Here is a 72,089-nt window from a genome sequence, read left to right as displayed (position 1 = left end):
CCTGTAAACAAAGTTGTGTCGCACAAGGATCTCACTAGAGAACATGTACTTAAAGTCGAGCAGCCGTCTTTTCCCTGCGTGAACTGGTGGCGGTAAGGGGATGCCGCAATACTCGATAATAGGAGTCACCAGGCTACCAATGAGGACATGTTTCTTCTTAGCTTTAGCCCTGTTCATCCACACCTGCTCGAACTCTTGAGAAAGCAGAACCCCAAAGTTGACGCGGTGTGTTCAATGATAAGCTTGGAAAGTCAGAGCATGAAGGAATCACCGTAGACCATGAAAGAACATCCACAACTCTGGCAGCTGCAACGTACTAGTCTCAGCCCTAGCATAAATGGTATTGCTAAAAAACTTAGCAGCAATTCGGAGTAATGGGTTTCGGAAGCGGGATTCTCTAGCTTTGCGTTACACATAGTTCTCGGCGCCAATCAGTTCCCATACATCGGTCCTGCTCTCCAGCTTCTCAATCTTGCATTGTGTGTTTCTAAGGAAACCAAAGATGTCACAAATATCAAACATGGAGATGGTGTAATGTTTCTTGCGCAAGAAGAAGCTTATCGAACAGTGCTCAGCTAAAGGATCAGGACTGTCAGACAAATCCACCTTCACGGTGGCCAAAAACTCACGTGCAAGCTGCTCATGTAAGTCCCAAGCTTTCTCAGCAAAAGAACCAAACCCCATGTCCAGGACCAATGCATCAAAATCTGCTAGCATTGCCATCCTCCCTAGCAGCTCACAATCAGCAAACCGAGTTGGCTCCATCTTACACTGGTCCAGCATCTTTAGCCACTTTGAATTCTCAGCATTCCCAACTCTGGTTGTTGGCTCGTCTGTGAGAGAAATCACTGGCTCCTTACCACTGCGGCGTCACTTAGGCATTATCTGCAAAGAGTGAGAAATTCAATATGTGAGAGGTCAAAATAGATGAAGTAAAGGTGTATTCGCAAGTATACGTCACAAACTCCATCCTACAGTGATTCCAGCAAAAACAATTATCCCTAATCGAAATCTCTTCTAGTCACTTAACACATGTTGCAGCTCTAATCTAATTTCAAGCAACAGCAGCGAAAATTTAGATCTGAGATATGCTTATGACCGTTCACCCCATCGATTCGCAGTCCAATTTGGGAAAAAGTTGAAAGAAATTTGCGAACTGAAATTGAACATGTAGATCGCCAAAAATCGAGTAATAGAATGGGATATTGAAGAACTTACCTTACTCGATCGATGCTCTAACTATGGGGGTTTGAAAGAAGGTGAAAAATCGAGTGGATTACACCCAATCCTCAATCAAAACAATGAAGAATCGAGAAAGAGAGGAGAATTTGAAGTTGAGGTCGGCGCGAGAGAAGAGAAGAAGGAAGAAGACGAAATTAGGTTTAAAAGAATGGAACTGGGCACGAAACCGGATTGATCCGGTTCAATTTAAGTCCAAAACCAGAGTAAACTAATTTCCTTCCTCATTCTCTGTTTCTTTTTAATTTACTTACCTGGGACGGAGATCGGTTGGTCTAAAATCAAATTGATCGATCCTGAATTGGCTCCGAAAATTTTTTAAAAGAATTTGCATCTTCTGCGTTTCGAACCTGTTCCTAAAAAACTCACTATCAGACGTGATTCTCGAGTGGCTCCAAAAAACAAAAAGAAAATAAACAAATCCTAAAGAAAAACCAATCGAAAGAGAAAGGGCGAGCAAGTGAAAACCCTGTGGGTTGCCTCCCATTAGCGCTTATTTAAAGTCGCGAGCCTGACTGTTCTGCTGCCCAAGCAGCATAGGGTTCCATCAGGGGGATAGATGGATCCTCTGTCGGATTGTGCTCGGCAAGATATAGCTTAAGGGGTTAACCGTTAACTGTAAATCTTTGCCTTCTTGGTTCCAAAGCACTACGGCACCATAAGGCATAACCTCCTTGATTCGAAAAGGGCCTGACCAGCGAGAACACAATTTCCCAGGAAAACTTTTCAGCCTTGAGTTGAAGAGTAACACCAGGTCGTTCGCAGCAAAATTCATGGGGATAATCTTCTTGTCGTGTAATGCTTTTGTCTGCTCCTTGTATATTTTGGTGTTCTCATATGCGTTCATGCGAATCTCATCAAGTCGTTCAGTTCGATAAGGCATTTCTCTGCCGCAATCTTGGTGTTGAAGTTCATTTGCTTAGTCGCCCAAAGTGAATTGTACTCAAATTCGATAGGTAGGTGGCATGATTTCCCATAGACCAGCCAGAATGGTGTGGTCCCGATAGGCATCTTATAAGCGGTCCTGTACGCCCATAAGGCATCGTCAAGCTTCAAAGACCAATCCTTCCTCGTTGAATTTACTGTTTTTTTCCAGAATGCTTTTAATCTCACGGTTTGAGATCTCAACCTGTCTGCTGGTTTGAGGATGGTATGGTGTAGCGACTTTGTGTGTCACTCCATGCTTTTTCAAGAGGTTCTCTAACAGCTTGTTGATAAAATGAGTCCCACCATCCTAATAACCACCCTAGGAACACCAAACCTGGGAAACATTACATGCTTAAACATCTTGATGACCACCTTTGAATCGTTGGTGGGGCTCGCCAGTGCTTCAACCCATTTAGAAACATAATCCAATGCCATAAGTATGTAGAGGTGATAACTCTCTAATTTACATGTTTGAAGCATCCTTTTTTGTCCATATTTTGCATTGTTTATACCCTAACCTTAGCATTTTTAGGTCATTAACTATAGGAATTCGCATTTAGGCCATTTAGGGTGTTGCATTCTTGCATTTGCATACTTTGGATGAAAACATGTGCTTTAGAGCCTAAAATGGGGAGAAACAAGGTCAAATCCGAGAATGAATCCGAAGGAGCTATTGAGCAGGAAGAACAGTCCAAACCACAACCCGATCAAGGAGGATTCAAGAGAAGGAAGAACAACCCGAAGACCTACCCGAGGAGTAACCCGACCACATCCTCGTGCGCCTTATCGAGCAGACCCTCGGGCAAGACTGGGAAGCTAGGTTAAAGGGGTTTCCATATATAAACCCCCCTCTTCTTCCTCTCGCCCTAGCACGCCGCAAAAACTCAAACACAGAGAGTGAAAGCTTCTGAGAGAGATCTTGAGCGACTCAAACATTTTTCTACTTTGTTAGGATTTATTTTACATTTTCTTTGCTATCCTTTTAGATTTCTACTCTGTACTCTTCACTTCTATTTTATACTTCAATACAATGCAATTTACGTTTATCTATGCTTTTATGTTTTCTGCAATAAGATCTGAGTAGTGAAACAAAGTTTCTAGGGATGGGATAGACAATTATGTGTTCTTGATCGGTTAGGATGTCTTTCCTTGGTTGTTTATGTTTTATAAATTCCCTTCTAGATTGGTGTTCTTAATGTTATCAATAGACCGAGAGGTTTAGATTAGATCTAGGGTGTTTTACCATCGAGATATGTAGATGAAATGCTTGAATCAATCAATGCTAGAAATTTACTCACTTAGCCTAAGAGATTAGATGTGTAAGGAGTTTATTGACAATAATGAATCGGTTTGTATGGCCTGCTTGGTCACGTTTCTCCAACGAGAGTTGGGTAGGGGAGTGATCAAGGTTGATTGTTTTTATCACGAGAGTATTTTAACAAGATTTTAGAGATTCATTGTCTAGGGAATATTTGCTTGAGGCATGTAGGACATCCATATTGGTCAGGAACACTTAGGAGTCGATTACCCCATCCTTCGAAGCTTTTGCATCTTGATTGTTTACATTTTTATTCATAACTCGATCCCTTACCCGAACTGGTACTCGATCACCAGCTTCGTGTAACCCTTCGAGCTGTTCATACTTTTCTTGTTTACACGATCACTCCACCCGATCCTGTACTCGAATGCTCGTATCAAGTGCTTAGGTCGTGTGGTTCTTGTTTATTTAGTTTCTTTTAGTTATTTTAGGATTGTTAGATCAAACCCATTTATTACTTGGCTTGAATTGCATAGTTCTGATCATATCCCATCTGCTAGCATAACAACCATTTGGATTGATAACCCTTTGTACTACAACTGCATAGGGAATTGATACCTTGGGTGAAAATCTTGTTATCAATTTGGCGCCATTGTCATTTGGTTGAATTTTATTTGCTACGTTTAAGATTTCATCACTAGCTAGATCAAGTTCTATTATACACTTTGGTTTGGTACTGACTTGTTTACTTTTGTGTTTGTTTGTTTTGCATTTCAGGAACAACCCAAGCACCCACCCGACCCGTCACTCGATCACCTGGATCGGGTTAACCTTTGTGTACTCACTCGGTTCACTGATTATGCATGCAAACACGATCCAAGGGTAGCCAACACTTGAGTCCTTTTATCGACAACATCGACAGACCAAGGTTACTCCGTCAACAACAACCACAACCACCAACAATTGAGGAGACAATGAACAATCAGAATGGTCCACCAGCTCCTCAAGAGAAGACCAACATAGGAGCAGGAGATGCTCCATCTACTCACACTCAAAGACATGGCATTGTGCCACCTGATGTTCAGAACAAAAACTTTGAGATAAAGAGTAGTCTCATCCAGATGATACAAAGCAACAAGTTTCATGGATTGCCAATGGAGGACCCATTGGACCATCTGGATGAGTTTGACAGGCTCTGTAGCCTAACCAAGATCAATGGAGTTAGTGAAGATGAATTCAAACTCCGGCTTTTCCCATTCTCTTTGGGAGACAAGGCACACATCTGGGAGAAATCACTCCCCAATGAGTCCATCACCACCTGGGAAGCATGCAAGAAGGCGTTTCTAGCCAAATTCTTCTCCAACTCCAAAACCGCAAGGCTGCAAAATGATATTTCCAGCTTTGTTCAGAAGAACAATGAGACGTTCAGTGAAGCATGGGAACGTTTCAAGGGATACACAAACAGATGCCCTCATCATGGATTCAGCAATGCATCATTGCTAAGTACTTTGTACCGAGGTGTAATACCTAAGATCAGGATGTTGCTGGACACCACAAGCAATGGTAACTTCCTAAACAAGGATGTCGATGAAGGTTTGGATCTAGTGGAGAACTGGGCTCAATCTGATGGACATTACAATGAGGAATATGACCGCACTGTGCGATCTACTTGAGAGGAAGATGCCAAGTACAAGAGGGACATGAAATTCCTCAATGACAAGCTAGATAAGCTCCTCAACCAGCAGCAGCATGTCCATGCAATCTTAGAGGAAGAGCAGTTTCTGCAACAAGATGGGGAGAATGCTCAGCTAAAGGATGTGAACTACATCAATAACCAAGCAGGTTACAACAAAGGGTACAACAACTACAAACCGAATCCAAATCTGTCCTACAGTAACCCGAATGTTGCCAATCCTCAAGACCAAATCTACCCATCAGCAGTTCAAGGGAACCACGTCCAGCAAAAGCCTTTTGTCCAATACAATCAAGGCTATGCTCCTAAGCAGTAGTATTCCGGTAACTACCACCAACCAATTGCACCACCTGGATTCCAACAACAACAAGGCGCACAGAACCAATCCCAAGAAGCTGACCTACACGGCCTAATTCAGCAGATGATACAAAACCAAGCATCGGCTGCTATGGAAAATGCAAAACGGTTCGCGGAAATGAGCAACAAGATCGATTCTGGATATAATGACTTTAATGCCAAGTATGATTCCCTCAACACTAAGCTGAGGTACCTAGAGGGCAACCATAACAACCAACCACCTCCAATAATCAACCAGCTTCCAGGTAAAGCTGTTCAGACCCAAAAGATTATGCCACTGCCCAAGCCATCTTCCTTGATGATGATTATGAGGACTACCTCACTGAAGACAACAATGTTCAAGATGGGGATGATATGGATCATTATGGGATGAATGAGTCCCAGTACTACATATTCGAGTATGAACCCGAGCCTTCACCCGAGGAGACTGATCGAGTTGATGATCGAGCAATGGTTCGAGAATCACAAACCGAAGAACCACCCGAGGCAGAACCCGATGACACACCCGATGATGGTGATCGGATGATACATCGGATAGATGTTCAGATGACATATCAACCTCAACTGCTTGCAGCAGAGGAAGGAGAATTAGAGGAAAGGTTCAAAGCTGCTCTTGACATCCAATTAGAGGCACTTGCAGAGCGTATGGCCAAGCAAAAAGCTCCACCTCCTAAGCCCTTGCCACCACACGAACTCCGAGAGAAAATCATCTAGGAGACAGCTCAGCTGGAGATTGAGGTTAAGGAATCTGTCAAGGAGATTGGGAATGCATTATTGAGGAGTGGAGTGTGCTTAGATCCTGAATTGTGAATCAAGGAGAAATTGGAGGATCGCGGCTCTTTTACTTTGCCATGTTCGATAGGACTCAGAATTTTCGACAAATGCTTGTGCGATTTGGGAGCTTCAGTCAGCATCATGCCACTATCAGTTGCCAACAAGATTGGTTTCAGCAGTTTTAAACCGAGTAGTCTTTATTTGGTTCTAGCTGATAGAACAATCAGACATCCCATTGGTATCCTGGAAAACTTGCATCTCAAGATCGGAAGAGTCGAAGTTGCTACTGATTTCATGATCCTTGATATGGATAAGGAACCAGACAATCCACTGATCTTAGGAAGACCGTTCTTGGCAACAGTAGGAGCAGTGATTGATGTGAAACAAGGGAACATTAGAATTGAACATGGGGAGCATTTCAAAATGGAATTTGGCATCAAGAAAGGAATTAAAAGGCCAACCATTGATGGTCAAGTCTTTTCCACCAAGAAAAAGCAAAGAAGAGTCAAGCATCTCAAAGAATTCAACACTACATTTGCTGTGGAACCTGGACAAGACCTGGAAAATCCATTAAATCAGCCTGCTACAATGAAGAAGGTTCCAAAAACTCTTTCTCCTAAAACCCATGTTTGAAGAGCATGAAGAGTCAAGCTTAGTGACTTAAAACAAGCTCACTTGGGAGGAAGTCCCAAAGGTATCCTTTACTTTTCACTTAATCTTATTTATTTATTTTATCTTATTTATAATTTTTGCATATTTATATTTATTTATAAAAAAAAAGGAAATTTTGGGGAACCTGAGGCTCTACCTGAATCCGTACCCAACGCGCCTGATCGTGTTCCTACTCAGGTGGCGAGTGGAGTCCGAATTCCACCAAACCCTAGCCAACTCTCGGTGAAACCCTAGCGGCAGCCCTTCTTATTTAAGAGGACCAACCCTTTCCTCCCCAAGAAAAAAAAACCGATAAGTGCTTTTAAACTTCCTTCTTCTTATTTCTTCTCTCTCAAACTCGAGTGCCTTAAGAATTTCGGGAACTAACCCTATTGATCTCGAGTTTAGCTTTTCTTTCTTTTCAAGGATTCCCCAATGGCACCAAAGATGAAGACCTACCAAAAGAAGTCGAGCAGATCAACCTCCGCCGTGGCTAGAACCAGATGTGATGCCGTCCAACCTCGCGAATCACAAGGAAGAGGAGATGTTCTGCATTCCCAACCGTTGGCTGGATGTTTCGCATCTCCAACCCGTTCTCAACCCGATCAGACCTCCGACTTCGCTCACCAAGCCCGGTGGCGAGTGCTGTCCGCCGATCTCCTTGACGTAGGGACCTCTCTACGTCCGAGAGAACCGTCACCGATCCTATGGAGGTCGATTCTGATGCGGATGGAGGAGAACCGGAGGAGATCCAAACATCACGGTTGAGGAGCAGAGCTGCGGTCGCGAGGGGGAAGAGACCAGCCTCTGAAAGGACTGAGAAGGTGGCCGAGAGAGCGGCTGAAGAAGAAGATCATGAAATAGAGGAGGAGAGCCATGACCGAGAGGAGGAGCAAAGAGAACGCACACGCCTAGCTTCGCGGAGGCTGAAGCAAAAAGAGGTGGAGACTCTGGCCAAGCTCTTCAAGGTCCTCTGCAAGATGAGCTTTGTAGGAACCCGCTACCCTCACCGTGAAACAATGAAGCAGTTGGGAATCGCTAGAGACGTCGAATTCCTGTTCGACATGTGCCACCTGGGCCAGATGATGCGAGCCAACCTTGAGACTTAAGAGGAGGAGACGGTTCACTTCCTCTCCATGCTGCAGTTACACTACTTTGAAGACCACCCAACCCTACTACCTGATAGGGGATCGGGTTCATCACTTTCTCCGTGCGAAACAAGGAGTACCGACTTACCTTCAAGGAGATGGAGAAGCTGTATGGTTTCAAGGCCGATAGTGGAGAGAACATGGAGGTGAGCAAGGAGGAGATAAAGTCCCTATGGCTTACAATAGGCGACAAGCTTCCCTACAAGTCTACAACCTCCAAGTCTGCTGATAGGCTACTTTTCATCAAGGGTATCAATTCCCTATGCAGTTGTAGTACAAAGGGTTATCAATCCAAATGGTTGTGTATTGCTAGCAGATATGATGCAATCAGAATCAAACAAGTCAAGCCAAGCAATAGGGGGTATGGTTCTAACAGTCCTAATATAAACTGAGTAAAAGAATATAGACAAGTAAACCACACGACCTAAGCACTCGATGCAAGCAATCGAGTACAAGATCGAGTGGGGTGATCGAGTATGCAAGTGAACTATGAACAGCTCGAGGTATTACTCGATGCAGGTTATCATATACCTGATCGGGTAAGTGGTTGAGTAAGTAAAGAAAATGCAAGAAATGAAATACGAAAGTTCCTAAGGATGGGGGTAATCGAATCCTAAGTGTTCTAGACCAATACGGATGCCTTACATGCCTCAAGCAATTATTTCCTAGACAATGAACCTCTAAAACCTTGTCACCACACTGTCGCACTAGTAACAATCAACCTTGAACATACTACCACACTGTCGCACTAGCAATATGAACAAGCAGGCATTAAGAACAATTCATTTTTGTCAGTACACTTAGACTTATCTGATTTTGTCACTCAAAGTTAAGTATACCTCTAGCATTGACCTAATCAAGTATTTTATCTACTCCTTTCGGCCTGTAGCATTGTAAATGCCCTAGTTCTAATCTCAATATCTGTCTGTTGACCGCATTAAGTACATCAACCTAGAAGGAAATTTATCTATCATAACGATCAACTAAAGCATCCTAACGGATCAAGAACACCTAATCATCTATCCCATCCCTAGAAACTTTGCTACACTACTCGGACATAGAAACGAATGATAAAGGCATAGAAATAAACGAAAATGACATTATTTAAAAGATAGAGTAGAGTAGAAAAGAGTAGGGATAAAAGATCTATGAAAAACAACAAATTAAAAGTACAAAAACAAGAAAAAATGTTGAGTCGCTCAGTTCTCTCACAGAAGATTTCGCTCTCTGGTTTGAGGGTCTGCAGCGTGCTCGTTTGCGAGCTAGGGAAAGAGGGGGTTTATATATGGAAACCCATTTGACCTAGCTTCCCAGACCTACCCTCGATGGGGTACACGAGGCTTGAGTCGGGTAACTCCTCGGGTGGATCTTCGGGTTGCTCTTCGTGCTCTTGGATCCTCTTCGATCGTGTTGGGGTTCAGATTTGTTCTTGTAGCTCGATGGCTCCTTCGGGTACATGCTCGAGATATCCTTGTTTTTCCCCATTTTTTTGGCTCTTTAGCACCTGTTTTCGTCCAATATATGCAAATGCAGAAATGCAACACCCTAAATGCTCTAAAACTTGATTCCTACAGTAAATGGTCTAAAAATGCTAAGTTAGAGGTATGAACAATGCAAAATATGGACAAAAAAGGATGCTAAAAACATGTAAATTAGAGTGTTATCAGACCCCCAAACTTAAATCTTGCTAGTCCTCTAGCAAGTAAGTAAGAAGGTACGGTTTGAAAGCGGGGACTCATAACCTTAAGATGCTAACCGAAGGATGCAAGCTATAGTCCTTAAAAATAGTTTAATGGTGCTAAGATCAATCAACATACTTACAAATATTTTTCCATGCTTATTGCCATGCATCGATCTAGCTCAACCTCCAACTAAAGATAAGGAACATCTCTTTCACATTCAATTAAGTGTTTGGCGAATTCTTGCAAATGGAAGGTGAATCAAGCTCAATCGGTTTCAAGGGTAAGGCTTTTTGATAAGGTGGTTTCAAGCAAATTCTTTAGGTGGTTTCTCTCAAAAAGTGGAATGCTAGACAGTCGTGAAAACTATCTAAGACTGAGAACAATTTGGGCATACAAAGCTTAACTCTTGATGATCTACCCTTTTCTCATACATTCATAATATATATATTTTTTTTAATTTAAACCTCCTAGAATTTAACTACCCACACCCTTGATTTTAACTCTTTTTTCTTCTGTTTTTTTTTTACCCCCTAAGGTTTAGACTTTTAGACTTTAAAATTCTAGTTCTTAATCTGTTTTTTTTTTTCTTTTTTTTTTCTTTCTCTACTAAACTCCTAATATACATATATTCTTTTCTTTCTTTCTAGGAGACTATAGCAAGAACTTTTTCTTTCTCTTTTTTTTTTACTTAGAGACTTAGAGCTAATTAATTTTAACCTTAAGGACTTTTCTCTTTTTTTTTTATTCCACAACCCATCCTCAAATAAACATTCTAACCACCTATCCTTCAAAACCGAATCTATTAGCTAGTTCAAATCTAACTTAGCTAAATAAAGACGCAGTTCTTTGTCGTTCTCAATACTCTCAAGGTTTCACAACCTATAGCACAATGAAAAAGGCCTCACTCAACAATTCACATCAAGGTTTGAAAGAAAGGTTTGGGTTTATGGGTAGGACAAATGAATCGGGTTAAACGAAAATATTGGTAAAATGAGGAGTGCTAACCCTAGTTTAGAGTTACCATGAGCAAGTATTCAAGTTCCATAAGCAAGACAATTAAAGTTCAAATTAAATCCAATAATATCGAGATGTTCTAATGTTCAAGCAAGTGGAGGAAGCATTCAATCGACACAAACGATCTAAGCAAGGATTTTTCATTTTTTTCCAAAGATTGATCTAGCAACAATGAACTGTAACTAAGGGCTATAGCTTCAATCCTAAGGTTTGATTTTTAAACGAGGTTTTAATCATTGTCCCCTAAGATGCATATGCAACAATCCTAAATGAAACAAACTAGACTCAATCCTAATATGCAAATGCAACTACATGAACACTCTTTTATTTTTTATTTTGTTTTCGAAATTTTTCAAATTTTTTGGTTTTTTTATGCACATAGATGCAAACTCAAATGAATAAAACTAGCATGCAAAAATTTGAAATAATAAAAATAAGAAAATAAAACACAATGTTAAATACATTCTAGGACCCTCCCCCAAACTTAAATTACACAGTCCCTGTGTAAATAAAAGTTGGAAAAGAATCCAAGAATCACACAAAATGAATTAAACTAAATGCAATGTTATTTACAAAGTTTGGATGAATTTGGTACCTCATGGGTTGGTGAAGAAGGAGGTTGCAGCAGCCTCCATACTTGCCAACGTATAGCCAGGGTCGTCTCCGGCTTCAGCAGGTGCCGGTGTTTGCTCCTCAGAGAGCTCAGTAATGTGCACGGACGACTTACTCGGACCAGCATCCGAGGTGTTGATCGAGGGTGGGATCGCGTAGCTCATCGGGTAGTAGGACGGGAATGGCGGAAGAGGCCCAGAATGATCACCGGTGTATCCATTCGCAGGGTGCATCATGTACGGCATCGTGAATGGCATCTGGTATGGTGGAGGAAAAAGTCCAGCATAATCACCCGGTTGGGTGCTTGATGGGTGCATCGGATATTGCATCGTGTACCCCATCGGATTGGGTGTTGGGTAAGCGTCAGAGTGGCTTTTCCTCGATGCTTCTTGTTGGGTGATGTCCTCCTCAGCTTGGGGCTCGTATGATGATGCTCTTTGAGGTTCAGGAGGTGGCAGTCCTCGAGTTCCTCCTAGTGGTCCGCTTCTCCCCATCCATGTAGGTGCTTGTGCCGAGGTAGGAGCTGAGGCACAGCTTGCCTTGTATTGCAACTCCTTGATCTGACCTCCCATTACCTTCACTGAACCGGCAAGATCCTTCACCTTCTTCACCAGGAACTTGTTCATCTTTTTCAATCAACCGATCCTTTTGTGAGCTTCCCTCACTCCAACCGGTTGCTTTTGAGAGCATGTATATTCCTCAAAATCGGACTCCTCCGAGCTATCTCCTTGTCTCTGCCCGGTTTCTTCTCTCTTCTCAGCCTCAGACTCCTCCTCCGGGTTGTACAGCTCTTCCAACGGTGGTGCGAAATCAATGTTGTGTCCTAACCGAACCTTGGTGTATACGACATTGGGTAAAACCATTTGAGCAGCTCCGGCGTTTGGATGGACAAACTTGAACAATGTCATGTCATTAGGCCTTTCATAGGCCAAGAATCTCGCCAGCACGAGGTAGTCCGTATCCAGCCACCTTGGTTCGTGGACAATTCCCTTTAAGGGCACATCGCATGCCACTAAGATTGGTGTAACTAGTCCCCCAATAGAGATCTCTCCGCCTCCTTCTCTCCTTTTCACAGCCCAAGATTTCAAGTACAGGAATTGATCGAGTAGCACGAACAACATACTAGTATCAGCTATGTCTCCTACTAGCGGTGTTCCATCCCTAGCACTATCCAAAACTCCACACAATGCAACATCCAACAACTGAAGCTCGTGGTCGTTCACATTCCCAGTCTCTTTTCTAGCAAAAAGAGTGCATGCGTGGGACTTGTGAAAATACCTCAAAACAGGGCTCCTTATTTGAGCAGATTTGGAGCTCGTGGACTTGTAGGGGTGCTTGTCTCCTATTGTCAGCCATAGGGACCTCATCTCTTCCTTGCTGACCTCCATACCTTCCCCACTACCAGCTTTGATGCCATACAGCGTCTCCACCTCTCTGAAAGTCAGCCGGTATTCCATGTTCCGAATGGAGAAGGTGATGAAACCGATCCCCCCATCGGGTAGTAGGGTCGGGTGGTCCTCAAAATAGTGCAGCTTTAGGGTTGAAAGGAAGTGGACCGTCTCCTCCTCATAAGCTTCTAGATGGGATCGCATCATATTGCCCAGGTGGCACATATCGAACAGAAATTCAACATCTCTAGCAATGCCCAATTGCTTCATGGTCTCATGGTGAGGGTATCGGGTACCAACGAAGCTCATCTTCCGGAAGACTTTGAACAATCTCGCCGGAGTGTCGACTTCCTTTTGCTTTAGCCTCCGCGAGGCTTGGCGGGTCCTCTCTCTATGCTCCTCTTCTCTTTCTCTTTCCTCCTCCTCAGCGTGTTGATCTTCTTCAACCAATGCTCTCTCAACCACCTTCTCAAACTTCTCCGAAGCCGGTCTCTTCCCCTTGCTATTGCGGCTCTACTCCTTGATCGAGAGGTTTGGATCTCACCTTGTTCTTCTCCTCCAGCATCAGAATCGACCTCCATAGGATCGGTAAGCATCTTTTCGGACGTAGACAAGTCCCTACGTCGAGGAGAACGGCGGACAGCACTCGCCATTGGACTCGGTGAGCAAACTCAGGGGTTTACTCGATCGGTTACTCAAGCATCTGGTCGGGTGGTGGATCAAGTTGTGCATCGGGTTGGGGAGGCTAAACGTCCACCTAACAGTCGGGAATGTGGACCGTTTCCTATTCCATGTGGTTGTTGAACATCGGCGGCGTCTCCTCCGATTGTAGCAGCGGCGGAGGTGGATCTTCTTCCTTTCCTTTGGTAGGTTCTAGCGGTTGGCTCCATATCGATTACTTGAGAAGAAAAAGAAAAGCTAGTTGTTGGGATTAATAGGGTTAGTCTCCAAAGAAAATCGAGTAAGACTTGAGGTTGAGAGATAATAGAAACTATGAAACACAAAAGCTTTAGGGTTGAGAGAAACTTATCGGTGATGCTTGGGGAGAGAAAGTCGAGACCCTTAAATAGGCTAGGGTTTGGTTGGTGGGCTTCGCCGAGAGTGGGCTTGGCTTGTGGAATTTGGACTCCACTCGCTACCCGAGCAGGGACACGATCAGGCGCGTCGAGTACGGTGTCGGGTTGACCCTCAGGTTTACCAATTTCCTCTTCCCAATTTTCTTCCTCTTTTTTTTGTTTTTTTTTTTAAATTATGAAATTGCAAAAATAGAAAAATTAAATAGAAGTAAATAAAGCTAACAGACTAAAATTAAAAGATACCTTTGGAACTTCCTCCCAAGTGAGCTTGTTTAAAGTCACTAAGCTTGATTCTTCATGCTCCTTAAGCATGGGATCCATGTGGAAGAGGTTCTGGAATCCTCTCCACTACAGTAGGTTTGTTCAAAAGATCTCCCAGATTTTGTCCAGGTTCCATGGCAAATGTGGTGTTGACCTCTTCAAGATGTAGCATTTTTCTTTGTTTGGTCCTGGTGGAAAAAGCTTGACCATCTATGGTTGGCCTCTTAACCCCTTTCTTCACCTCAAACTCCATCTTGAGGTGTTCACCATGTTCTATCCTGATCTTGCCTCGTTTCACTTCGATCGCCGCACCAACTATTGCCAAGAATGGTCTTCCTAAAATCAGTGGATCATCCGGATCCTTATCCATATCCAGGATCATGAAGTCGGTAGACACTTCCAGTCTCCCAATCCTTAGGGGCAGATTCTCTAAAACGCCAATCGGATGTCTTACCATTCTATCAGCTAGAACCAGATACTGCTTACTTGCTTTGAAGTCGGTGAATCCCAGCTTGTTAGCAAATGAAAGCGGCATAATGCTGGCCGAAGCTCCAAGATCACACAAACAGCTCTTGAAAATCCAAAATCCTATTGAACACGGCATTGTGAAAGAGCCAGGATCTTCAAGTTTTTCCTCAATTCTTACCTCGGGATCCAAACAAATTCCACTTCTCAGAATTTCAAATCCAATCTCCTTGACAGCCTCCTTAACCTCATTCTCCAATCTAGCTGCTTCCTTTGCAACTTCCTGCTGAAGCTCATGTGGGGGCAAAAGCTTAGGTGGTGGAGCTTTGCGCTTAGTCATTCGCTCTGCAAGCGCCTCAACTGGATGTCAAGTGCAGCACTGAACCTTTCCTCTAACTCCCCTCCTGCCAGTTCAGATGGTTGAGGCTAATCTGCTTTCTCAATATCTACTCGATGCATCATCCGATCAACACCATCGTGTAGGTCATCGGGTTCCACTTCGGGTTGTTCGTCAGTTTGTGATTCTCGAACTAGTGCTCGATCATCAACTTGATCAGTCTCTTCGGGTGTAAGCTCGGGTTCATACTCGGATATATAGTATTTGGCCTCATTCTTCATTGAGTCATCCACATCCTCCCCATCTTGATCATCACTGTCCCAAGTGAGGTAGTTCTCATAGTCATCATCCAGGAAGATGGCTTGTGCAGTTGCATAATCCTTGGGATTTTGTACAGCTTTACCCGACAGTTGATTGATCTTTGGTGCGGGTTGGTTGTTGTGGTGGCCTTCCAGGTATCGAACCTTTGTGTTGAGTGATTCGTACTTGGCGTTGAGGTCATTGTATCATGAGTCGATCTTGTTGCTCATTTCGGCGAATCGTTTCGCGATGTCCATAGAAGCTGTAGCCTGTTGCTGAATCATTTGCTGAATAAGACCACGTAACTAGGCTTCTTGGGACTGGTTCGGTGGACCTTGATGTTGTGGGAACCCTGGTTGTTTGTTGTAGGTCCCTTGGTAGTGTTGTTTAGGCGCATAGCCTTGGTTGTACTGGACGAAAGGCTTCTGTTGGGTCTGGTTTCCTTGAACTACAGATGGGTAGGTTTGATCTTGAGGATTCGCAACATTCGGGTTCCGATAAGACAGATTCGGCTTGAAGTTGTTGTACCCTCTGTTGTAACCTCCTTGGTTGTTGATGTAGTTAACATCGTCTAGCTGCATAGTCTCCCCATCTTGTTGTTGAAACTGCTCTTCCTCTGATATAGCATGTACATGCTTTTGCTGGTTGAGGAGCTGATCGAGCTTGTCATTGAGGGCTATCATGTCCCTCTTGTACTTGGCATCTTCCTCTCCTGTAGATCGCACAGAGCCATCATATTCCTCATTGTAGTTGCCATCAGACTGAGCCAAGTTCTCAACAAGGTCCCAACCTTCATCAACATCCTTGTTGAGGAAGTTACCATTGCTTGCGGTGTCCAGCAACATCCGTATCTTGGGGACCACTCCTCGGTATAGTGTGCTCAACAATGAAGCATTACTGAATCCGTGATGTGGACATCGAGTTGTGTACCCCTTGAAACGTTACCAAGCTTCATTGAACGTTTTGTTGTTCTTCTGTACAAAGCTGGAATTTTCATTTCGCAGCCTTGCGGTTCTGGAGTTTGAGAAGAATTTGGCCAGGAATGCCTTCTTGCACGCTTCCCAAGTGGTGATGGACTCTTTAGGGAGCGATTTCTCCCATATGTGTGCTTTATCTCCCAAAGAGAAAGGGAAAAGCCTGACCTTAAATCCATCTTCACTGACTCCATTTATCTTAGTTAGGCTACAGAGCCTATCAAATTCATCCAGATGATCCAATGGGTCCTCCATTGGCAGTCCATGAAACTTGTTACTTTGTATCATGTGGATGAGACTACTCTTGATCTCAAAATTGTTGTTCTGCACGGCTGGTGGCACAATGCCATTCCTCTGAGTGTGAGTAGTTGGAGCATCTCCTGCTCCTATGTTGGTCCTTGCTTGAGGAGCAGGTGGACCGTTCTGATTATTCATCGTCTCATCAATGTTTGCTAGTTCCGGTTGAACTTGTTTTTGTCCGAATAGCCGAGGTCTGTCGATGTTGTTGATGAAAGGACTCAGGTTCTGGCTACCTCTGGATCGCGTTTGCATGCACAGGCAAGTATCCGAGTGTGTACTCGAGGATCAACTCGATCCAGGTGATCGAGTGACGGGTCGGGTGGGTGCTCGGGTTGTACTTGAGATTCAAAACAAACAAAGGCGAAAGCACACAAGTCAGTATCCGAAACAAATATAAACAAACAAACTTGATCTAGCAAGTCCTGAAATCCTAAACGTAGCAAAATAAAACAACCAAATGTCAACGGCGCCAAATTGATAGACTAGTTTTCACCAAGGGTATCAATTCCCTATGCAGTTGTAGTACAAAGGGTTATCAATCCAAATGGTTGTGTATTGCTAGCAGATAGGATGCAATCAGAATCAAACAAGTCAAGCCAAGCAATAGGGGGTTTGGTTCTAACAGTCCTAATATAAACAGAGTAAAAGAATATAGACAAGTAAACCACACGACCTAAGCACTCGATGCAAGCAATCGAGTACATGATCGAGTGGGGTTATCGAGTATGCAAGTGAACTATAAACAGCTCAAGGTATTTACTCGATGTAGGTTATCGTATACCTGATCAGGTAAGTGGTCGAGTAAGTAAAGAAAATGCAAGAAATGAAATACGAAAGTTCCTAAGGATGGGGGTAATCGAATCATAAGTGTTCTAGACCAATATGGATGCCTTACATGCCTCAAGCAATTATTTCCTAGACAATGAACCTCTAAAACCTCGTCACCACACTGTCGCACTAGTAACAATCAACCTTGAACATACTACCACACTGTCGCACTAGCAATATGAACAAGCAGGCATTAAGAACAATTCATATTTGTTAGTACACTTAGACTTATCTGATTTTGTCACTCAAAGTTAAGTATACCTCTAGCATTGACCTAATCAAGCATTTTATCTATTCCTTTCGGCCTGTAGCATTGTAAACGTCCTAGATCTAATCTCAACCTGTCGTTTTGTTGACCGCATTAAGAACATCAACCTAGAAGGAAATTTATCTATCATAACAATCAACTAAAGCATCCTAACCGATCAAGAACACCTAATCATCTATCCCATCCCTAGAAACTTTGCTACACTACTCGGACATAGAAACGAATGATAAAGCCATAGAAATAAACGAAAATGACATTATTTAAAAGATAGAGAAGAGTAGAAAAGAGTAGGGATAAAAGATCTATGGAAAACTACAAATTAAAAGTACAAAAACAAGAAAAAATGTTGAGTCGCTCAGTTCTCTCACAGAAGTTCTCGCTCTCTGGTTTGAGGGTCTGCGGCATGCTCGTTTGCGAGCTAGGGAAAGAGGGGGTTTATGTATGGAAACCCATTTGACCTAGCTTCCCAGACCTACCCGATGGTCTACTGGATGGGGTACACGAGGCTTGAGTCGGGTAACTCCTCGGGTGGATCTTCGGGTTGCTCTTCGCGCTCTTGGATCCTCTTCGATCGTGTTGGGGTTCGGACTTGTTCTTGTAGCTCGATGGCTCCTTCGGGTACATGCTCGAGATGTCCTTGTTTTTCCCCATTTTTTGGCTCTTTAGCACCTGTTTTCATCCAATATATGCAAATGCAGAAATGCAACACCCTAAATGCTCTAAAACTTGATTCCTACAGTAAATGGTCTAAAAAAGCTAAGTTAGAGGTATGAACAATGCTAAATATGGACAAAAAAGGATGATAAAAACATGTAAATTAGAGTGTTATCATCTGCTCAAATAAGGAGCCCTGTTTTGAGGTATTTTAACAAATCCCTAGCGTGCACCCTTTTTGCTAGAAAGAAGACTGGGAATGTGAACGATCATGAGTTCCAGCTTCTAGACATCGCCTTGTGTGGAGTATTAGATAATGCTAGAGATGGTACACCGCTGGTAGGGGATGTTGCGGACACTAGCATGGTTTTTGTACTGCCCGATTAGTTCCTTTACCTAAAGTCTTGGGCAATGAAAATGAGAGAAGAGAGGGAGCTGGAGAGATCTCCATAGGAGGAGTGGTCACACCAATTTTGGTGGCCTGCGATGTGCCTTTGAAGGAAGTGGTGCATGACCCGAGATAGCTAGACATCGAGTACCCGACACTGGCGAGATTCTTGGCCTGTGAGAGGCCAAATGATATGATGCTCTTCAAGTTCATTCACCCAGCTGCCGAAGCTACTCAGATGATCCTGCCCAACGTCGTGTGCACCAAGATCTGGTTAGGGGACAACATAGACTTCTCGCCACCATTGGAGGAGTTGTACAACCCTGAGGAAGAATCCGAAGCTGAAGAGAGGGAGACGACTGGGCAAGGATAGGGAGACAACTCGGAAGACTATGATTTTGATGAGTATGTTTGCTCTCAAAAGCATCCTGTTGGGGTGAGGGAAGCTCAAAAAAGGATCGGATGGCTGAAGAGAATGAACAAGTACCTGGCTAGGAAAGTGAGGGACCTTACCGGCTCAATGAAGGTAATGGAAGGTCAGATCAGGGAGCTGCAAGACAAGGCAAGCTGTGCCTCAGCTTTCACTTCGTCATATGCACCCACATGGATGGGGAGGAGTGGACCACTAGGAGGAATTTGAGGATTAGCACCTCCATAGCCTCACAGAGCATCATCTTGCGAGCCCCAACTAGAGGTGGATGTCACCAGACTAGATAGATCGCGAAGAAGTCACTTGGATGCCTATCGGACACCTAACCCGATGGGGTACACGATGCCGTATCCGATGCCTCCATCAAGCACACATCCGAGTGACCACTCGGGTACTTTCCCTCCAAAATATCAGATGCAGTATCCAATGTCGTACTCGATGCACCCTGCAAACGGCTATACGGGTGATCATTCCGGACCTCTGCCACCGTACCCATCGTACTACCCGATGTCCTACCCGATGAGCTACGCGATGCCCTACCCGATCAACCCCTCGGATACTCGTCCGAGCAAGTCATCCATGCACATAACCGAGCTCTCTAATGAGCGAATCCCAGCGCCTGCTGTAGCCGGTGACGACCCTGGCTACACGTTGGCGAGCATGGAGGCTGCTACAACCTCCTTCTTCACCAACCCATGAGGTACCACTTTCATCCACACCATTTTCTATACCATTGCATCTAGTTTTATTTCATTTTGTGTGATTCTCAGACTTCTTTTTCAGACTTTTATTTACACAGTAGGCTGTGTAACTTAAGTATGGGGGAGGGTCTGAGAATGTATATAACATTGTGTTTTATTTTCTTATTTTCTTATTTCAATTTTTTTGCATGCTAGTTTTATTCATTTGAGTCTGCATCTATTTGCATTGAAAAAAACCCAAAAATTTTGAAAAATTTAAAAAAAAAAAAAAAAGAGTGTTCATGTAGTTGCATTTTACATATTAGGATTGAGTCTAGTTTGCTTCATATAGGATTGTTGCATATGCATCTTAGGGGACAATGATTAAAACCACCTTGTTTAAAATCAAACCTTAGGATTGAAGTTATAGCCCTTAATCACAGTTCATTGTTGCTAGATCAATCTTTGAAAAAATGAAAAATCTTTGTTTAGAACCTTGTGTCTTTTGAATGCTTCCTCCACTTGCTTGAACATTGAATCATCTCTATATTATTGGACTTAACCTGAACTTAAATTGTCTTGCTTATGGAATTTGAATACTCTCTCATGGTAACTCCTTTTTGTTTAACCCGATTCATTTTTCCCTACCCTTGAACCCAAACCTTTCTTTCAAACCTTGTTGTGAATTGTTGAGTGAGGCATTTTCATTGTGATATAGGTTTTGAAACCTTGAGAGTATTGAGAACGACAAAAAACTGACTCTTGATTTAGCTAAGTTAGAATCATTTGGACTAGCTAATAGAATCGGTTTTGAAAGATAGGTGGTTAGCATGTTTATTTGGGGTTGGGTTGAGGAATAAAAAAAAAGAAATTAAAGAAGAAAGTCCCTAAGGTTTGATTAAATTAGCTCTAAGTCGGTAAGTAAAAAAAAAAAGAGAAAACGATCTTGCCATAGTCTCCTAGAAAAAAATATAGAGGAATATTATTAGGAGTATAGCAAAGAAAGAAAAAGGAAAAAAAAAAAGAGAGCTATATGTTTAAAGTTTAGACCTAAGGGATTATTCAAAAAAAAAAGAAGGGAAGATAAGAAGAGTTAAAATCAAGGTTGTTGGTAGTTTTATTCTAGGGGGTTTGATAAAAAAAAAAGAGATGAATGAGAAAAGGGTAGATTATCAGGAGTTAAGCTTTGTATGCCCTAATTGTTCTCAATCTTAGATAGTTTATCAGGAGTTAAGCTTTGTATGCCCTAAGATGTTCTTTGGAATTGCAAGTCTCTACTTTTAGTTGAAGGTTGAACTAGATCGATGCATGGTAATAAGCATAGAAAAATATTTGTAAGTATGTTGATTGATCTTAGCACCATTAAACTACCTTTAAGGACTATAGCTTGAATCCTTCGCTTAGCACAAAAAGGTTATGAGTCCCCATTTTTAAAACTCATCCTCCTACTTCCTTGCTAGAGGACTAGCAAGATTTAAGTTTGGGAGTCTGATAACTCTCTAATTTACATGCTTTAAGCATCCTTTTTTGTCCATATTTTGCATTGTTTATAACCTAACCTTAGCATTATTAGGTCATTAACTGTAGGAATTCGCATTTAGGCCATTTAGGGTGTTGCATTCTTGTATTTGCATACTTTGGATGAAAACATGTGCTTTGAAGCCTAAAATGGGGAGAAACAAGGTCAAATCCGAGGATGAACCCGAAGGAGCTATTGAGCAGGAAGAACAGTCCAAACCCCAACCCGATCAAGGAGGATTCAAGAGAAGGAAGAACAACCCAAAGACTTACCCGAGGAGTAACCCGACCACATCCTCGTGCGCCTTATCGAGCAGACCCTCGGGCAGGACTGGGAAGCTAGGTTAAAGGGGTTTCCATATATAAACCCCCCTCTTCTTCCTCTCGCCCTAGCATGCCGCAAACACTCAAACACAGAGAGCGAGAGCTTCTGAGAGAGATCTTGAGCGACTCAAACATTTTTCTACTTTGTTAGGATTTATTTTACATTTTCTTTGCTATTCTTTTAGATTTCTACTATGTACTCTTCACTTCTATTTTATATTTCAATACAATGCAATTTTCGTTTATCTATGCTTTTATGTTTTCTGCAATGAGATCTGAGTAGTGAAACAAAGTTTCTAGGGATGGGATAGAAAATTATGACTTCTTGATTAGTTAGGATGTCTTAGCTTGGTTGTTTATGTTTTATAAATTCCCTTCTAGATTGGTGTTCTTAATGCTATCAATAGACCGAGAGGTTGAGATTAGATCTAGGGTGTTTTACCATCGAGAGATGTAGATCAAATGCTTGAATCAATCAATGCTAGAGACTTACTCACTTAGCCTAAGAGATTAGGTGTGTAAGGAGTTTATTGACAATAATGAATCAGTTTGTATTGCCTGCTTGGTCATGTTTCTCCAACGAGAGTTGGGTAGGGGAGTGATCAAGGTTGATTGTTTCTATAACGAGAGTGTTTTAACAAGATTTTAGAGATTCATTGTCTAGGGAATACTTGCTTGAGGCATATAGGACATCCATATTGGTCAGGAACACTTAGGAGTCGATTACCCCATCCTTAGGAGCTTTCGCATCTTGATTGTTTACATTTTTATTCATAACTCGATCCCTTACCCGAACTGGTACTCGATCACCAACTTCGTGTAACCCTTCGAGCTGTTCATACTTTTCTTGTTTTCCTGATCACTCCACCCGATCCTGTACTCGAATGCTCGCATTGAGTGCTTAGGTCGTGTGGTTCTTGTTTATTTAGTTTATTATAATTATTTTAGGATTGTTCGATCAAACCCATTTATTACTTGGCTTGACTTGCATAGTTCTGATCATATCTCATATGCTAGCATTACAACCATTTGTATTGATAACCCTTTGTACTACAACTGCATAGGGAATTGATACCCTGGGTGAAAATCCTGTTATCAAGAGGTTTCCATACGAAGGATGGAAGGGCCCCATGAAATCAATTCCCCAACAATCAAAGACCTTAATTTGCAATATAAAGTTATATGGCATCTCATTCTGTCTACTAATATTTCCTCTCCGCTGGCATGTATCACACTTAGAGATAAAATCATGTGCATCTCGAAACAGAGTAGGCCACCATAGGCCTGCTTGAAGCACTTTAGCTGCGGTTTTAAATGTAGCGAAGTGTCCTGCGTAATTAGATCCATGACAGTGAAAAAGGATTTATGGGACTTCTGATTCTGGAACAAATCCTCTATAAACACCATCGGTACAATGCTTGTAAAGGTAAGGCCCATCCCAAAAATAGTGTTGCACATCCCGCAAAAACTTTTTCTTTGCGTATCCAGTAAAGTTTGGAGGTTCCTCTTCAGCACACAAATAATTTTCGATGTCAGCATACCATGGAGAGTCATGGCAAATCTATTGAAGAACCTTTACATTGGCTTTGTCTTTGTAGTAGTCCTTAAGCAGCGAGACTACATACACATTCTCTTCGGGAAGTCGGTCATCGAAGGGGATCTCAACATCAACCCGTAGTCTAGAAAGGTGGTCTGCCACTCCGTTCTCCACCCCCTTCTTGTCCCTTAGTTCAAGGTCAAATTCTTGCAAAAGTGGGATCCGTCGTAATAACCTTGGTTTAGCATCTTCTTTGGTCAATCAATAGCGCAGTGCAGCATGATCAGTGTGGACAATCACCTTAGAGCCAACCAGGTAAGATCAGAACTTTTCAAAGGCAAAAGATATGGAAAGTAGCTATTTTTCAATCGTGGTATATTTTGTGTATGCTCCATCGAGTGTCCTGCTAGCATAGTAAAGGACATGTAGCTTGTTGTTATTGCAATGATCCAAAACTGCTCCTACTGCAAAATCACTTGTATCGCACATAACTTCATACGGCAGACTCCAATCGGGCGGTTGGACTATTAGAGCTGATATCAGTGCCTGCTTAAGTGTAAGGAAAGCCTCTAGACACTCTGCATTAAACTCAAATATGATGTCCTTGCATAACAGCTGGGTAAGTGGCCTCGTGATTTTGGAGAAATCTTTGATAAACCGTCGATAAAATCCAGCATGGCCAAGGAAGCTACATATATCTTTCACCATTTTAGGCGGCTGTAGACTGGACATCACCTCGATTTTGGCCTTGTCAACCTCTATCCGTTTCTCAGAAATGCGATTACCAAGAACAATCCCATTGGTGACCATAAAATGGCATTTTTTCCAATTCAGAATAAGATGTTTATCCACACAACGTTGAAGAACCTTGCACATATTAGACAAACAACATGAGAACGATGAACCATAGACTGAGAAATCATCCATAAATACCTCCATGATGTCCTGTATCAAGTCAGAAAAAATTGATATCATGCAACGCTGGAAGGTGGCTGAGGCAATGCATAACCCAAAAGGCAAAAGTGTCGTAGGGGCATGTGAATGTTGTCTTTTATTGATCATCCGGATGGATTGGGATCTGGAAGAAGCTAGAGTAGCCGTCCAAGAAGTAGTAATAAGGGTGATTTGCCAGGCGCTCAAGCATTTGGTCGATGATGGGGAGGGGAAAGTGATCTTTTCTGGTGGCTGCATTGAGCTTGCCGTAATCGATACACATTCGATGCACTGTGACTGTTCTTGTAGGGATCAACTCTTTCTTTTCGTTAGCAAGTACTGTCACTGTAACGCCCCCGAACCATCCTATGGCCACGCAGACCAACGAACAGCCACGAGACGCTACGATGGGAACTGTGCCGGGGTGGTCAAGCCGAGGGACGGAAGCTGAAGACTTCCCGACCGGTCCTCCCTAGCACAATTCCGCCCGCAACCGAGACTACTTAGGCTTTGCAACCCTCGCGGCCTGGTGCGTTGTGCTGGCCCGGACAAGGCTAGTACTATTTGAAAATCACACAACTTAAAGAAAATAACTTTCATACTTTATTTACTTCATAAAATAAGTTTAGAAAACGTTCATACAAAGAAAATGGCGCCAGGCCTAAGGCCAAAATATGATAACTTATTTTAACAAAAGAAAATCATCTTGCAAAGGCAGTACAACACTACACCGGCTGGCCTAACGTCATGTGCTCCCCCCTAAGTATTTTCTCCACTAAGGTTACCTGCAAAAAAAATTATGGAGTCTTGAGTGCTAATCACTCAGTGAGTTCGGGAACCTAACAAGAACCAAAACCCAACCCCAACCCCAGCAAGCAACACACAAAATGCAAGCTAAACTATCAACATGCAAGACTAAGCTATCAACATGGAAGACTAAGCTATCAACATGCAAGCAAGCAACAATCAAACAATCAAGCAAGCAAGCAATAAAAGCAATTAAGCAATTAAACAAACAAGCAAGCAAGCAACAACTAACAACAACAACAAACTTGAATAAAAGAAAATTTATTAATCTTTTAAACAAGTTTTAGTTATGGGCCCGATATGCTTCCTCCTTCCAACAACTTTGTGAACACCCGCTCTGTAGCCACAAAGGCACGCAACCGGAACGTCACTCAAGCTACACCGTTGTGTAGACAGCATCAGCCATAGTAGCGAGCCCAGTAACCTCCAAGCTCCGGCACTATAACCTGTGAACGGGCATTTCACCTTGTACATGGTCTAGTACCGAAACTAACCTCTTAGCAAGTGCAATTAAACAAGAAATTCAAGCAAGAAAATCAAGTAAAATGCAATTTAATCTAGATGGAAAAGAAACGAATCTACCAAAAAATGTCTAGATTTAACCCAAAAATCCTAAGCAAAACCCAACCTATCATGTATCATAATACATGCTTCGAGACTCACCTGAACTTGGCTGAAAGAAATGAATCTAAACAGACTTCTAGTCCTAGCTAGCAACGCGAAAATGCGTAGGCTATCACGGCTAACTACTCGCGGAAGAAAAAAGCTTCTAAGGAGAGAACACTCTCTCCCTAACTCTCTAACTTCTCTCTAACTTTCTTATTTTGTCTAAGGGTGGGATGAAAACGAAATGGCTCCTAAGGCTCTCTATTTATAGTGGAAAGTGTGAGTTTTGGGCGGTTTCAACGGCCAATGCATGGCGAGCAAGTGTTCGATTTCTTTCCTCCTTCCTTGGTGAAAACTTGGTGAGCAAGCCACTCCATCCCAAGGAATCTTCATTGTCTAACTCCATTGGCCAACTTTTGAGAAAACAAAATGATGATGTCTCTCCCTCCTATTTGCATCTCATTGGTTACTTTTTAAGAAAAATAATAATTATGCCTCCCACTTTCTTGCATGAAATCCTATTGGTTGATTAAGAAGACAAATCACCTTTAAAATCCGGAACTTTGTCTGGTCGGATTAGCGATACCGCGGTGCAGTCCACGGTACGCGGCACGGCACGGTCTCGAGCGATCTTCAGCATGTATCGGACGTCTCTGCGGTACGTCTTGGACGTCTCTGCAAAACGACACGAATGGTTTTGCGGTATGACACGAACCAGTCTTGCGGTACGTCTTGGATCTGCGGTACGTCACGGACGGGTCTTGCGGTACGCGGTACGCGGTATAGTCTACGGTACGTGGTATAGTATATGGTACGGTACCATCGGCCATCTCTTGGTCCGTCAACATTTTCTCGAACACTTCTTCAGCAATTCATCTACCTTCATTCCTTGCCTTCTTTCCAAGTCCTTTCCAGGTCCTTTGGTCATGGGTTTTCATTTTGAATTTTACCCTGTTGTGAGGGTCATTACATTCACCCCTCCTTTCTTTGGTACCACATGGACATAACTTACCCAAATGCTGTCGGAGATTGGGAAAATTACACCGGCGCCTAAAAGCTTGAGGATCACCTTTTTGACGACCTCCTTTAAGTTTGGGTTCAATCTTTGTTGGTGCTTAGTAGAAGTCTTAGAAGGATCTTCAAGGTAGATTCGATGAGAGCACAATTCTGGTGAAATACCTGAAATATCATTTAAGGAATAGCCCAAGGATTTCCCGTATTTTCTCAACTCGCATAGCAAGAGTGCAATCTCAACATTATTCAGGTTAGAATTAATAATTACCGGATATATAGAGTTTAGTCCAAGATAAGCATACCTGAGTTCTTCAGGGAGTGGTTTCAGGTCCAATTTTGGAGCCTTGAGTTCGCTCCAGTCCGCCTGGTGTTCTTCGGTGTCAGAGCAAGTTTTCGGATCGACTGATCCAAAAACAGGAACGATCGGTCAGTCCGATTTCAGGATCAGTCAGTCCAGTTTGTAAATTTACAAAAAGGACTTCGTGTTCCAAATTTTCTGCAGCGTCGAGTGTTTTTGCTATCCTCACAGTCTCTTCAGCCAAGTATCCTAGCTCTCGTTCCTCTTTTGTCAAGGCTACAGCCAGGTGATCATTCGAGCATACCTCTTCATAGATTTTGTCTGCTATTTCTTCGATCGTGTCAATTCAGAAGGTTTGGCCATCGATGGTGGGTTTCTTAGCTACCTTCTCCAGATTAAATCTCAGCCCCAAATCATCCATGTGCAGATCAATTTTCCTTCACGGACATTTATCATTGCGCCTGCAGTGAACAGGAAAGGTCTTCCAAGTAGGATAGGGTCTTGAGATTCCTCATCAAGTTTCAAAACATTGAAATTGGTAGGTATGTAGCAGTTCCCAATTTGCACTAGAAGGTTCTCCAATAGTCCTTCTGGACGTCGGGTAGAGCGATCAGCAAGGACTAGAGTGACTTGGGTTGGTTTGAAAGCGTACAGTCCAAGTCGTGTTGCAACGCTTAGTGGCATTAGGCTTACACTAGCCCCTAGGTCGCAAAGACAATTGCTGAACTTGAAATCTCCTATTGTGCAAGGCAAAGTAAACGGGCCTGGATCTCCACATTTTTTGGGCATTCGATTGAAGCATTGAACTGCACTCTTGCGTGAGATACATCACTCCTTTCTCCAAACTGAGCTTATCGGTGAGGATCTCTTTCATATACTTCTTAAGAGATGGAACCATCTGTACTGCTTCGATGAAAGGAAGTCTGACCTAAAGCACTCCTACCACTGATTTCAGCTTTTCATATTCTCGCTCTTGTACCTTGGATTTATGCCGTGTAGAAAAGGAAGCTTGGGTACATACGGCGGCTGGGGTTTGCAGGGTTGCTCTTGATCAGCAGTTTCAGTACCAGAAATTGCAATGTCGTCCGCAGCTTCATTGGCTCCCTTATTAGGGTCGCTGTTCTGTTCTGGTATCGAAGATCGGCCAGTATTTTCACGGGATCGGTCAGTCCCTGTTATCTTCTGCGGACCTTTCAGTTCCCTTCAACTTTGAAGGGTAATAGCATTCAAGAATTCTTTTGGATTTGCCTCGGATTTGCTTGGCAGTGTACCTGGAGGTGCCTTAACCCTTGTCGAAGTCTGTGACACTAGGTTTTCTAAGACTCGCATGTGAGTGTTTGATAACATGATTTTCACCCAGGGTATCAATTCCTTATGCAGTTGTAGTACAAAGGGTTATCAATCCAAATGGTTGTTATGCTAGCAGATGAGATGTGATCAGAACTATGCAAGTCAAGCCAAGCAATAAATGGGTTTGATCTGACAATCCTAAAATAATTAAAAGAAACTAAATAAACAAGAACCACACGACCTAAGCACTCGATGCAAGCATTCGAGTACAGGATCGGGTGGGGTGATCGAGTAAACAAGAAGAGTAAGAAGAACTCCAAGGTGTACACGAAGTTGGTGATCGAGTACCAGTTCGGGTAAGGGATCGAATTATGAATAAAAATGTAAACAATCAAGATGCGAAAGCTCCTAAGGATGGGGTAATCGACTCCTAAGTGTTCCTGACCAGTATGGATGTCCTACATGCCTCAAGAAAATATTCCCTTGACAATGAATCTCTAAAATCTTGTTAAAACACTCTTGTGATAGAAACAATCCACCTTGATCACTCCCCTACCCAACTCTCGTTGGAGAAACATGACCAAGCAGGCAATACAAACCGATTCATTATTGTCAATAAACTCCTTACACATCTAATTTCTTAGGCTAAGTGAACTTAGTATTTTAAAAGATTTTGGGGTATTTTGAAAATTACTTGTTATTGAACTTATGATTTTAAAAAATCTTCTTAAATCTTCTATTATTCAACTTTAAATTCATGTAAAGTCATTTAAAATAATACACAATCTCTTGTTATTCAGTTACTGATTTGTAAATCTTATTTCAAATCTACTGTTATTCAAAATAAAATAAAAATTAGAAGACTTTATTGTATCTGATTCTACGAGACTTTTTTTTATCTTTTTAGTTGAAAAAAATTACAAACAAAATCACATCTCTAGGGTGGAATTCTGAAGGATTTCAAAAAAAAATGTATTGTGTCGGAGCCTAACACAACTTCTTTCTTCCACAGTAGCTTCAAAGACCCATCTCTCTCGTTCCCAATTTCTATACCCAGTAGCTTAAAATCGATTTCATGTTCATCACCTCTGCTCCCGGGTTCGCTACCACTAGCTGAGAAAATTAGAGAACCAAATCGCAAATTGACTTTGTTAATTTTGCAGTCTTGGTAAAAATAAAAATAAAGGCTTTATTATACCTTGAGCTCTCTTCGTCCTAGGATTTTGTTGGCCTCCTGAAGCATGCTTTATACGGCTCGTGTCTATGTCTCCCACAGCTAATTCATATTAATATCAGTTACATGCTTAATACCGCTCGTGTCTATGTTTCTCACAGCTAATTCATATTAATATCAGTTACATGTTTCATATTTTCGGATCCAAACATTTACATGTTCAACAAACAAAAAAAACTATGGTTGATAGTCTCTGTTTTTTTATTGCAGTGAGAGGCGTTGAACATCTCCCCTGCTTCATAGCCTCCTTTCAATCTACACAAGATCACCAGGTCAATGTTTTATATAACACAGAGCCTTAAACAAGTAAAGATCAAAGTACCTTACCAGTGTCAACACATAGCCTCCAAGAGTGTCTTCTCCTTGGCAAGATATGTGGCTCATGTGTGAAATAAATGTTGGAAGCTATGATCAAATTATAGGCAACTGCAGCTTATGGGGTTAGTCAGTGCCGATCCAATATAATTCAATGCTTAAAGCAAATCAGAAAATGATGCTTTAAAAATTTTTTTTTTGCATGTAACGAAACAAGAAAATACTTTTTAAAAATAAGTTTCTTAACAAAACTGAAAAAAATATATATATATATATATATTATCCAAAAAAAAAACGGAAGTATTAATTTTCTTCCCCATAAAACATAATCCTTCTTGCTTTCTTTCCTGCAAAATCATTCATCAATTTTGAAAAATCAAATTTCTCAACCAGATCTTGTTCTATAGATAGCAAAAAAATTAGGTTTTAGTATTTAATACAAAAAATAGTTTAAAACAACACAACTGGTATGACCCGAACCGTCATACCGAGGAAAACAAGGAGGACGTCTAACCACTACACTACGACACAACTCTGGATATGATGCCCTATAAATGTATTATATAATCTGCTGCCTAAAGCAGCTGCTTGTTGGGCTTTCGCTCCGGGCCGGCCCTGGGATTAGTACTGGAAGAAAAGACCTATATATCTCTATGATTAAAGAGATTATAGTTTCCAACACTTATAAACAACTTCACACATGAGCCACATACGAAAGAAGCCTGAACATGTCTTCTTGTTTTTTCTTGAATATGCATTCATTGATCGAGTGATTTTCAGTAATCTTTTAAAATCTCACAACAAATCTCACCAATTGACCATTGAAATTTATTTTTAAATCCCAAAGAATCTTATAAAATTCCACAAAATCATAAAATATCGTTCAGAATCTCTCAAAATCTAAAATCCATAAAATCTTCTAAAATCTTAATTTAATACCCCCTCATAAATTAGAGAGTTATCAGACCCCCAAACTTAAATCTTGCTAGTCCTCTAGCAAGGAAGTAGGAGGATACGTTTTAAAAATGGGGACTAATAACCTTTTTGTGCTAAGCGAAGGGTTCAAGCTATAGTCCTTAAAGATAGTTTAATGGTGCTAAGATCAATCAACATACTTACAAATATTTTTCTATGCTTATTACTATGCATCGATCTAGTTCAACCTCCAACTAAAAGTAAAGACTTGCAATTCCAAAGAACATCTCTTTCACATTCATTTAAGTGCTTGGCGAATTCTTGCAAATGGAAGTTGAATCAAGCTCAATCGGTTTCAAGGGTGAGGCTTTTTGGTAAGGTGGTTTCAAAGAATATCTTTGGGTGGTTTTCTCTCAAAAGAAGAAATGCTAGACAGTTGTGAAAACTATCTAAGATTGAGAACAATTAGGGAATACAAAGCTTAACTCTTGATAATCTACCATTTTCTCATTCATCTCTTTTTTTTATCAAACCCCCCTAGAATAAAACTACCCTCATCCTTGATTTTAACTCTTTTTTTTTTATAATCCTTAAGGACTAAACTTTAAACATCTAGCTCTCTTTTTTTGTTTTTTTCTTTCTTTGCTAAACTCCTAATAATATTCCTAAACTCCTAATAATATTCCTATATTTTTTTTTTCTACGAGACTATAGCAAGGTATTTTTTTTTTTTTTTTTACTAAGAGACTTAGAGCTACTTGATTTGAACCTTAGGGACTTCTTTTCTTTTTTTTTTTTCAAATTTCTCAACCCAACCCCAAATAAACATGCTAACCACCTATCTTTCAAAACCGATTATATTAGCTAGTCCAAATGATTCTAACTTAGCTAAATGTCGTCGTTGAAAGGACCAACCTTTTTTTAATAATAAATAATAATTATAATATAATAAGTAAACTACAACTAGTGGTCCCATATCCACTAGCCACCTAATCACAATCACAACCAACAGTGGAATAACAATACCAATAAATATCCAATAATAACCAATATTATAACATAAACCATATCCAATAACCAATCATCAGAAAACATGAAACCAGCAACCTAGCAATGTTTCTAATGACTCAACTTTAGCAACCCAGCAACTCTGCATCGACCGACACCAACATGCATAGATAGATACCACATGGGGATGCATTGACCGACAAGGAAGCTGCATTGACCGATGCAAGTTACACTTGCATCGACCGACACCCAATCTGCATCGACCGACGCATGCTCGACATAACACGAAAACCCTAGAGTTTTACGCGCTGTTCTCGCACTTGCATCGACCGACGCAGGATATGCATCGACCGATGCAATGCCGAGCAACGTGTTTTCCCTGAAGCTTCTCGCCGGATCTTCGTTCCTACAACCACTAAACTCGATCCGAAGCCACAAGAAAGCTTCCTAACGTCCAAAATAACGATCTAACAAGTCAAACATCACACAACAAGCAGATTAAAGAGTTCTCTAGCTTAGATAAGCCATGGTCCTGCACTTACCTTTGCCAAGATGAATCTGACCCTCAAGCAACCAAAAAAACACTCCAGGAAGCTCCTACAACGATCCCAGCTACAGATCTCTACAGGAACAGCCTCAAATCTCCAGAAGTCACCAAGAACACTCAAGAACCTTTTCTCTCTTTCGTTTTCTCTCAAAAACGGCCAAATCCGTCGAATGAGACAAAAACACGACTTAATGGTTTCCTTTTCCCTTTGCCCAAAACGCAGCGTTTAACATAAGTCAAAACACAGAAACTTGAACCTGCATCAACCGATGCAACATCTGCATCGACCGATGCAATCCTCAAATCGGGATTTCGGTTCACGGATGTTACAATTCTCCCCCACCAATCTAGATTCGTCCTCAAATCTCGAACAACCATCAGCCAAGGACTCCCGTGCAACCGTCTCCATGGCCCACACTCCTCCGACCGATCTACAGAAGGTCACCTCTAGGTGATAGACTCATGCTCCAGGCGTTATTTGCTCTCAACTTTTGGACTTTCCTTTACTCATAGGCCTAAGTCTTGAGTTTTTATTGGCTCCTCATCAGACCTAAGTCTGCATGCCAAATGTTGGCTTCTCATCGGGCATAAGCCCACATGCCATAATATATAAGGAAAAATCCGACTTGTCTCTCGGGTTGCCACCCTATAGCACGCCCCTGGATCGTCATCCGAAGTCGATATACCAACCATATTCCCAAGCCACAAAGTCTCAGAATATGGCAGTACCAGGAGAACCTAAGTCCCCCAGGAGTCGCGAGCAAACAATTTTGAACACGTCTGAGTCCTATCCCTATCCAGGTTTCCTTCCCGTGGCTCATGTAAAACATCTCAATGCCCTACCAACCACATATCCCCTCACTGGAATACCTCATGACCACATAAGGATCATATACATGCCACAAGGGCCGCCACAAAGGCCAAACAAATGTCCTAAATAGGAACGCCACCAAGGCCAAACAAATGTCCTAAACAGGACCGCCACTAAGGCCAAAGAAATGTCCTAAACAGGACCACCACCAAGACCAAACAAATATCCTAAACAAGACCGCCACCAAGGCCACTCGTCCCGAAGGACCGTTACAAAGACCATCTGCCCCGAAGGACCGCCTAAACAGGCACTCTGGCTAAACAGCCCGCCACAAAGGCCACACAATTGCCTAAACAGCCCGCCACAAAGGCCACACAATGGCTAAACAGCCCACCACAAAGGCCACAGATGGCTAAACAGCCTGCCACAAAGGCCACACAATGTCTAAAAAGACCGCCACACACGGGCACACTGACTCGAAAGTCCACCACTAAGGCCACATAAGCCCCTCCAAGGCTCTTCACCGCTAAAATGGACAAATTCTAACTCCCGTAAAACTTTCCATATTTAGCACTTTCCATTTTTGAAAACTTCTATTTCAGGAAACTTTCCTCCAAAAACCCCGCCTCAGGGAAACTTTGTACCCCGAGCACCACCTCATCTTGTTACTGAGTCGCACAACCAACCATCCCAAGCGACCGAGTAAAACAAGAGAGACGGGCTGGAATACTCCATTCCCGCTCCAGCCACGGATTATAGATGGGACCAAGCTAGACAGGTTCAAGTCGCGGCTTGCTTCTCATACCACTTCTTAAACCTTGCCTTCATCTTCGCCCCAGGCTCCCAAGTCTGCTCCTCAACACCATCACAGTCCCACAAGACTCTCATCAAAGGAATCTTCTTCTTCCGAAGTTCCTTGATCCTCCTCTCGAGAACCCTCACTGGTCTCGCCTCCAATTTCATGTTAGGCTGAAGATCCTCAGGAATCTTAGCCAACACCTGCTCCCCCTCACGGAGACACTTCCACAACATAGAAATGTGGAACGCACGCATAACCTCAAACAACTCCATCCTATATGGTACCGGTCCCACCCGCTCAATTACTCTGAACGGACCCATGTACCTTGGACTCAACTTAGTCTCTGACAATGACCTGTTCGGACCCCGCAACATGGCCATCTTGAGATACACTCTGTCCCCTACCTGAAACTCAAGATCTCTCCTCCTCCTATCAGCATAACTCCTCTACCTATCCTGAGCCTCCTTTATGTTCAGCTTGAGAATTTGAATCTTCTATGAGGTCTCCTCAACAAAACTAGCACCAAACATGCTCCTCTCCCCCACCTGAGTCCAGCAAAACGGTGTACCACATGGTCTCCCATACAAAGCCACATAAGGAGCCATCTTAATACTCGCCTGATAACTGTTGTTGTAAGCAAACTCTACCAGGTTCAGATTATTTGCCCAATGGCCACCCCAATCCAACACACACATCCTCAGCAAATCCTCCAGCGTCTGGATCGTCCTCTCAGACTGTCCATCTGTCTGGGGATGATAAGTTGTACTCATATGCACCTTAGTGCCCATCTCTGCCTGAAATGCCTTCCAGAACACCGAAGTGAACTTAGGATCCCTGTCAGACACAATGCTCGCTGACACCCCATGCAATCTTACTATCTCTCTCACATATTTCTTAGCCAAGACCGCTGCTCCATCATTCTTCTTAATGGCCAGAAAATATGCTGACTTAGTCAACCGGTCCACAATGACCCAAATAGCATCAAAGGTCCGTGACACTGGCAATCCTACCACAAAATCCATAGTGATCATATCGAACTTCCACTCAGGAATGGGTAGACTCTTCAGTAAACCACCAGGAACCTGATGCCCAACCTTCACTAGCTGACCCACATCGTACCTCGAGACCCAACTAGCTACATCCTTCTTCATCCCCACCTAGTGATCGTACCTCTTGAGATAACGTTACATCTTAGTCGCTCCTGGATGAATAGAAAACCTACTCGCATGAGCCTCTCTTAGGATCTCCTGTCTCAACTCCTCATCCTTGGGCACACAAACCCGACCGTGCACCAAGATAGTCCCATTATCTGAGACCTGATACTCTGAATCCACATCCTTTGAGGCATTCACCAGCCCCAAATCTTTCTCCTGATCCAACCGCACCCTACTCAGAAGATCTGCTCTATCAACTGCTTCCAAACCCAACGGTTCCTGTGAAACAGCACACAAGCTCAAAGCAATGATCTTTCCTACCAGAGACTCCATCTCCTACTCCTGAGCTGAAGCTACCTTCTTCCGACTCAGAGCATCTGCGACCGTGTTAGCCTTACCAGGGTGATAGGCTATCTCCAAATCATAATCCGCCACAAGCTCCATCCACCGCCTCTGTCTCAAATTCAGCTCAGGCAGAGTGAATATATACTTCAGGCTCTTATGATCTGTAAACACCTGTACCTTTGCACCATAAATATATGATCTCCAAATCTTCAGGGCAAAAACTACAGCAGCCATCTCCAAAACATGAGTAGGATAGTTGCCCTCATGCATCCGCAACTGCCACGAAGCATAGGCAATCACCTTCCCATGCTGCATCAGCACACACCCCAAACCAACTCTAGATACATCAGTATAAACCACATAGGGTTCTCCCTACTCAGGCAAAGCCAACACCGGCATAGTGGTCAACATCTCCTTAAGGCTTTTGAAGCCCTCCTCACACTCCTGTGACCACACAAAAGGAACATTCTTCCCTGTCAACTTAGTCATAGGGCGTGCTCTACTTGCAAAACCCTGCACAAACCTCCTGTAGTAACATGCCAGACCAAGGAAACTCCTGATCTCTGTGGCGTTCTGCAGTCTAGGCCAATCCCTAATAGCCTGAATATTTTCTGGATCTACAGAAACCCCCTCTGCAGAAACAATGTGACCTAGAAAACCCATCTCACGCTGCCAGAAACTACACTTGCTCAACTTTGCAAACAACTTCTGCTCCCACTGCATACTCCTCAGGACTCTTAGAATATACCAGAATATCGTCAATGAAAATGATGACAGACACATCCAGGAATTCCTGAAACACGCTGTTCATCAATCTCATAAACGCTGCTGACGCGTTAGTCAACCCGAAAGGCATCACCACAAACTCATAATGCCCATACCTCGTCCTGAAAGCAGTCTTCCTCACATCTGCCTCATCTATCTGTATTTGATGATAACCCGACGCCAGATCTACCTTAGAGAACCAAGTAGCACCCCTCAACTGATCCAACAACTCATCAATCCTGGAAAGAGGGTACTTGTTCTTCATAGTAACCCGGTTGAAACCCCGATAATCAAGCCACAACCTAAAACTCCCATCCACTACCGGAATACCGCTAACCGTAGACTTCCCCACTGACTCTAGCATAGATATAGAAACCAAATAAACCTCACGGCCCTTCTCGATCATATTCCCAGCCTGAATAGCTGAGATCACGAGACTCCCCGAAGTCGATCTAATACCCTGAAAAACCAACTTCCCTCCTGGACGCTCAAACTCCACTCTACCCCGATGGCAATCCAAATGCACCATATGCCGATGCAACCAATCCATCCCGAGAATAACATCATATAACTCCACTTGGCTGATAAGCAAATCCGCTGGCCATGACTCCCCTGCGATCTGAATATCAACTCCTCTAGCTCATCCAATAACTCTCAGGAACCCTCCTCCGGCAACTCTAACAACTCATGTATGCTCTCCGGGATCCCCTCTGATCCCCGCGCTCTTTGCACACTCTGGAGTAATGAGGCTGTGAGAAGCTCTAGAATCAAACATAAAATGGGACTTAAACCCGCCCACCAACAAGGTCCCTACACAGACCTCATATGTTGAGAACCTAACAGTTTATTACAGGAAAACATAAAATCTGAACCTACTAAAAATTCACAAAGCTTAAGTACCAGAAATTATACCTTTGATTGCCCCGGCACTGGTTCCACCAGTCTCCGCTGTCGTGTAGACTAGTGGCGCCTGCTCAATCTGTGCCACCTGCTGTCCTCCAGGCTGCACCTGCTGCAAGGCTGCCACTGCTACCGGCTGCAACTTAGGACACATGGGCCTGATATGCCCTGGCTCCCTGCAATTATAGCATACACGAGCCGCTGCCGTTGGGGCATTCCTCTTGGGACAACTAGCAACCTTGTGATCCTTGCTCCCACAACTGAAGCAACTCGCACCACTCGGCCTCTGCGTAGCATCCCACCTCCTCTTGGTTCCCTGTGCAGGCCTACCGCCCCTGCTAGAACCACCCTGCTGCTGAGCCCTACTATGCTGAACTGCTGGACTAGCCGCCACTGACTGTGCACGGATATCCTCCTCAATCTTTGCTGCAGTCTCAACCAGCTCTGCACGCGTAGCATAACTCCGCCCTCTACAGTGAACTCTCAAATCATCACTTAGAGCCCTCAAAAACCTCATGATCTGAGCCTCCTCAGACTCCATAGCCCAACCCCCATAACATAAAAGTCGACTAAACTCCAAGTCCAGCTCCCGCACTGACCGCGTCCCCTGAGATAACAGAAGGAACTACACCTCCAACCAGTACAATGCCTCTCTAGGAAAATACTTGCGGTTGAACTCCAAGACAAAGTCAGCCCAAGTCATCTCCCGCTGCACTCTCCTAGCAGCCACTGATCTCCACTACAACTCAGCATCACCACTCAAATGGAAGTTACGATCAAGATGCAAAAGCTCCTAAGGATGGGGTAATCGACTCCTAAGTGTTTCTGACCAGTATGGATGTCCTACATGCCTACGCAAATATTACCTAGACAATGAATCTCTAAAATCTTGTTATAACACTCTCGTGATAGAAACAATCAACCTTGATCACTCCCCTACCCAACTCTCGTTGGAGAAACATGACGAAGCAGGCAATACAAACAGATTCATTATTGTTAATTAACTCCTTACACATCTAATCTCTTAGGCTAAGTTAGTAAATCTCTAGCATTGATTGATTCAAGCATTTCATCTACATCTCTCAATGGTAAAACACCCTAGATCTAATCTCAACCTCTCGGTCTATTGATAGCATTAAGAGCACCAATCTAGAAAGGAATTTATAAAACATAAACAACCAAGCTAAGACATCCTAACCGATCAAGAACACCTAATTGTCTATCCCATCCCTAGAAAATTTGTTTCACTACTCAGATCTCATTGCAGAAAACATAAAAGCATAGATAAACGAAAATTGCATTGTTTTGAAATATAAAATAGAATGGAAGAGTACATAGTAGAAATCTAAAGGGATAGCAAAGAAATGTAAAATAAATCCTAACTAAGTGGAAAAATAGTTTGAGTCGCTCAAGATCTCTCGCAGAAGCTCTCGCTCTCTGTTCTGAGTGTCTGCGGCGTGCTAGGGCGAGAGGAATAAGAGGGGGGTTTATATATGAAGTCCCCTTTAACCTAGCTTCCCAGTCCTGCCCGAGGGTCTACTCAATGAGGTGCACGAGGATGTGGTTGGGTTACTCCTCGGGTAGGCCTTTGGGTTGTTCTTCCTTCTCTTGAATCCGCCTTGATCGGGTTAGGGTTCAGACTTTTCTTCCTGCTCAATAGCTCCTTCGGGTACATGCTCGGATTTGACCTTGTTTCTCCCTATTTTAGGCCCTAAAGCACCTGTTTTCATCCAAAGTATGCAAATGCAGGAATGCAACACCCTAAATGACCTAAATGCAAATTTCTACATTTAATAACCTAAAAATGCTAAGGTTAGGGTATAAACAATGCAAAATAATCAAAAAAATGATGCTTAAAATATGTAAATTAGAGAGTTATCAGTGTTTAACGTCTATATTCTCCCATTCAGCTCTGAATACATGTTATCGATCTTAACATTTACCTTGTGGCACTTTTCTTCTGAATTTCCATCAGCACATGCATCATCAGTTCCAGTTTGCTTTCTTGCGGAGCTGCGGGTTGTGGTGGAGGCGCTTGATAACTTTGCGAGAAGTTGTTGGCTTGAGGCTTTTGTTGAAATTTTGATCCTCTAAAACCTATTCCCTTGTTCTGAAATCCTTGTGCAAAGCTGCTCTGCTGTGGCTGCGGCGGATAGACCTGATCTTGAGGATTCTCAACATTGTTGCTTCTGTAGGATAGGTTTGATGAGTCCAAAAATTCTGGTTGAAACCTCGATTTTGAAAGTTTCTTTTCCCTCCTATATAGTTCATCTCCTCCGTCCCCTCAAGACATGCCTCGGCTCCAAAGTCCGGAAACGCTCCGGTCTGCTCCTCACACATGTTGACGTTTTGGTGATCTCTCTTCAGAAGGAGATTCACTTTAGCAGTAAGGTCATTAATAGCATCTGTCTCAACAGCATTGACCCGTACTGAACAATCGTAATCCGTACCGTGATTGAGGTGTTAGTGGAGAAATCCCCTCTGCTGGCCGTGTCTAACGCTATCTGGTATTTATGTTCGATACCCCCATAAAAAATGTTCATCAGGTTTTCCTGGGTGTAACCATGGTGAGGACAGTCTCTCAAATAATTCTTGAACCTCTCCCATGCTTCGCAAAAAGTCTCCATACCGCCTTAAGAGAAGGTGGTAATTTTGCTTTGCAACTTGGCTGAACGAGATTTAGTGTAGAAGTGGGTCCAGAAGGCTGCTCTGTACTGCTCCCAAGTGGTGAGTGATCTAGGATCCAATAGGTTTAGCCATCTCAGCGCCTTATCTCCTCAAGAAAATTGGAACAGCGTCAGCATGACATAATCGTAGGGGACACTATTGGATCTCGTCGTACTGGTCAATCTCTCAAAGGCTTCTATGTGATCTAGAGGACTCTTCGACGGCAATCCGTTGAACACACGATTCTAAACCAGTTTGATTAGACTATGCTTAATCTCATAGTCTTGTCTCACAGGAGCCGGTGGTTGAATCCCAGATCGATTCACAAATAGCCTGTTGTGAGCATCTTCGTCCCTCAAGGTGGTTTGCCTTGCTGGTGGATTTGGTTCAACCTCGTTTCGCTCTTGTGGGGTTTGTCTTTGCTGAGGCTGAACAATGGTCCCGTGAGGGTTGGTTTGACGAGTTTTGGTATTGTTTCTGCCGGCCATAGCGTCGGACTAGGATTTTACTTTTCGGTTTTCTCGTTCCAGCTGTGCTAACTCCTCGTTTTGCAGACTACACAAATCAGTGGGTTTGTGGTTTCTTATTTGCATGCACCTGAAACAAAAGAGGAAGAACGCAAGAACAAAATAGTAAATTAAAGTAAAACAGACCTTAGACTAAATTCAGTTCTAAAATTTCAAAGGCAACGTTTGGTCCCCGGCAACGGCGCCAAATTGATCAAAGGTCAATTAAAACATAATGTGCACTCAACCACGATCTAGTGGTGTCGTCATAACACTTCAGGATCGAATCCACAGAGACCAAACAATCACCCTATGAAATTATGCATATCAAATATAGCTAAGGCAAAAAAAGAAATTTGTGTAACAAGTAACTATCAAGACAGAATATAAATAAGGGTTTTAAATCAAGGAATGATATTGGGCGCAGGGAATCAGTTAAGGGTTACAACCTCGAATATAGATGATAGATTGAGAAAGCATTAGACACCGTTCTTGAACTCAAATCACAATTGTAAAGCTAACCTACATTAGTAGCATTAGCTATCTATGCAAAGACTTTACTAGACCCTAAACCTCCGTTTGAATTCTAGAAAACCAAGCAAGCAATAAAGTTTAAGTTTGCTTTGTTCACAAGGTGCCTTAACTTCAACTTACGTTGGCTAAGGATCACCTTGCTCACCTAAGTTCTTTTCAAGCAATCCACCAACACTTTTGGTGCCACGATGAATTAAACCTAAAATCAAAAACTAGGTAGCTAATGTAGTTTAAGCATTAAGAACAACAATAGATGAAGAACGCAATAGATCAATCCCAAATCTAACAACCTAAGTTCAAGGAATCATAACCCCTTTTGAAACCCGAAACCCAATAGTAAAACTACTCAGACATGGAGAAACAGAAACACAAATCAAAGATGAAGAAGACATGTCTGAATTGCAAAAGAGAAATAAAAGGGTTCAGAATTCTTCTCCAAAGTGTTAAAAAGGATTAGAGATCTTCTCCCAAAGCTTACAAGTGCTCAAAGGCTGCATAGAATAAAACTTATGTCTCTCAAAGTCGAGCCTCGTGCTTAAATAGTAAAATAAAACCCTAAAAGTCAGTTTAAAACGTAAAAGGAAAAGCTGCTTCGGGAACGGGACTGGTCAATCTCGAATGAGGATTGGTCGATCTAGGATGCTTTTCTGCGTTTGCTTCACCTACTTGCAAGTCCGATCAGTCTTCAACTAATTTAGCTCCAGATGCATGCTTTCATCCCCAAAACACTCAGTTTCCTTCCAAAGTAACCTAGAACCTGTACAGACTCACAAAAGACTAGAAAGACTCTAAAATCACACTTCGACTCAATAAAAGACATAAAACAAATGTTAAAACTATGGTAAAATCCTATTAAATGACACATCACTCAGTAACATGCTTAGCAATAGTATTAGTAAAATGCTAATCTATAGATTATGTTTTGGAGTCCTGTTAATTCGAATTAATGCTCGAGATAAGATGGATATCCATCAGATCGATTACTTATTAGAGGATAAACAAGCGACAAAATAAGTAACAACATTAGAGAGCTTGAGTCTCAATTAGTTAATGGATATTCTAGCTTATATGCTTTTAAAGGTGTCATGATTATGAACGAAGACGCGAATGAAATATAGCCAAGATCACATCAGCTGGTGGAGTCGCTGTTATGGAATCATTAAAGCTAGTGAGCAACTTTATCATAATTCCTTTGTGTTTTGGCTTACTTTTTGGTCTTGTTATCATATCTTCGAACTTTACGATACTTCTAAAGTAAACGCCAACCAAGATAAGCTTTCAACAGCCAATACTATTTCGTGCATGCACATAGATCCTTTATGCACTGCCAAATTCTGATTTTCCCCTCACTTCAAGTAATCCACAATGGTTGTAATAGCGTTTGTGCCACAAGTTAGAAGAAAAGGCATTGTAATATTATTGATGTGTTATAACAAGAGGCTTACGGAATTGTTCTATTGTGTTATTCATCTGTTCCATATGATACAACATATATATAGGATACATAATAGGGTTTAGGGTCTATACTAATGGGCCGATATTGAACATCCATACAACAATATAATCATTCATAACACTCCCCATTGGATGACCATTATAAAAATGTAGTCCCAAATGCGCATATGAGATGCTGCCTCGTTAAAAACCTTACCAGGAAAACCCAGTGGGAAAAACCATGGTTAATGGAAAAAGAGTGCAGCGCGCTTTTACTCCCCCTCTTGAGTACATCACTTGAAATCTTCAAAATGTCGCAATCCAATATGATGAAATAACTTCTTGAAGTAGTGGTTGAAAACGCCTTGGTAAATGGTTCGCCAAATCTTCACTTGAACAAATCTATATAATATGTATATCACCGTACATCACCATTCTTCTGTAGGCTATTGGTCTCTTAAATGACTCATCTTTATCATTATCTTCATTTCTCATGGTCTCATCAGTGTATGTCAGAGACTTTGAAGATGATAATCTTTCACCATTGGAATCATAATATTCCTCTCAAGATGTTTATCTTTTGCGTGTTATTTGTTGTCTCATTAAAAACCTTTCATGGAAAAACCCAATGGGATAAAAACCATGATAAGGGAAAAAGAGTACAACAACACACAAGATCATATTTCTCCCCCTGAAAGCATCATCTTCAGGTTATGCATTGTGATCATATATATCAGTTTTTCTAAACTGTAATAAACAGAGCTTTAGTTTACAAACTCATATGATCATCATATATTCTCTCAGGTCATTGAACTTCAAGTCATTTACACCCTTTTCATATAGAAGATCTATTTGAACTTTAAGCCCAAATCTTCTTTTACATACAATCTTCCAAACAATCATCTTATACATAAGAGTTATTTATAATCTCTTTATAAAACTTTCTCTTTCAATCTTCTTAGTATGGTACTACATGACCATTTTTCTATGTAAGATGTAAGCATCTTGAGATAACATCTCTTCCAGCAGATGTAAATCCATAACCTCAAGAAATTTCATGAAAAATCTGATCTTATAAATTCCGATTTCTCGATCTTTCAGGAGTAATGTTTCATCATTGATTGTTTCTACCGGAGATCAGATAATATTTTCATCATCAACATATTTTGCACTTGTTCTTGTACCTTTCTTTCAACAAGAACCACTTGTAAGTGCTGAATAGACAAGAGACGTATAATTTTTCCTTTAACGAGGTTCAGCAAATACATACGTCCTCAAAATTTGTTGAAAATACTTCTTGAATACAATTAAAATTAGTGTTAAATTTCAGATTTACACAACCCTAAGATCTTCTCTTAGCTTGTTCCCGATTTATTTTCAACCTACAATGAGATCCTTAAGATCAACAACAATGATCTATATACAGGATTCTCTCATAGAGATAAACTCTCACCATTTTCTCCCCAAAGGTGTCAAAGGGTATCAAAACGTTTTCTCACTTTTACAATGTTCTCAAGAACTATAAAGTATTGCATTTAGCAATATAATCACTTTAAGGGATAAAGTGAATCAAGTCTTGCTCTTATTGTCAAAACTCATAAGGGATCGAGAATAGTTGCTTCCACCAAAAGAGAGTACATCTCTCATAAGTATTTTCTGAGAATCATTGTACTACTATACGTACTTTATTTCTCATACAGATCCACTTATGTCTCACTCATTTTACACTATCAAGTGTAAGGACAACATGTCCAAATATTATCTCTTTAAGAGGCTTAAACTATTTCATAGTTACTTCTTTCAATGATTAACCAATCATTTTTTGTGTACACTTTTCAATAGAACATTTTCTATTAACCGCGGGTTTATGATCCTTGATTTTAACTCATAACATAATCAACTGCAACACTGCATGCAAACATATTTATGACGTCGATTTGATCTTTGGTTCCTTTTTCATTCTAGACATGACTCAACTTGTTGAGATTTCCTTTCATTATGGTTTTCAGGTACCTGAATCTCTTGCTTATTCATGTCTACGTCTCTTCTAGAGATTTTTCATAACTCTTTGCTTCCTCGGTGCCATATTAATTTATGCTCCTTTTTCTTTTCCGAGGATGCTTATATTTGGAACCATAAGTCTATCTGTAACAACCCGTCTCGTTGACCCCACTAGCCTCACTGCTAGCCCACTAGCCTCACTGCTAGTCACCCAAACGGACCCCAAGCTGGCCCTGCAGGGTATCGATCCTAACCCATCACTGTGGATATCCTAATCCACCAGTAGGTTATTGGTGCGCTAGGCGTTCCTCGAACCCTGGTCCTCACCCTTTAACAACCTTCCCACAGGACAAGTTGCCACCAATTGACCAAATGAAAGGACCGACCTTTTATTTTTTTTAATAATAAATAATAAATAATAATATACATAAATAAACTACAACTAGTGGTCCCATACCCACTAGCCACCTAACCACATTCACAATCAACAGCGGAATAATAATACCAATAACAATATCCAATAATATCCAATAATAAAACCAATACTATAGCATAAGCAATATCCAATAACCAATCATCAGAAAACTTGAAACCAGCAACCTAACAATGTTTCTAATGACTCAACTCTAGCAACCTAACAATGCTAGACAACATCCAATCGAGTCCCTAGAACATCCTCCTCTTCATCGCCTTGATTCCACGATCACACTTTGCCTTTACCTGCACCACAAACACATATTGAGATGCATGAGTATTTGATAAACACTCAGTGAGGCAATCCTCCCATCTACTGGGCTATACACACAAGCAACAGTGATTCCAATGTTCTAAACAAACAACAAACAAAACAAACAGACCAGGAATCAAACATCGTCTCGCTGGAAGGGAGGTGTTGACCGACACCAGCCTAGTGTCGACCGACACTGGCCTTGGTGCCGACCGACACTACCCCACAGTGTCGATCGATGCCCAATTTGCTGGTTTCGACCAACACCAAGTGGTGTCGATCGACACTCCTTCTGCAACTGCGATCCGCATGAAGTCGAGAGTCGAATCTCGCTCCCAAATCTCCTCCAAATCGTCCAATACTCGAAACCCAAGCCTTATACATCCGTAGGAACCTGTATCAACCAATCCCAGCAAGAAAAACACACAAATAAGCAACAAACAATGAAGAACAAGGAAATCAAAGGCTTAGATTAGCCATGGTCATGCACTCACCTCTCTGCAGAAAGATTCTGACCAATAAAAACGAATTCCCTCACTCTTAGCAAGCTTCTAGCACTTTCCCAGCATTAGATCTCCCAAGAACAGCAAGGAATCTCACCAATCTCTCTCAAAAGCTCAAGAACAATGTTTTCTCTCTTTTCTATTCAAAAACAAACAAACGGCGACAAACACCACTTCCAAAACCCTTCTGGTCGACAATTCCTTTAAATATCTCGGTTTAGTGGTTTTCCTTAAACTAAACCAACCAAAATCGACAATTAAAACAATTCGATCGAACCGGAAAAACAATGGTGTCGACCGACACCCCCTTGGTGTCGATCGACACCCTCACCCAAAACGTACAAATTGGTTTGCGGGTGTTGTTGGCTCCTCATCAGACCTAAGTCTGCATGCCATAATATTGGCTCCTCATCGGGCCTAAACCCGCATGCCATAATATATAAGGAAAAATCCAACTCGTCTCTCGGGTTGCCACCCTACAGCGCACCCCCGGATTGTCATCCGAAGTCGATATACCAACCATATTCCCAAGCCACAAAGTCTCTGAATATAGCAGTACTAGGAGAACCTAAGTCCTCCAAGAGCCGCGAGCAAACAATTCTGAACACGTCTGAGTCTTATCCCTATCCAGGTTTCCTTCCTGTGGCTCGCGTAAAACATCTCAATGTCCTACCAACCACATATCCCCTCACTGGAATACCTCATGACCTCACACGGATCATCTCACTGCCAAAAGGCCAAACAAATGTCCTAAACAGGACCATCACAAATACCAAACAAATGTCATAAACAGGACCGTCACAAAGACCAAACAAATGTCCTAAATTGGACCGTCACAAAGACCAAACAAATGTCCTAAACAGGGCCGTCAGAAAGACCATCTGTCCCGAAGGACCGTCACAAAGACCATCTGTCCTGAAGAACCGTCACAAAGACCATCAATCCCGAACGACAGTCACAAAGACCATCTGTCCCGAAGGACCGCCTAAACAGGCACTCTGGCTAAACAGCCGGCCACAAAGGCCACACAGTTGGCTAAAAAGCCCGCCACAAAGGCCACACACGGCTAAACAGCCCGCCACAAAGACCACACAATGTCTAAAAAGACCGCCACACACGGGCACACTGACTCGAAAGTCCGCCACTAAGGCCACACAAGCCCCTCCAAGGCTCTTTACCGCTAACATGGACAAATTCTAACCCCCGTAAAACTTTCCATATTTAGCACTTTCCATTTTTGGAAACTTTTCACTTTTGGAAAACTCTATTTCAGGAAACTTTCCTCTAAAACCCCGCCTCACGGAAACTTTGTACCCCGAGCACCACCTCATCTTGTTACTGAGTCGTACAACCAACCACCCCAAGCGACCAAGTAAACAAGAGAGATGGGATGAAATACTCCATTCCCGCTCCAGCCACGGATTACAGATGGGACCAGGCTAAACAAGCTCAAGTCGCGGCCTGCTTCTCATACCACTTCTTGAACCTTGCCTTCATCTTCGCCTCAGGCTCCCAAGTCTGCTCCTCAACACCATCACACTCCCGCATGAGTCTCATCAAAGGAATCTTCTTCTTCCGAAGTTCCTTGATCCTCCTCTCGAGAACCCTCACTGGTCTCGCCTCCAATGTCATGTAAGGCTGAAGATCCTCAGTAATCTTAGCCAACACCTCCTCCCCCTCACGGAGACACCTCCGCAACATAGACACATGGAAAACCTTGTGGAATGCACGCATAACCTCAGGTAACTCCAGTCTATATGCCACGGGTCCAACCCGCTCAATTAATCTGAACGGACCCATATACCTCGGACTCAACTTAGTCTCTGAATACAACCTGTTCGGATCCCGCAACATGGCCATCTTGAGATACACTCTGTCTCCTACCTGAAACTCAAAATCTCTCTTCCTCCTATCAACATAACTCCTCTGCCTATCCTAAGCCTCCTTCATGTTCAGCTTAAGAACCCGAATCTTCTCTGAGGTCTCCTGAACAAAACTAGCACCAAACATGCTCCTCTCCCCCACCTGAGTCCAGCATAACAGTGTACGACATGGCCTCCCATACAAAGCCTCGTAAGGAGCCATCCCAATACTCGCCTCATAACTGTTGTTGTAAGCAAACTTTACCAGGTTCAGATAATCAGCCCAATGGCCACCCCAATCCAATACACACATCCTCAACAAATCCTCCAGCGTCTGGATCGTCCTCTCAGACTGTCCATTTGTCTGGGGATAAGAAGTTGTACTCATATGCACCTTAGTGCCCATCTCTGCCTGAAATGCCTTCCAGAACACCGAAGTGAACTTAGAATCCCTATCAGACGCAATACTCGCTGGCACCCCATGCAACCTGACTATCTCCCTCACATACTTCTTAGCCAAAACCGCTGCTCCATCAGTCTTCTAAATGGCCAGAAAATATGCTGACTTAGTCAACCGGTCCACAATGACCCAAATAGCATCAAACGTCCTGGACAGTGGCAAACCCACCACGAACTCCATAGTAATCATATCCCACTTCCACTCAGGAATGGGTAAACTCTTCAGCAACCCGCCAGGAACCTGATGCTCAGCCTTCACTGGCTGACACACATCGCACCTTGAAACCCAACTTGCTACATCCTTCTTCATCCCGACCCAGTGATAGTATTTCTTGAGATCACGGCACATCTTAGTCGCTCTTGGATGAATAGAAAACTTGCTCGCATGAACCTCTCTCAGGATCTCCTGTCTCAACTTCTCATCCTTGGGCACACAAACCCGACCGTGCACCAAGATAGTACTATTATCTGAGACCTGATACTCTGAATCCACATCCTTTGAGGCATTCACCAGCCGCAAATCCTTTTCCTGAGCCAACCGCACTCTACTCAGAAGATCTGCTCTATCAACTGCTTCCAAACCCAACGGTTCCTCTGAAACAGCATACAACCTCAACGCACTCATCTCTCCTACCAGAGACTCCATCTCCTACTCAGGCAAAGCCAACACTGCCGTAGTAGTCAGCGTCTCCTTCAGGCTTGCAAAACCCTCCATTCACTCCTGTGACCAAGCAAAAGGAACATCCTTCCCTATTAACTTAGTCATCGGACGTGCCTTGCTTACAAAACCCTACACAACTCTCTTGTAGTAACCTGCCAACCCAAGGAAACTCCTGATCTCTGTGGCATTCTGCGGTCTAGACCAATCTCTGATAGCCTGAATCTTCTCCGGATATACAGAAATTCCCTCTGCAGAAGCAATGTGACCTAGAAACCCATCTCATGCTGCCAAAAACTGCACTTGCTCAACTTAGCAAACAACTTCTGCTCCCGCAGCTTCTCTAAAACTGCTCTCAAATGCACTGCATGTTCTTCAGGACTCTTAGAAAATACCAAGATAGCGTCGATGAAAATGATGACAGACACGTCCAGAAACTCCTGAAACACGCTGTTCATCAACCTCATAAACGCTGCTGGCGTGTTAGTCAACACCGACGCTCCCCACAGTGAAGTGATATGACAAAAGAGTCAACTCAAGCATGCCGACATCAACTCACCACCACTCGGATATCAATATCTCTTGTCCATCGAAGAACCTCTAGTAACTTGTTTCTTAGGAAAACTTCCACAAGATAGCTTATTACAAAGTTAGCTTTTCGCTTAGCAATTCTCCACAGCAAATCACCAGTACGAACGTAATAAAACAAGCAAGTACCATACGTTCACACATTCTGATTCACCGCGTCAAATGCTTTGCAAGCCGCCAACTCAAACCTCTTGCCTTGTCTCCCTCAGAAATCTTACCAAAACCTTGAATCTTGCAACCCTGTCCATCTCCAATGAACGTAATCCAACATCGTCGCAACAATTAGATTATCCTGCCATGAAGGCTTCTCGTGAACTTATGTATCTGGCAAACATGCCTTTCCCGGCTCAGATCTGCTGTAACCCCCCCTTCGTGGGACTCCAGCACCACCGGCCTCACAATCCTGGCGAACCAGCAACACATTCATAACCGCTCTGGTTCATAAAACCCTGACCCATTTGTCAACACATCTAAATCCCGAGATTAAACAACCGTCAATCTCTCGAGGTCTACATTCAATCGGGTTGTTTATACTCACGTCCTAGGTATTGCTTGCTTCCAAATCCACCACCCTTAGGTCACAACCTTCAAGCCATACCGATCTCACTCTCAGACCAGCGTCTTCGAATTATACCGTCTCACTCTTGGAACACAATCCTCAAGATATCGGTATCAGGGGAACTACTCATCCCCTCAGGGGAACATAATCCCCTCTGCCACTCTCGGAGCCCCCAGCCCCTCGAGCTATCGGTATTCAGGAGAATCACCATCCCCTCAGGAGCAACAATCCTTAACCACTATAAACATCTCCCGACCAAAAGTACCTCCTGTGTTCCAAGTATAATATTGCAATGTTACACCTGCCCACTCAACTTCTAATATCCAACTGGATTACCCACCAAACAGAGAAAATATCTGCTCCAACTACAAATGTCCACCTATACGCCTCTCTAGGCTCGATACCTCTCGAGAAGAATCTCGCACCGGCGTCGACAACTGCTCCATCCTCCTAACATAAGATGGAAACTCCTCAACATTCGCAGCCCTCGGCTGCACCCCGCCACATGCGATACAACTGGAGCCTGCACTGGTACCCCTCTCGGTAATCGCTCCAACGGCATGCCAATAGATCCGCCAAGCGATCATCTTGACCCTGGGCTCAACCTACTGCAACCCCCACACCTGGGTTCTAGCACCCCCGGCATTCACACCGGCTAACCCTCTTTGGTCCCTCCTGATACGCTTGCGACCCTCTTACGTACCTCCTCCTGGAACTCTGGACCACACACTTGCTGGCCTCGGGACCGGCCCGACCATGACCACGACCACGTCCCCTTCCACGACCAACAACTCAAACACCTTTAACAACTGCACTTCCAAGAACAGAGGCTAACAAGCAATCTTAACATAACACAAAAACACCAAAAATACAAACTCACCGTGGAATCACACTGTAGGCTCGAAGAGGATGTTCTAGGACTCCATGCCACACACAATTGACTAACTCACATAATCAATCAAAGCATGCAAATCCCAAACATCAACAGCACAAAGCCTAGTGAACCCAAACCTAGAACCGTAAGAGCTCTGATACCAAAATGAAAGGACCGACCTTTCATTTTTTTAATAATAAATAATAAATAATAATATACATAAATAAACTACAACTAGTGGTCTCATACCCACTAGCTACCTAACCACATTCACAATGAACAGCGGAATAATAATACCAATAACAATATCCAATAATATCCAATAATAAAACCAATACTATAGCATAAGCAATATCCAATAACAAGATAACCAATAATCCAATAACGAATCATCAGAAAACATGAAACCAGCAACCTAACAATGTTTCTAATGACTCAACTCTAGCAACCTAACAATGCCAGACACATCCAATCGAGTCCCTAGAACATCCTCCTCTTCATCGCCTTGATTCCACGATCACACTTTGCCTTTACCTGCACCACAAACACATATTGAGATGCATGAGTATTTGATAAACACTCAGTGAGGAAATCCTCCCATCTACTGGGCTATACACACAAGCAACAGTGATTCCAATGTTCCAAACAAACAACAAACAAAACAAACAAACCAGGAATCAAACATCGTCTCGCTGGAAGGGAGGTGTCGACCGACACCAGCCTAGTGTCGACCGGCACTGGCCTTGGTGTCGACCGACACTACACCACAGTGTCGATTGATGCCCAATTTGCTGGTTTCGACCGACACCAAGTGGTGTCGATCGACACTCCTTCTGCAACTGCGATCCGCACAAAGTCGAGAGTCGAATCTCGCTCCCAAATCTCCTCCAAATCGTCCAATACTCGAAACCCAAGCCTTATACATCCTTAGGAACCTGTATCAACCAATCCTAGCAAGAAAAACACACAAATAAGCAACAAACAATGAAGAACAAGGAAATCAAAGGCTTAGATTAGCCATGGTCATGCACTCACCTCTCTGCAGAAAGATTCTGACCAATTCCCAGCCTTAGATCTCCCAAGAACAGCAAGGAATCTCACCAATCTCTCTCAAAAGCTCAAGAACAATGTTTTCTCTCTTTTCTTCTCAAAAACAAACAAACGGCGACAAACACCACTTCCAAAACCCTTCTGGTCGACAATTCCTTTAAATATCTCGGTTTAGTGGTTTTCCTTAAACCAAACCGACCAAAATCGACAATTAAAACAATTCAATCGAACCGGAAAAACAATGGTGTCGACCGACACCCCCTTCGTGTTGATCGACACCCTCACCCAAAACGTACAAATTGGTTTGCGGGTGTTACACTATCACACTTCATGCGATCTTTAGACTTACTAGCAGTTGATCTTATCCTTATAGGACATTAATTGGAGCACAGCTAGTATATGTGACTTTTTCACTTTCAAGGTCAGAAAATTGGCTATGGTATGCTTTTAGCATCTTTGCAAACTTTGCCAATAAATTATCTTTTTAATTTCTAGCGCACATTTTTTAGTACGAGGATCAAGATAATTTCTTACAATATAATTCTTTACCAGCTGTTTATTTTCTCCTCCTCATGTTGGAAAGACTGACTCACTGAAACAACAGTCTCTGCATCTCGAGATATTCAATCATCAAGAGAGATCTGTATCTAACATATTTCCAACATTCTTTCAAATCCCATCTTAATTACTTGGTGGAGCAACTCAACATGTATAACACATTTAGATGGAATATATCTGGTTTCTGACCCAAACCAATTGTTATGGGGAGTACTCATGATAATTCATTGGCCCGATGCGAACTTATTGACATATAGAGTCATTTTTTGTCAATCACATAGCCTGGTTTCACCACCATTGTCAATTAACCAAATACTCTTGCAAACTCGAATATATGGTGGATGATCAGTCCACAATATCTCTTTGTATACGTACCAGAAAATTGACACTATCTAAATTCATGGGGTCGGTGAAAGCCATATATAATCGGCTTGCTTTGTAAAGCAGCACACATAAGAAATCACTAGGAAAACTCTTTAGGTTCTCTAATGAATCTTTTCAGAAATTTCTGATTATTCTTTCGCATCACTATTGAACCGGAATGGCTTAACCAGTCATGCCAAACAGTGAGATTTTCACAAAGCATTTTATCTTCTAGATAATGCATGTAATCTCTAAAATACTTTTATTGTCTTAGGTAATAATACTTATGATTTCAAAGTATTTTTCCTTCCTTACTGTCTCAACATGATTACTTTTCAAATCCTCAAGATTTGCTCTTTCATATGAGTGACTAAACTCATTTTAGTGTGAACATAATCTTATATCTGTTTCATCACCTCTGTATGTGGGATTCCTTAATTCTCCCCCTCGAGATGATGACACTTCATGTCTATCAATCTCGATTTGAATCCCACTCTGTAATCAATGACATTTTCAAATTGGGTCGTCTATTATATCTTAGACCTTTTTAACTTTGAGATTTGGGTGACTATAACACATTAATATCAAATTGTGTTCCCATAGACAATAGTATATATACTCTTCAAGAGCTTTCAATACTTTTTCTACTACTTCTTAATATTGTCATAGAATAATGGAAACCACTTATAGCATAAAATCATATTCACTTCAAAGAATAGACCAGCCCAATAGGATGTGATTCACATCAACATCTCATAATTTTACTTATTCACAAATAACAAATTATAAAATTTTAAAAATATATTTTTCACTATATTGTGTCTACATTACAACAATATTTTGTGACAAGTAAATTATGTATTTTCTAATATCTTTCCATCAAAGATATCATTTTCAATTATATAATCTTGGTAATAATTGGAATCAAGTTGATTTGTATTCTTTTATAGAATTTTAATCATTTACTTTCTTTAGATTATTCTAAAGAACTATTGAATTTTTTTTATGGTCATATCATTGGTCTTAAACCTCTTCACATAAGTACTGCCAAGAAAACATGATCAGTAATCATTATTTAGTAATTTGTTACTAAATTTTCAGTTTATTCACTGAAGAAGGTTGGAGATATGATTTAAAATATTTCATCATGATATTTCATCATGATATTATATCTAATTTAATTAGAAATTTAAATTTGTGAGTAAACAAATAAAGTAATTCACAAATATTACAAACAATCATATAAACGAGTGTTACATAACTATTAAGCATCATTTATATATATATATATTTAAACGTTTTTTTTTTAAGATTTTATTATAAAATCTAAAACGTTTTACCAAATAATAGATTTTGATAAGCCATTCACGAAAATATATGATGCTTATAAGTTTGCTAATCGATAAAACATAGTGATAGTACTTATCTCGTTGGAGACGTTGCCGAGGTTCAGAGACATAAAACATCTTCGGCCAAGGAATGATGATGGTTACTCTATATAGTAAATCCTCCGCTTCAAAAGATTAATAAGTTTTTAGTCAATTATCGATTCGATTTAATACAAAAGTGAATGGTCTACTTAAATCAGTTGTAGCCACTAATTAATCTAGAGATTGGTATACCTACACAACTTACATACACATTATAAACAACATACGTGCGTGTATGATACCATAACAAAATATACGCTATTAAACCATAGTGGGTAAATTTAAACGAGCCAAACCATGAAGCAATAAAATAATGAGGCCTCACTAATGAAATTAAATTTTCTCGTGAAGACATAACTGATCAGTCCTGAAGCAAGAGATCAAATATATAAAGCATGGCTAAAGATTTAAAGCAAAAACAATTATGTTTCCTAACGTCTGGCATGGGCATGATGCTATAATCATGGAATATGAGATTGATACTTATCTCGATTGAGTAATTGAAACCGTGTGCTTTCGTTGGTAATCATGAGTGGTCAGATCGGAAACGTTGTCGGAAGCAAAGATCGGATCGACTAGGGTTTTGACATAATATATGCATGACCGGTTAAGGATCATGACAGCAATATTAATGACCTATTATTTCCTATCACAAATATAAAATACGAATCATTAGATATCAAAAACCGAATGTCTTTAGCTCGGGAGAATTAAACAAACCAAATCATACATCTGACTAAGTTAAAATAATAAGTAGTAAAATTCCACCACATGTATTCGTTAAAATAACAAACAGATCTCATTATGCAATAATTAATGAACATCAAACCGGGTAATTATAGCAATAACTTATGACCAACCGATTGATTATCAAATATATACACTATAACATGAGCCGAATGATAATACAAATCATGAGTTACTTATCTTTTAGAATAAGACATGCTTCAAAGGATCGGATATTATAAACGGATATGGAGACTTAGGAGACGAGCGGCATCACAATACATAGACGACATCGGCAAGGTTTTTTTAATTTATTTATTTTATTTAAGACGGTTAGGATTAGAGACTCGTGCTGATAACATGTTATAACAAGAGGTTTAGGGAATTGTTCTTTTGTATTATTTATCTGTTCCATATGATACAACATATATATAGGGATACATAATAGAGTTTAGGTTCTATACTAATAGGCCAATAATGGGCATCCAAACAACAATATAATCATTCATAACATGATGATTATTGTTGACAGATTACAATATGCAATCATTCATAACATGATGATTGCAATATGCAATTGTTATAAGCAAGCCAGATCTTTGCCTAACGCTGAATTTCTTTGGGGCCCACTAAAAGCCAACATAAAAGATTCGAACCCTTTATTTCCGTAACACAATACTCCTTCTGTCCTACAAAGATTGATGTTTTGGGATATCTTTTTGTCTCACAAAGATTGATATTTTGTAAACTTTAAGAAGTAATCATTGAAAATATTTAAAATTTTGAATTGTTATTGGTTTACAATTAAATAATATTTTTTTAGTCAAAGAAAAAAATATATTTAAACTCAGTAATCATTGTTTTCTTAAAATATGTAATATCTTAAAACATCAATCTTTATGGGACAGAGTATCATTTACGAACTAATATCCTTAAAAACTATAATATATTCTACCGCCCTAACACAAACTTGTTGGGCCTCCACTAAATGTAGAGGCCAATATATATACATCCCTTATATATTAACAAAGAAGCACATTTTTGAAAAAACTGATATGTTCGTCGATACAGAGCTCTGTGCACCTTTTAGCAAAATACTTTTAATTTTTCTACTTAATTACATTAACATGCCATTATATTTAAAAAAAGCAATTAACTGAATAATCATTAGTTTTGTCATTATTTCTCACACAAATTTAAATATCACATATTAAAACTAATTAAATAATTACATACTATTTTAAAGTAAAATTTCACTAAAATTTACTTACAAATATACATGTCAAAGTTATATTAATTTCTTAAAATCAATATAAGTAAAATATTCTAAAAGATTATAAAACATATTAATTAATATAAAGTTAATAAAAATAAAAAACATATAACTTATTAACATAATCATATAAAAACAAAATATTATTTTTTATGTTAGTATTATTACCATAATAATTTAAATAACAAGCTTTCAATAGTTATTATAATTGATTATAAAAAGAAGTATATTACCTCTGAATTATTTCCAACTCATTATAAGAAACTTAATTTCCTTGTTGACAAAAAAAAAAGAAACTTAATTCCCAATAAATATAGATTTATATATATTCATAAATAAATATAAAAATGACAACAAATTAGGGGATATCATGATGTGTGGTTATTTATATATATCTAATTATGTAAACTAATTAATCTCAACATTTAGTGTGATTATTCATTAAAAATGAAAATACTGATAACCGAATAGGAATATACGTTCTAATAGTATATTCATCTATGTGCTATTAAAAAGGAATGAGACAATAATCCTTATCATTATAATTAAACTTGCTACCCAAAAAAAAATCATAATATATTTAAAATGAGTGAAAACTAGATTATGCAAAAATGTTATAGCCACTCAATAAACCATAAATATAAATTTGATTTTTAAAACACACAAAAATATATATAGCCATAAATTGTAATATTTTATATAATATTTTCTTTACCACGTTCACATATTTCACAGGTGAAATGTATTCTTACATGAATATATTGATTTTGGAATTTCATTAATTTTTTATAATGATTTTTTTGGTAATAATCCGTCATTTATAGAAAATATTAACAAACTAACTAACTCAAAAGATTTAAATAGCCTAATCAAAAATATTAAATCAATTAATTAAATTATCTTCAAAAAAATTAGTTTAGAATCTGATTGTTACTAACATATAATAAAATTAAATAATTAAACTACCGAGTAATTTAGTATATGTTGTTATTGTTACATAAAAAACATGCAAAATTGTTATGATTACAAAATAAAACATCATAAGATATGAATTTTGATTTTTAAACCACACAAAAAATATGTTGCAATATATAAATAATAACATTTTATCAATATTTTCTCTACTATAAAAACTCTTACACATTCCAAGATTTCACAAAGTGAATCATATTTTTTACACGAAAAAACCCAGCTTTGAATAAAGAAATAAAAAACTTTAGTTATATATTATGTTTGACACAAATATTATTAGTTTTAGGATAATAATTTTACTTATAATAATTTTCTTTAAATCGATTTATCCCGTACTACGTGTGGGTTGTTACCTAGTATATGTTAAAACAGAAGAATATGTACATTCAAGACTCAAATGGCGGTTGTTCAAAAAAAAAAAAAAAAAAAAAAAGACTCAAATGGCATGCGTATTTAAAACCACAATATTGTTTATGAGATTTTTTGTACGTGAGTTCAAAATATAACGGGTAAAACTGTTTTGTGAAAGCAACAAAGTCATCTAGTCCGTAAATAGGATGGGTTGTCTACCGACGATATACGAAAGAGAGTAAAAAAGGAGAAAAACCCTGGTTAACTATCATGGTTAGGATAAGGAAAGACCGGAAAACATGTGAAAATAAGATTTGTTTTGCATATGGTCGAAAAGAACTGATCCATGATATGTTTATGTTAGTTTAGGAAGCTTTTGGTAGAAGACTAGATTCTAGAAGTAATTAAAAAAAAAAAAAAAAAAACTCAAATTGGTCAAAGAATATGCCCAGAGAATGTTTAGAAAATATGGTCTGAGTATGGGAATAACAAAAGAAAAATTGCTATTATGCTGTCGCGAGTTAAATATTTCTTTTTAAAAATCGAATCCTCGTCTTGTTAAGAAGAGGGTTGTATATCAAGGCTATGCGTTTGGGTTCAGGTAAGATTCAGGTCCATCAGCCTATTAATAGAGCCAGCCCTACATTTTATGAGGCTCATAGAAAAAGGCCATTTTTACTAGAAAAAATTGTAAGTAAAAAACGGGGGAGAAATGGAGAGAGTGACAGTTGCGGATTCGACCCCAGGATCTGCCCATCATAGATACCACTAGACTAAAGAATAATTAAAACATGAAAATGCCCAAAAACTTATATAGATGATCTGGCCGTAGGCATTAGCTTGGCGGCCTTGTACACATGAGGCCATGACCTGCTCTAGGCCTCTATGTACTAGGTACTAGATGCTCAAGTGTTTTTCATCTATTACCGTTTCTTATTCTTCAGCGAGCCGATAAATTAATCTCGAGATTTGATATGACGTAAGGACCACACCGATTAGAGTGTGAGATTTAGCATATCATAAGATAGGAGGCTCTTTGAAACAATTATTGGTCTCTCTTAATCATTTTGTGGAGCAAAGATTAATTCCTACCACATGCGTAAGTATTATTGTTTAAACAACTTTACCAGATGGATAGGTCAAATATATTTGAAAAATCGAACTTCACAAAAGGAAACTCGTTATCATACCTTACCCGAGCTTCTAACATCAAACCAGAAGTTGTGTGTTAAATGATATGCTCAAATTTACCTTAGAGCTAATTTCTCAAATTAAGAGATTACTGTAATATTTAGGGATCGAATCCACAAGAACTCTAGACTCACACAATAGATTTAATAATCTTTTAATTATACTAAACATAAATATTATAATTAAATTGCAAAATAAACAGAAAATAAAAGAGTTGTAAATCAATAGGAATAAAAGCTAGGTCTAGGGTTCAGGAAATCATGGAAAATCAGATTAATTAATTAAGCAAGCATGATTCAATAATTAAGCATCATTCTTGAACTCTAAACACAATTGTAAAATAAATCAGTTAATAAGTAAGCATCTTTCTTACTGCAAATATTATCTAAGTTTTAAACCCCAAAAATCCAAATCTATTTGCAAAATTCAAGTTAAAAACCAGCAAAAAATTAAAGTTTAGTTAAATTCACAAAATCACTAATTCAAATCTCTTTGCAAAAAGTGATTTTGCTCACCAAAGGTTTTTGTCAGGAAAATCAATTATATTATCATATCAATCAATAATCCTAATATCTTAATCCAGATGAATAATCAAAGATCTACCATTAAGAACAACCTATGGTCAAGAACAAAAAAGATAATGAATCCAAACAATCAATCAATCTAACAATCCATGAAATCCCTAATGAGAAACCTTAAACCTAACAACCAGATCTACTCAAACATAATCAATGAAGAACACATCATAGACTGAATAAATTGCATTAAGAAATCAAAAGAAGAAGTAAAGGAGTTGTGAAGCTTCTCTGAAGGAGTCTTGATTCTTCTCTCCAAAAGCTCTCTAAAAATCTCTCAGGGTTTTGCAAAAATAAAACTTGCAGGAAAAATAAAGCTTAGGTCTAAACAATGACCTAAAAATCCTATTTCTATTCCTAAAACACGTCCAGGGACTAATGAATATAGAAAATGATGTGTGTAGAATTTCACTCCAAATCTTTTACCTGAAAAGACTATACAACGACTGAAAGTGCACAGTTAATCAATGTAGTATTTTACGATCGATCCCATAGAGAGTAATAGCTAACACAAATTGAATTATATGAGAAAGAACTATGGCTAAGACTAAATAAGAGATTGGGATTTTTAGTTTTCCTAATATATATTGCAAATAAAGAAAGTGTAAATAAAAGCGGTTTAAAAACAATAAGGCTAAGGCGTTGGGCGTTTTGGTAGTCATCTCAGGATTTTCATGGTTCTAAGCAATATTAAGTGTAAGATCTAACAAGTAAATACTAATTTCGGTCTAGGTTCTCAACTACGAAACAATAATAAACTAACAAGCTATTTTCATAGAATGAAAGTCTAAAGTCTTCATACTCCGTTACTCAAATTTTGCAGGCAATGACGCATGTCAACCAGCTAGTAAAACAAGTTCGATACATTCACCAATCTCCGCAGGTTACGACGCGAGGTTTCGATATAGCACTAGTTCGGAGAAGTAGGATAATGCGGTTAACGCTTCCGTTCTCTAGATCAGCACTTGGTGATTAATCCAAGCACATGCATTAAGATAAAGATGTCCCAAAAGAACTCTAATATAGAACCGAAAATAAGATCTAACAACCTAGTTGAAGCGAACCATGAATTCCCCTTGAATCACCCCATAAAACCCAACAAAGTAAACTACTCGTTCATGATGCAAAGAAACGACATTGATATTATAAAGAATAGTATCATAAACGAATTAATAAACAAAAAGGGTTCAAAGGAAACTTCTCTAGTTATCACAAAAGTAACTTGATCCCAAAAGCAATAAAAGTATGAAAGAACTAGAAAGAGTAGAGAGAGAGATTGGTGAATCTTCAAAGGCTTCGAGAGGGACGAGAGGTTGCGGCTGCTTCTCTGGTCGTGGATAGGGCTGCTCCAAGAGCTGTTGATGATGCACATGAAGTCACACCTTAAAACCCTAGGTCTTAAAGAGTATTTATAAGGTTTTGTCTTGGATTAGTGTTTCTAAGGGTAAAAGCGTATTTTCTTCTTATGTGCAAGACAAGGGGCGGCGAAAGAGGCTTCTGGACCGTGGTGGAGGCTTGGACTGGGCCGCCGTGATGGTCGCTGGTCAGGCCTTCAATAAAAGCCCATCGGCTGGATGGTGTATCTTCCAAATGGCTTGACGGATTGACTTGATTGCACTTCGAGGAGAAAGATGACTCTTTTAGCTTTCCATAGTCACCAAGCACGTAAAAATATATGTTCGTGAATTACATCAAAAGTGGTCCGTACTATAAAGTTCTGAATCTGTCCTGAAACATGTTTTCATTGTCTTTTGGTCCAATTTGCTATAAAACCTGTAAAACCTTGTTGAAACCTGAAATACTTGATAATAGACTTTTTCTACCTGAAATCTTATCAAACTCTTCCTAAATGCATATGAAAATTATAGCTAATATGAGTAAAATAATGATGTTATCAACTCTCCCAGACTAAGACTTTGCTTGTCCTCAAGCAAACAATCAAAGTAAATCATGGAAAAGAGATTTTGAAAATCACGGGAATTCAGGGGATATCTTCTTTGCACTCTTCTTAGCCTTGACATTAGGAACTTACATTTGTAATCGCCCATGAGAATCATCAACGCTCCTTAATCCCACAATTCTTTGGAGTTTCCGAATCTCTATTGTCATCTCTTTACATAAATTAAAGCAATAATAAAAAAGTGAAATCTTACCAAGGGAAGATCGATCAAAGGCTTGTCGACTCTCTTCAAGCCAAGACTTTCTTCGTATGATTCCTTTCCTCTCCTTTTTCTCACATCCAAGGAATCTATTTCTCCATAATTTTCTACGGTATCATTTTTTTTTTATAGCCAACTTTTTTTTTATAGCCAACTCTTTTTTTTTTATTGGGTAGGCTTCTATGAAATCCAAAGTATGCACGGGTTTACGTGACATCCCTTGGCTCACTTCTTTGCTACTATATCCTTATTCTTTTTTTTTTCTTTTTTTTTCTTTTTCTCTTTTTTTTAGAGTTACGAAGGGAAGAGAGAGAGGAACATACTTTTGAAGAAGTGCAATGTCTTGTGTGGCTTGAATGTGGAGATCTAGTCCAATGTATACCAAATCCCAGGACTTGATAATTAAGTCCGGTTTAGGTCCTATAAAATTTAGAGATAACGTTAGATCATCTGAATATCCATCTAATAGGGACTTTGGGGATTGTTGAGTCGGCTCACAGTCTTTCCAAACTTAGTTTCTGTTGTCAAGCATAATCAAGAGTCATAAGAGTGTTAATCCAAATCAAATAAACCGTTAGAATAAGATCATAATCCCCTACTAGTTTTGACTCAAAAAAAATGTGACTTGATAAAAATGTCAAAATTATTGATGTAAAAAGTGGAAAAAGGTCTCAAGTCAACAAAATAGAAAGTAGCATTAGTATAGGATGGAACATCCTTCCCCCCAGACTTAAATCACATCGTCCTCGATGGGAAAAAAAGAAAGAGTTGAGGATTAAAAATCATTAAGAAAAGTGTAGGGTTGAAGAACAATGTCACCTTGATGGAATGTGTTGTGTCGACTCTTAGACATTTATGGTTGCCCAAAGACTGTCTAGAGTTTGGCTGTGGAATGAAAATGTGGTGACTAACCGTTTGTACTTCCTTTGGTTGCTTGACATCTAATATGAACTAAGATAAGTTCATTCGAATTCTATTTGATATATCTCTAAATGCATTCTCCTTGAAACAAAAACCTAAAACCATCAATAATAATGATAAAATAAAAATAACGAAAACATACTTAAGTGATAGAATGGTGATGGTTGGTGGTGGGGATGGTGGTGGTTTGGAGTTGTCTCGCCGTACACGGATGAACGGTTGCGGACATAAACAGCTGGTACGGTCACAAACATTAGCAGCTAACTTTGGACGTGGTACAGGGTACATGGTACATGGCATCGGCTACGGTTTATATGGCTGGTGGGGACTTTCGGCATCATTCACTCAAGGATGGTGATGATCCGTCGCCTTCGGCATGCATCGGTGATAACTCTCTAATTTATATATTTTTAGCATCCTTTTTGGTCCATATTTTGCATTGTTCATACCTCTAACTTAGCATTTTTAGGTCATTAACTGTAGGAATTCACTTTTAAACCATTTAGGGTGTTGCATTTCTGCATTTGCATATTTTGGATGAAAACAGGTGCTAAAGAGCCAAAAATGGGGAAAAACAAGGACAACTCGAGCATGTACCCGAAGGAGCCATCAAGCTGCAAGAACAAGTCCAAACCCCAACATGATCGAGGAGGATCCAAGAGCATGAAGAGCAACCCGAAGATCCACACAAGGAGTAACCCGACTTTACCCTCGTGTACCCCATCAAGTAGACAATCGGGCAGGTCTGGGAAGCTAGGTCAAAAGGGTTTCCATATATAAACCGTCTCCTCTCCTAGCTCGCAAACGAGCACGCCGCAGACCCTCAAACCAGAGAGCGAGAGCTTCTGTGAGAGAACTGAGCGACTCAACATTTTTCCCTTTTGTTTTTACATTTTCTTTCATAGTTTTTATAGTTTTCTTAGATTTCTATCTTGTACTCCTTCTACTCTATCTTTACCGTTTAATACAATGCAATTTTCATTCATTTTCGTTGTTATGTTTCTTGTTATCATGTCCGAGTAGTGTAGTAATGTTTCTAGGGATGGAATAGATGATTTTGTGTTCTTGATCGGTTAGGATGCCTTAGTTTGATTGTAAATGATTGATAGATTTCCTTCTAGGTTGGTGTTCTTAATGCTGTCAACAGACCGAGAGGTTGAGATTAGAGCTAGGGCGTTTTAACGACCGAGAGGTGTAGATAAGATGCTTGACTTAGCCAATGGTAGAGGTTTACTTGACTCTGAGTAAGAGATTAGATGAGTTTGAGTTTAATGACAATAATGAATCGATCTTAATGCCTGCTTGATCATATTGCTAGTGCGAGAGTGTGGTAAGTGATCAAAGTTTGATTGTTGCTAGTTGCGAGAGTGTGGTGACAAAGTTTTAGAGATTCATTGTCTAGGAAATGATTGCTTGAGGCATGTAAGGCATCTGTACTGGTCTAGAATACTTAGGATTCAATTACCCCATCCTTAGAAGCTTTCGTATTTTATTTGTTTGCATTTTCTTTACTTACTCGACCACTTACCCGATCAGGTACATAATGACCTGTATCGAGTAATACCTCAAGCTATTCATATCTCATTTGCTTACTCGATCACCCCACTCGATCCTGTACTCGATTGCTTGCATCGAGTGCTTAGGTCGTGTGGTTTCTTTGTTTATATTCCTTTCTTTCATTTATTTTAGGACTGTTAGAACAAAACCCTATCTGCTTGGCTTGACTTGTATTGTACTGATCCTATCCTTCCTGCTAGCAATAGACAACCATTTGGATTGATAACCCTTTGTACTACAACTGCATTGGGAATTGATACCCTCGGTGAAAACCTTTCTATAAATTTGGCGCTGTTGCCATTTGGTTGATTTCATTTTGCTACGTTTAGGATTTCAGCACTTGCTAGATCAAGTTATTTTGTTTATATTTCGTTCGAAAACTGACTTGTTTTCTTTCGTTCTTGTTTGTTTTGAATCTCAGGTACAACCCGAGCACCCACCCAACACGTCACTCGATCACCTGGATCGAGTTGATCCTCGTGTACACACTCGGATACCTACATGTGCATGCTAACACGATCCAGAGGTAGCCAGAACCTGAGTCCTCTCATCGACAACATCGACAAACCTCGGCTACTCAGACAACAACAAGTTAAACCAGAACCAGCAATCATTGAGGAGACGATGAATAATCAGAACGGTCCACCAGCTCCTCAAGCAAGGACCAATATAGCAGCAGGAGATGCTCCATCTACTCACACTCAAAGGAATGGCATTGTGCCACCAGCTGTGCAGAACAACAATTTTGAGATCAAGAGTAGTCTCATCCAGATGATACAGAGTAATAAGTTTCATGGACTACCAATGGAGGACCCATTGGATCATCTGGCTGAATTTGATAGGCTCTGTAGCCTCACAAAGATCAATGGACTTAGTGAGGGTGGCTTCAAACTCAGGATTTTCACATTCTCTTTAGGAGACAAAGCACACATCTGGGAGAAATCGCTCCCTAAGGTGTCCATCACCACTTGGGAAGCGTGCAAGAAGGCATTCCTGGCTAAATTCTTCTCCAACTCCAGAACCGCAAGGCTGAGAAATGACATTTCTGGTTTTGTTCAGAAGAACAACGAAACGTTCAATGAAGCTTGGGAACATTTCAAGGGATACACTACTCGATGTCCACATCACGGCTTCAGTAATGCTTCATTGCTGAGCACACTTTTCAGAGGAGTGGTCCCCAAGATACGGATGTTGCTGGACACCGCAAGTAATGGTAACTTCCTCAACAAAGATGTTGATGAAGGTTGGGACCTAGTAGTGAACTTGGCTCAATCTGATGGGAACTACAATGAGGAGTACGATCGCACTGTGCGATCTACAGGAGAGGAAAATGCCAAGTACAAGAGGGAAATGAAAGCCCTCAATGACAAGCTTGATAAACTACTCAACCAGCAGCAGCAGCATGTTCATGCTATATCAGAGGAAGAGCAGTTTATACAACAAGATGGGGAGACTATGAAGATAGAGGATGTTAACTACATCAACAACCAAGGAGGTTACAACAGAGGGTACAACAACTACAAGCCAAATCTGAATCTGTCTTATCTGAACCCAAATGTTGCCAATCCTCAGGACCAAACTTACCCATATGCAGTTCATGGGAACCAGGTCCAAAAGAAGCCTTTTGTCCAGTACAACCAAGGCTATGCACCTAAGCAGCAATACTTTGGAACCTACAACCAACCACCTGGATTCCAACAACCACAAGGTCCACCGAACCTATCACAAGAAGCTGAATTACGCGGCCTCATTCAGCAAATGATTCAGAATCAAGCTTCAGCATCTATGGACATCATGAAACGGTTCACGGAGATGAGCAATAAGTTCGACTCTGGATACAATGATCTCAATGCCAAGTACGAATTGCTCAACACTAAGGTTCGATACTTGGAAGGCCACCACAACAACCAACAAGCTCCAAAGATTAACCAACTCCCAGGAAAGGCTGTTCAAAACCCCAAGGATTATGCCACTGCTCAAGCCATCTTCCTTGATGATGACTATGAGGACTACCTCATTGGAGACAATGATGATCAAGATGGGGAGGATGTGGAACACCCAATGAGAAATGAAGCCAAGTACTATATATCCAAGTATGAACCCGAGCCTTCACCCAAGGAGACTGATCGAGTTGATGATCGAGCACTGGTTCGAGAATCACAAACTGAAGAACAACCCGAAGTGGAACCCGATCCCCTACCCGATGATGGCGATCGGATGATGCATCAAGTAGATGTTGAAACAAGAGATCAGCCTCAACCACCTGCACCAAAAGAAGGGGATTTAGAGGAAAGGTTCAATGCTGCACTTGACATCCAGTTGGAGGTGCTTGCAGAGCGAATGGCTAAGCGTAAAGCTCCACCACCTAAGCTTTTGCCACCACACGAGCTTCAGAAGGAAGCTGCCAAGGAAGCAGCTTGATTGGAGAATGAGGTTAAGGAAGCTGTCAAGGAGATTGGTTTTGAGATTCTCAGGAGTGGAGTGTGCTTGGATCCTGAGCTGCGAATTAAGGAAAAACTAGGAGATCCTGGCTCTTTCACTTTGCCATGTTTGATAGAATTCGGATCTTCAAGAATTGTTTGTGCGACCTTGGAGCTTCAGTTAGCATTATGCCGCTGTCAATTGCCAACAAGATGGGATTCACTGATTTTAAACCAAGTAATCTTTATTTGGTTCTGGCTGAAAGAACATTGAGGCATCCGATTGGGATCCTCGAAAATCTGCCTCTCAGGATTGGAAGAGTGGAAGTGCGTACTGATTTCATGATCCTTGATATGGACAAGGAACCAGATGATCCACTGATTCTAGGGAGACCATTCTTGGCAACAATTGGTGTTGTGATCGAGGTGAAACAAGGCAAGATCAGAATAGAGCATGGTGAGCATTTCAAGATGGAGTTTGATGTGAAGAAAGGGATTAAGAGGCCAACCATTGATGGTCAAGCTTTTTCTACTAAGACCATACAGAGGAAGGTGCAACATCTTGAAGAGGTCAACACCAAAGGTATCGTTTTTATTTGTTTTATTTATTTTTTTCTCTTTTGGCAAATTAAAAAAAAAAGAATTGGAAAAATTGAAAAAAGGAAAATTGGGAAACCCGTAGGTCAACCCGACACCGTACTCGACGCGCCTGATCGTGTCTCTGCTTGGGTGGCGAGTGAAATCCGAATTCCACAAGGAAGCCCACTCTCTGTGAAGCCCACCAACCAAACCCTAGCCTACTTAAAGGGTTTCGAAACCCTTCTCCCTCATTACCACCGATAAGTCTTTTCTCAAACTCTAAAGCTTTTAGTTTCCATAGTTTCTATTCTCTCTCGATCTCAAGCTTTATTCGATTTCTTTGGGACTAACCCTATTAACCTCGAGACTTAGCCTTTTTCTTCTCAAGGATTCAAACATGGAGCCAATCGCTAAAACCTACCAAAGGAAGGGAAGAAGATCAACCTCCACCGCTGCTACAACCAGAGGTGATGCCGTCAAAGCTCGAGAGTCTCAAGGAAGGGGAAACGTTCCGCATTCCCAACCGCTAGCTGGACGGTTTGCCTCCCCAACCCGATGCACAACCCGATCAGCCACCTGATCTGATGCTCGAGTAACCGATTGAGTAGGCCCCCGAGTTCGCTCACCGAGTGCGATGGCGAGTGCTGTTCGCCGTTCTCCTTGACGTAGGGACCTGTCTACGTCCAAAAGAACCCTTACCGACCCCATGGAGGTCGATTCTGATGCTGGAGGAGAAGAGCAAGGGGAGATCCAAACCTCTCGATCAAGAAGCAGAGCTGCGGTAGCAAGAGGGAAGAGACCGGCTTCAGAGAAGGCTGAAAGGGTAGTTGAGAGAGCAGTTGAGGAAGAGGATCAACATGCAGAGGAGGAGGACCAAGAGAGAGAAGATGAGCAGAGAGAGGACACGCCAAGCCTCGCGGAGGCTGAAGCAGAAGGAGGTGGACACTCCGGCGAGACTATTCAAAGTTTTCTGGAAAATGAGCTTTGTTGGTACCCGATACCCTCAGCATGAGACCATGAAGCAGTTGGGCATCGCTAGGGATGTTGAGTTTCTGTTCGATATGTGCCACCTGGGCCATATGATGCGAGCACACCTTGAAGCATATGAGGAGGAGATGGTCCATTTCCTTTCGATCTTGAAGCTGCATTATTTCGAGGACCACCCGACCCTACTACCCGATGGGGGGATCGGGTTCATCACCTTCTCCATGAGGAACAAAGACTACCGACTCAGTTTCAAGGAGATGGAGAAGCTATATGGCTTCAAAGCTGGCAGTGGAGAAGGAATGGAGGTAAGCAAGGAGGAAATGAGGTCCCTATGGTTGACAGTAGGAGACAAGCTCGCCTACAAGTCCACAAGCTCCAAATCCGCTCAAATAAGGAGCCCTGTCCTGAGGTATTTTCACAAGTCCCTCGCATGCACTCTTTTTGCTAGAAAGGAGACTGGGAATGTGAATGATCATGAGCTCCAGCTGTTAGACATTGCTTTGTGTGGAGTTTTGGACAATGCTAGGGATGGTACACCACAGGTTGGAGATGTTGCGGATACTAGTATGGTGTTTGTGCTACTCGATCAATTCCTCTATCTGAAATCGTGGGCCATGAAGAAAAGAGAAGGAGGTGGAGAGATCTCCATTGGAGGACTAGTCACACCGATTCTAGTAGCATGCGATGTGCCCTTGAAGGGAATAGTGCACAAACCGAGATGGCTGGATGCGGATTACCTCGTACTGGCGAGATTTTTGGCCTATGAGAGACCTAATGACATGATGTTGTTCAAGTTCGCCCATCCAACCGCCGGAGCTGCCCAAATGGTCCTACCTAATGTCATATGCACCAAGGTTTGGCTGGGAAATAACATTGACTTTGCACCACCTTTGGAGGAGCTGTACAACTCGGAGGAGTCTGAAGCTGAGAAGAGAGAGGAGACCGGGCAGAGACAGGGAGATAGCTCGGAGGATTTCAATTTTGAGGAGTATGTGTGCTCTCAAAAGCAACCGGTCGGAGTAAGGGAAGCTCACAAGAGGATCGGATGGCTGAAGAGGATGAACAAGTTTATGGTGAAGAAGGTAAAAGATCTTGCCGGTTCGGTGAAGAAAATGGGAGGTCATATCAAGGAGCTGCAAGACATGGCAAGCTATGCCTCAGCTCCTACCTCGGCACAAGCACCAACTTGGATGGGGAGAAGCGGACCGCTAGGAGGAACTCGAGGACTGCCATCTCTAGAACCTTACAGAGCTTCATCGTACGAGCCCCAAGCTGAGGAGGACATCACCCGACCTGAGGCATCGCGGAGAAGCCATTCTGACGCTTACCAACGCCCAACCCATTGGGATACACAATAAACTATCCGATGCACCCATCGAGCACCCAATCGGATGATTACGCAGGTATTTTCCCTCCGCCTTAGCAGATGCCATTCACGATGCCGTACACGATGCACCCTCCTAGTGGATACACGGGTGATCATTCTAGACCTCTTCTGCCATTTCTGTCGTACTACCTGATGCCCTACCCGATGAGCTACGCGATCCCACCCTTGATCAACCCCTCGGATGCTGGTCCGATTAAGTCGTCCATGCACATTTCTGAGCTCTCTGACGAGCAAACACCGGCACGTGCTGAAGCCGGAGATGAGGCTGCTGCAACCTCCTTCTTCTCCAGCCCATGAGGTACCAATTTCATCCAACCCTTGTTTATATAATTGCATTTAGTTTAATTCATTTTGTGTGATTCTTGGATTCTTTTTCCAACTTTTATTTACAGAGGGACTGTGTAATTTAAGTTTGGGGAGGGTCCTAGAATGTATTTAACATTGTGTTTTATTTTTTTATTTTTCTTATTTCAAATTTTTGCATGCTAGTTTTATTCATTTGAGTCTGCATCTATGTGCATTAAAAAACCCAAAAATTTTGAAATTTAAAAAAAAAAAAAAAAAAAAAAGAGTGTTCAAGTAGTTGCATTTACATATTAGGATTGAGTCTAGTTTGTTTCATATAGGATTGTTGCATATGCATCTTAGGGGACAATGATTAAAACTACCTTATTTAAAATCAAACCTTAGGATTGAAGCTATAGCCCTTAATCACAATTCATTGTTGCTAGATCAATCTTTGGAAAAAAATGAAAAATCTTTGCTTAGACCCTTGTGTCGTTTGAATGCTTCCTCCACTTGCTTGAACATTAGAACATCTCTATATTATTGGCTTCAATTTGAACTTTAATTGTCTTGCTTATGGAACTTGAATACTTGCTCATAGTAACTCTAAACTCGGGTTAGCACACCATTTTTACCGATCATTTCCTTTAACCCTATTCATTTGTCCTACCCATGAACCCAAACTTTTCTTTCAAACCTTGTTGTGAATTGTTGAGTGAGGCCTCTTTCATTGTGCTATAGGTTGTGAAACCTTGAGAGTATTGAGAACGACAAAGAACTGCCTCTTGATTTAGCTAAGTTAGAATTTAAACTAGCTAATAGATTCGGTTTTGAAAGATAGGTGGTTAGAATGTTTATTTGGGGGTTGGGTTATGGAGTAAAAAAAAAAAAAAAAGAGAAAGTCCCTAAGATTAGAATAAAGTAGCTCTAAGTCTTTAAAAAAAATAATAAAAAAAGATCTTGCTATAGTCTCCTAGAAAGAAAGAAAGAAAAAAATATATATATTCATATTAGGAGTTTAGCAAAGAAAAACAAAAAACAAAAAAAAGAGAGCTAGAAGTTTAAAGTCTAAACCTTAGGGAGTAAAAAAAAAAAGAGTTAAAATCAAGGATGTGTGTAAAAAACAAAAAAAAAAAAGAGAGAAAGTGAATGAGAAAAGGGTAAATCATCAAGAGTTAAGCTTTGTATGCCCAAATTGTTCTCAGTCTTAGATAGTTTTCACAATTGTCTAGCATTCCTTCTTTTGAGAGAAAACCACCCAAAGAATTTGTTTGAAACCACCTTACCAAAAAGCCTTACCCTTGAAGCCGATTGAGCTTGATTCACCTTCCATTTGCAAGAATTCGCCAAACACTTAATTGAATGTGAAAGAGATGTTCTTTATCTTTAGTTGGAGGTTGAGCTAGATCGATGCATGGTAATAAGCATAGAAAAATATTTGTAAGTATGTTGATTGATCTTAGCACCATTAAACTATCTTTAAGGACTATATCTTGAATCCTTTGCTTAGCATTTTAAGGTTATGAGTCCCCACTTTCAAACCGCACCCTCTTACTTCCTTGCTAGAGGACTAGCAAGATTTAAGTTTGGGGATCTGATAACTCTCTAATTTATATGTTTTTAGCATCCTTTTTTGTCCATATTTTGCATTTTTAAGACCTCTAACTTAGCATATTTAGGTTATTAACTGTAGGAATTCACTTTTAAACCATTTAGGGTGTTGCATTTCTGCATTTGCATATTTTGGATGAAAACAGGTGCTAAAGAGCCAAAAATGGGGAAAAACAAGGACAACTCGACCATGTACCCGAAGGAGCCATCAAACTGCAAGAACAAGTCTGAACCCCAACACGATCAAGGAGGATCCAAGAGCAAGAAGAGCAACCCGAAGATCCACCCGAGGAGTAACCCGACTTTACCCTCGTGTACCCCATCGAGTATACCATCGGGCAGGTCTGGGTAGCTAGGTCAAAAGGTTTCCATATATAAACCCCCTCCTCTCTTAGCTCGCAAACGAGCACGCCGCAGCCCTCAAACCAGAGAGCGAGAGCTTCTGTGAGAGAACTGAGCGACTCAACATTTTTCCCTTTTGTTTTTACATTTTCTTTCATAGTTTTTATAGTTTTCTTAGATTTCTACCTTGTACTCCTTCTACTCTATCTTTACCGTTTAATACAATGCAATTTTCATTCATTTTCGTTGTTATGTTTCTTGTTATCATGTCCGAGTAGTGTAGTAAAGTTTCTAGGGATGGGATAGATGATTTTGTGTTCTTGATCGGTTAGGATACCTTAGTTTGATTGTAAATGATTGATAGATTTCCTTCTAGGTTAGTGTTCTTAATGCTGTCAACAGACCGAGAGGTTGAGATTAGATCTAGGGCGTTTTAGCGACCGAGAGGTGTAGATAAGATGCTTGACTTAGCCAATGGTAGAGGTTTACTTGACTCTGAGTAGGAGATTAGATGAGTTTGAGTTTACTGACAATAATGAATCGATCTTAATGCCTGCTTGATCATATTGTTAGTGCGAGAGTGTGGTAAGTGATCAAAGTTTGATTGTTGCTAGTGCGAGAGTGTGGTGACAAAGTTTTAGAGATTCATTGTCTAGGAAATGATTGCTTAGGCATGTAAGGCATCTGTACTGGTCTAGAATACTTAGGAGTCAATTACCCCATCCTTAGAAGCTTCCGTATTTTATTTGTTTGCATTTTCTTTACTTACTCAACCACTTACCCGATCAGGTACATGACAACCTCTATCGAGTAATACCTCGAGCTGTTCATATCTCATTTGCTTACTCGATCACCCCACTCGATCCTGTACTCGATTGCTTGCATCGAGTTAGGTTGTGTGGTTTCTTTCTTTATATTCTTTTCTTTCATTTATTTTAGGACTGTTAGAACAAAACCCTATCTGCTTGGCTTGACTTGTATTGTACTGATCATATCCTTCCTGATAGAAATAGACAACCATTTGGATTGATAACCCTTTGTACTACAACTGCATAGGGAATTGATACCCTGGGTGAAAACCTATCTATCAATCGGTCATGTTGAACATGACCGATCAATTGGTGGTGTGTGCCACTAGTCATAGTGTGCATTGCCG

General features: G+C 40.9%; 1 protein-coding gene and 4 non-coding genes across 5 annotated transcripts; 2 read left to right on the top strand and 3 right to left on the bottom strand.

Annotated features, from left to right (window-relative positions):
* Nucleotides 1–4,800: 4,800 nt before the first annotated feature.
* LOC147938022 (small nucleolar RNA R71) lies at nucleotides 4,801–4,907 on the bottom strand. The gene has a single exon (XR_015567513.1). It is a non-coding gene; the product is annotated as a small nucleolar RNA R71 (small nucleolar RNA).
* An 11,175-nt stretch (nucleotides 4,908–16,082) lies between these two features.
* Nucleotides 16,083–16,189, top strand: LOC147938021 (small nucleolar RNA R71). The gene has a single exon (XR_015567617.1). It is a non-coding gene; the product is annotated as a small nucleolar RNA R71 (small nucleolar RNA).
* A 10,954-nt stretch (nucleotides 16,190–27,143) lies between these two features.
* LOC147938020 (uncharacterized) lies at nucleotides 27,144–27,530 on the bottom strand. The gene has a single exon (XM_087465430.1). The coding sequence runs from the start codon at nucleotides 27,528–27,530 to the stop codon at nucleotides 27,144–27,146; it is 387 nt and encodes a 128-aa protein (XP_087321556.1).
* Nucleotides 27,531–39,383: 11,853 nt separating this feature from the next.
* On the top strand, nucleotides 39,384–39,487 carry LOC147938019 (small nucleolar RNA R71). The gene has a single exon (XR_015567675.1). It is a non-coding gene; the product is annotated as a small nucleolar RNA R71 (small nucleolar RNA).
* A 24,861-nt stretch (nucleotides 39,488–64,348) lies between these two features.
* Nucleotides 64,349–64,455, bottom strand: LOC147938018 (small nucleolar RNA R71). Its single transcript, XR_015567499.1, has one exon. It is a non-coding gene; the product is annotated as a small nucleolar RNA R71 (small nucleolar RNA).
* Between the last annotated feature and the right edge of the window lie 7,634 nt (nucleotides 64,456–72,089).

This window comes from Camelina sativa, chromosome 9 (genome assembly GCF_030686135.1).
Source record: "Camelina sativa cultivar CO46 ecotype springtype chromosome 9, ASM3068613v1".
Lineage (NCBI taxonomy): Eukaryota > Viridiplantae > Streptophyta > Magnoliopsida > Brassicales > Brassicaceae > Camelina > Camelina sativa.
This window is presented reverse-complemented; position numbering and strand designations above follow the sequence as displayed.

What these genes read in the sequence shown, in the direction of transcription:
- LOC147938020 (XM_087465430.1), bottom strand. Translation starts at nt 27,530, where the DNA reads ATGCCCAAAAAATGTGGAGATCCAGGCCCGTTTACTTTGCCTTGCACA.